The 72,089-nt window shown below is 37.6% G+C and overlaps 1 protein-coding gene across 1 annotated transcript; it reads right to left on the bottom strand.

The window, feature by feature from the left end:
- Nucleotides 1-19,134: 19,134 nt before the first annotated feature.
- Nucleotides 19,135-57,266, bottom strand: LOC106920151 (collagen and calcium-binding EGF domain-containing protein 1-like). Its single transcript, XM_014991006.2, has 11 exons — nucleotides 56,543-57,266; nucleotides 54,295-54,375; nucleotides 30,319-30,371; nucleotides 29,062-29,196; nucleotides 28,684-28,821; nucleotides 27,823-27,956; nucleotides 27,538-27,643; nucleotides 26,679-26,818; nucleotides 25,808-25,843; nucleotides 25,111-25,146; nucleotides 19,135-24,511 (listed from the first exon to the last, which is right to left on the bottom strand). Exons 1-11 carry the CDS (start codon nucleotides 56,653-56,655, stop codon nucleotides 24,329-24,331), a joined length of 1,155 nt encoding a protein of 384 aa, XP_014846492.2. The 5' UTR covers nucleotides 56,656-57,266; the 3' UTR covers nucleotides 19,135-24,328.
- Between the last annotated feature and the right edge of the window lie 14,823 nt (nucleotides 57,267-72,089).

Below are 72,089 nucleotides of genomic sequence, written 5' to 3'. Positions count from 1 at the left end.
ACCAATAAATAACACCATCTTCTAAGAGTTATACAGAAACCAATATCTGAATACTGGCTGAAATGTTGGCCTGACATTACTCTATCCAGGTCAAACTGAAAGATTTGCATCTCTCCCAATAAACCAGATACTCATTGCAGGTGGCAGAACTTACGAATGAATAAGTTTGGGTGCTGACCTGCCTCCAGTACAGATCTCTCTCCAACTGAAAAGAATTTGGTGGGTCATGTAAAATGCCTGATGAAGTAGAGTCAGAAGAAGACAACTGAAATCAGACAAAAATGACAACATTTCCCATTCAAAAACTCCAGTGACTGGTGTCTTTGCTTCTATGATGTTTAAAGACTGTGAATGCATGACCCTGTGAATGCATGACCCTGTCTTCACATGTTTCTGATGTGTTGCTACTGAAGTGTATTGGAAGTTCACTGGTTGTCTGTAGCTCTTAACTGTGAATAAATCCCGCATTCATAAAGGCTCTTAGCTTATATATGTTACTGAGACCTTGATCTGTAATCAGTTTTCAGAAGCTGCCATTTGATACTAAATGACCTCTTATTTCATAAAGATGAAAAATGTCTTAGTTCACTGAATATGTGTGAAATGTCAGATTGTGCATCAAATGTAGATGTATGAGATTTGCAGATCAATATTGTTTGAATTTATGGCTATGATTTGCAGTTAACATGTTAAGAGCTCTTACAATCAAAAACAACATGGTTAGGTTCATGAAGGTATTCATGTTCTTGCTCCTTTTAAGTGATCTTGAGATAATTAGGAAGCGATAAGACTGTGCTTTGTCTAATGGTCAGTGATTGGAGCTACAGGACTTTGTGGTAGAGGAAGGGGTTAAACTGTTATTTTGAGTAAAAACAAAAGGATGTAATCAGCAGACAACAGGTCAAAGTAAGTTTGCCGCTTTGTCATAAAAATCAGCTGAACAGCCCACACTGATATATCCTTCTCACGCAACCAATGCAACACCAACACTCGCGTGCCATGAACGAAAAAGTCTTCATGTATTTCCATGCTGGTGTGTATGTGTTGAGGTGAGCGTGTGTTTTGTGAGGTGGTTACTAGATCTCCTTCCTTCCCCTATGAAGTGTGAATACCAGATTAGTAACTGAGCCAGTGATTTCCTTGCTGCTCTCCTCTTACCTTGCAAGTCGGCACGTTCGCGCTCTGCAGCAGAAACAATGGTTGCGTGCGGAAATATCTTGGTCATTTATCTTTCTGTCACCTCTCCCTCAACAGTGGAGCACGGAGGTGTCATAACTGAACATAAAAGGGAAGGCAAAGGAAGGAGAGATCAGAGAGGACAAAAAAAAAAAAATTGCAAGACAGAGTGTCTAAGTAGAGTCATGACCCACACTGACAAAGATAAAACAAGAGAGAGCAATAGCAACAAAAATGAATGAAGTACATCCAAGAGGAAATTCTTCTAATGGAAATGCATCCCTGAAGAAAGGCCCTGGCTTCTTGTTGCAAGGCAATAGTATAACTTCTGTGTGGGTACTTCATGATGTAAAATATCAGAAGTATAGAAAACAGTTAACCTGGAACATTTATCAACCTTTATACACAATTACTGGCCTTTTTTTTTTTTTTTGCTTAGACAGTATCAGCAAATCATTTATCAGCAACATGCCAATTATTTTAGTAGTGGATATGATGACATTCCATCGAGCTTATTGAATTCACACCAGGACTAGAATGGTTTGCAATTTGAGTAAAATTTCACAAAAATGCTACTGGAGTAGGAAGTTTTAATGTTTCACAACTTGCAATTTTAGGCCTTGGTTTTTGGACAACTTACAACTTTCCAAATTTGAAAGTTAGCAGGAGCATCCCAGTTATTATTCCAGTTACTTGGAAATTCTCACTTCCGAGGGGAAATAAAATGTACAGTTAGTCTATGGCACTCAGATAACCCAAGATGTGCAGATGCTGAAAAAAAATACTTGCAAAGTTTTCTCTTTACACGGGTGGAAAATGTGTTACCATTTTAGTTTCAAACAAGCATTTTTCATCTTATTTTGACCTTCTATGCATTCATCTATTTTGTTTTTAATTTTATTCTAACATGTTCACAAAACTATTCAATATGGGGTTTTTTGAAGCAGAAGGTGTCACTTCTTATTCAGACACTTCTCTGTAGAATACAGATATTACAGGTTATCTTAGTTCCTGTGGGGAAACAGCAAATGGAGGAGCTTGGCACGCAACAATAGTCACGCATGGCATACAGTATATTAACATTTTCATCCCCTATGTACACATGCACGCACATCATCCCACTGGAACCTTCATACAGGGTGAACTATGTCAAGCAAGTCAGCCAATCAACGTGCTTAGAGAGAGAGCGAGACAGAGAGAGAGAGAGTGCTGTTCTGCTGTTAATGAAGAGGGCTCACTCTGCCTACTTTCCTGCCGATTTTTAAACCGGATAAATTACATATCTGGACTTCTACATTGTTATTAATATTATTAAAGAGACAATAATTTTTAACTTACGGGTATATTTCTGTGGACTCTATGAAACAAGGGCTTGAAAGTAGTTCAGCAGTCTACTAAATACAATATAATATCCAAAATAAAACTGAACATAAACAAAAGCATACTTTAGCATCGAATTTAGTTTTTTTTTAAATAACCAAAGTGTTTCATATTATTGTAAAGTAAAGCCCCCGTATTTCTGACAACATTTATATGTTTTTGTGACTACAAAAACGGCAGGTTGTGAGCATTACCTTAAATAGACGATCTCCGAGTTAATGATTGTGCATTGCGTGCAGACTGTGTTTGTTCGGACACAGAATGGGGTAAGCAAGTTGAGAACGGACAGAGGTGACGGTCAACCTTGTTTATAAAACAAAGTTATTGTCCACCATTGTAAATATATTTGCTTGTTTTCTTGTGGAAGGAGGGTAAAAAAAGAGAAATAGTCCAAAATAAATAAATAAATAAATAACGCTGTGCATTTTGGAGTATCTCACATATATTTCTACTTTATGCATTTTTTAAGACTTCAGAAAACATGCTTTATCTTATCTAGCTCGGCAGGATTAACATAACCCAAATTAACTAAAATTGACGAATCAGTTCTGTGTCCCATATTCTCTAAAAAGTTGGCATCCTCAGTATGGATCAGCACCACAAGATACGCATGGCCCTATCATACTTAGGTGAACAAATAAGCCCCAGAATACAGTTTAATTCAGTTCACAGCAATAATACAAAAAGAAAAAAGAAAAAAAAAAACAAAAAAAAAACAAGATAATACCAACTTTTAACTTACCAAGGTAGTTGAAAAAAAAAAAAATCAAGCATTTGCCCAGATCTTCTAAAAGTATTCACACCTTTTGAACTTGCTAAATATTTCAACCACATATTTCAACCACAAACCTTAGGGCTTTTTATTTATCTTGTATTTTAGCTTAATATAACATACTGTGTAGTGGATAAAAAATGTGTAAAGTTTTAAAAATCCTTTATGAATAAAAATCTGCTAAGTGTTTTATTTAGCCCCTTTACTCTGCAACCCTTTAATAATCCAGCCCAACCAACTGCCTTGAGAAGTCACTTAATTTGTAAATAGAGGTCAAATGCATTTACAGTATAAATGCAGGCAGTGTTTTGCTCTCTTCAATACATCATATAATAAGACACTAAAAGTTTTTCTTTTCAGCAGGGAGAGTAAGGATGGTCATAGTTGATGGGAATAGGGATAGACCAAAATTAAGGCCAATAAAGGAAGAAACCTAAACAAGAGCCAGCTACAATTGAATGGTTTAGAATAAAATAATATGCATATCTTAGAATGGACTAGTCAAAGTCCAGGCCTAAATTTAATTGCGATTGAGTAGAATTGGAAAGGGCTGTTCACAGACTTTCTCAATTCTAGACCAAATGAACTTAATCTATTTTGCAAATAACAATGGGCAGAAATGGACATGCAACATAAACACACAAGGAAAGGTGGTTTTCTGAAGCATGGACAAACAGGGTGAGCGAGGGGGTTAAAAACAACTTCAGGATGTAATTTTAATTTTTATCATATAAACGAATTTAACTTTTTACTTCCACTTTTAAATTTTTTTAAAACTTTTGTTCATCTTTCTCATAAGAATCCAATAAAATGGTTTGAAGTTTGTGGCTGTTCTGTGACAAAATGTGAAAAAGTCAAAGTGAGTACATTTGAAATGCACTGTGTAACAGCTTACATGTACATTGTACTTTCTTTTTTTAGATTGTCACAATAAAATACAAAGTGACCATGACGGGAAGCATGACGGAGAAGGAGTCAATCGTCACATCTCATATTTATCCTGCCTGTTTGTATATAATGTTACAGCAGTGCAGAAAAGTGAGCAGTCATATCCTTTGCCCAGAATACTTTGTTGAGATAACACTTGCACACACTTGTTTTGCACACTTGATCAAGAAAGCTTATACTACTTTTGCACCGGCTGTTTTAAATGCTCCACAGATCTTTTTAAAGACCTTCTTTCATAAACTTGATTGTGTGTCTGTGAGCAGCTGCAACGAGTTGCTCTTCCTCTCTGTGATTTAATTCTGAAGACACACCAAAGGAGGGAGTGTGGAAAATCACAAGCATTACTGATTTATACACCTTGTGTTCAGATGAAAAGTGGAGAGAATCCAATGGAATGCTAAGATGAAATGAAGAAAAAAACCCTTGCGTGAGGAAGCTCTGGTTCTACAGGTACACACGAACCACTGAGGCTTTTGTGTGCCAAGCTTTATCTCCTTAATCAGTTCTCTCTGCCACTAGTTAATCATTTGTGCATGCCAGGTGCTCAGACACACTGGATTTATTACACGCAGTGGGAGAACAGAGGCAAAATGATGACACAGCAGCTGATAGTGCTGACTTAGCTGCAGGACAGAGGTGTAAACTACACGACCACTGCCCCTTTCTTTTGCACTGGGGGGGACACGTTATTTGTGTGCATTCCCAACATTTGATTTTCCTGTGTCTCAGCATGTCGATAAAAATATCTGAGTCCTTGTCAATGTTTAAAATTGCATACTCCTGCAACTATGATATGTGCGATTTGTGCTCCAAGGATAAAACATTAGTGGGAAACAAGCAGAAAGCATTTCTGTTACGCAATTCAGGTTGACTCAGGTAGAAAGAGTGTGTTAACATCACCGGCTGCTGTGAGCCGCCTTGGCATGTGTGATAAATGAGGGCAGTAATCCAATGACTCGTTACCTGGGTGTACTCTCACACCAGCAGATTAAAGATGGTGATCGTGATACGGCAGCGCTCAAGAGACACGACAGAAACTACCGAAGGAGCTGCCACGCCTGGCCTGCGCATAAATCACAATGGCTGCATGCTAGAATGCTATTGTGTTTTTGTTGCTGCTGGTATCTGCAGGGTTATATATGCGTGCATGCAGCAGACATAACTGAGTGTGTGAAAATGACACAGGAAACAGTCTAGTTGTTTGTTGCCAATGGGTGTAACGTGGCTTAAGTAAATTTTGATCCCTTCAGGCCAACGCTTGTTGTCATTCACTTATTTCTGATACGTGTGCATGTTGTGAACAGAACTGCAAAACTCATTTTTCCTGATTTTCTTTTCCAAATTGTCTGCATGCTTGCTGAAAACTTGCCGTCCACAATCTGCAGCTTTTCCATGTGAAGTTAGAAAGAGCATCAGAAAGCACACAGCTTTTTTCCAAGGAAATGTTAGTGATGTCAAGCGACATGTAGTGACAAGAAAGTCTTTTATCCAGTCTGCCCTGTAGTGCCACATCAAATGATGTTACAAATAGATCTGCCAACAGCCTATTACTGAGCCCGTCAGGCGAGGAAGGATTTCAATCAATCGCAGCTGTGATTTATGAGGAATCAGTATTGCAGTTGTCCCCAAATTAAAACAGCAATTGTCGTAAAACTGCACCTGCCTCTCAGATTGAGCTGTTTCTTTGTAGAAGAGTTCAACCCGAGCCCAACAGGTTGTTTCAAAATAACAAAAATATCACACAAAAAGGCTGTTTGTTTATCTTATCTCATTTTATTTAGCCTTTCCTTAACCAGGTGAGTTAGTACGAAAAATTCTTATTTACAATAGCGACCTGGTGGGGAGGTAAGAACCCATTCAAAGAGCAAGCCGCATACGTTGCAGTAAACTAAAAAAAAACATTAACAACACTGTCATAAAACAGTAAAAGCAATACCTGTTGCTTTCAGGGAGACAGCAGTTCAGGAGTTAAAGTTTTGTCCTGCAACTGATTGGTTGCCTATTCAAACCCCAGACTGTCACAGTTGATTTGAGACACTTCACCTGCCTGGCCTGCTGGTGGTGGTCCAGCCACCAGCAGACCCAATGGCAGCCTTGTTGACATTGTGGCTACAATGCAGCTAACAATGCTGCTTAAAAGAATATTAACTGCATGCTCAGGTTCCTACCTTTAAAACTAGTGAGGTTACACTGAGGGTTTTTTCCTGTTCGATTTATTTATTTATTTATTTATTGACAGGAAATGGAGCACAGGATAAGAAACTGAAAGAAGAGAAATGTATTTAATTTTCATAATTGAAGAATGTGTCTTCTAATGTGCTTAAACAGAATCAGAATTTTATTAAAGTGAAAATTCTATGCAAGGATTGAATTCATTTAAATGTTATGTTCCAAAATGTTTTTTTTTTTCTTAAAATGTGCTATAAGTGGCTGCTACTGACTAAAGCAGCTTTATATTTCAAAATTTAGCAGTAACTCGGTATTACTATAGGTTTTTATCTATAAAGTAGTCATTCAAAAGGTGAAAAATAACTCTTGTGCCATTTTAATGGTTATAATAGAGTTAAAAGTGGCCAGAGTTGCACAGTTGAAATGGAAACCTTTTGGTCAAAATTCCTTTTTCTTCTGATTAAGCTTAAAATCTGTGAAGAACATTGTTTGGGAAATTCAGCCTTTATTCGGTTGTACGGTAAAGTTACAGTACAACTGAGTAACAACAACAGAAAAGAATAAAACAAATGACAGACAATGGACAAATCGATAGACTAATAAGTGAATGACATGATGCCCTAAATATATAATATATTTATTTCAAACAAATTGTGATAAATGAACAAGAATTAGTTTAAGTCAGAACTGAGACTTAGTTCAAAATATTTGAAGTGGTGATTTAGGAATATAAATCAAAGCATTTTGGCTAAAATGCAAGAACAACTGGATGTTGTCAAAAATGAACTTTCACAACCCCGGAGCCATATCACACCAAATCAATGGTTAGTTTTATTGGTCTATGAGCTGGCAGAAAAAAAAATCTTTTCACGCATAGCGACCATTCACACATGAATCACCTTATAAATATGACTGCACAGACCTTTGTCGTGACACAGAAACACTAGCCATTGTGTAACTGGTCAGCCACCCGTGACACAGGACAATTAGCTACACAGTAGAGCATTACATTAAACAAAGGCATTATATAATCATGCATTGTAAGATAATGTGCAATACAGGTGTCAGAAGTATCACTGGGCTACCAATCACTGTCACGCAGAGGTTATTTCTCTAGATATAGCAACACGTGGATATGTCTGTTTATCATCTTTAAACTTCAAAGTTGTCCACAGGCTATATGAAGAAAACAGCAACAGTAGGTTGCTTTCATAAATATAAATAATGACTTATATATGATGGCACATCTTTTCGACACCTTTGTTTTCTGAAATGAGGGTATTTTAAAACTTTGCATGAAAACTATTGCATGCTGTATAAAAAAGTGTTAAAGGATGGGTAAAGAGTAAAAGACAAGAAATGTTCCTGCTTGGGTGTGGTGCCAACTTTGTCTATGTTTAAGTAAACGCCTCAATTCCTTTTGCACAAATGCAGGTGTGCAACAGTGCAGGTATGCAACTATGCCAATGTGCACTTCCAGTTCCCTCAGTATGAGTCATGAGTTTGCTTTCAAGCAATTTATGATGGTATCGAGATGTTACCACGAGACAGAGTGTGCAGAGAGAACTGGATAGCGGCCCAATAACAACTTTTAGGTTTTTTTTCTACATAGAAGTTAATGATTAACCAAATGCATATATATATATATATATATATATATATATATATATATATTTTTTTTTTTTTTTTTTTTTGGAATTTTGGAGACATGTCAGTAGTTCATAGAATAAAAGAACAATGTTCATTTTACTCAAACATATACATATAAAAAGTTAAATCAGAGAAACTTAATTTTACGTGGTCTCTTAATTATTTTCAGGATGCATTGCAAATATATATATTATATAATCCTCATATATTACCCTTATTTAGCTCCAAGGACTAGATGAAAACATTGAGTCCTCAGAGCCAGCACATAAACAATCCTAAAGACACTCCCTGTGACACATGAATGAAAATGTTGGCTTTTTTTCTGAATGACAGGAACCGTCTGTCATTGAGAGGGCCGCAATGTTTTCTTTAGTAACAGCAGAAATTAGGCAATCTCTGTCAGTACAGGCATGGGACTTGTTTACTCCGTTTGGCTGACTCTCACTTCATCGCAGTTGATTTTTTTGTTTTACCTTCTCTCTAAGGATGTTATGTAGAGCGTAGCAGAACAGAACCACTCTAAAAGAAAACAAAAATTAAAATATGTTCCCATACATATTCTATTCATATATCATAAAGCCACTCAACAACACAAGAAACATATGTTTATTTTCATGTAGCACTTTCCCATTTTGATCCAAGTTGGGGAAAAAAGAAAGATATAAAGGAAGAAAGAGTTAAGTTAACATGTTTTAGTGTTACTCTGGCAAACCATAACACAATTAAATCCAGTTTTTATTAATTTCTTTGATGTAGTTTAATGAGACAAAGTTTTATGGCTCTTCCTGCAGTGTAAGTGGCTCTCTGCCCTCAGGATGTATCCATCAAAGAGAAATGGTGAAATACCAGCACTGCTTCTGAACATTGCCTGACTTCCAAGATGAGCTGTAAATCTAAAGTCCTTTTCAGCTACTAGTCAAATAGTTTTATATGCAGAAAGTTCCCAGCCTTCACATGTTCTGTCCAACTTTACTTTCACTCACAACACAACACTGAGCATCATGTAGGGAACTGGTGGTTTGACCTTCTTTATATTAAGCATGAAGCATAGTTTCTTTTCTGATTGATGCACACAGGATCTCAAATACTAATCAGCCCACAACAGGCAGAGGGAATAAAAGCAAAACAAAATCTTGATCCTTTTTAAAGATGCAGTAACTTTTATAAAACATATATGTTCAATCTATCACCATCTCATAGTATAATATGGGACAGATAATCTGTGAAAAAATTGATCTTCTCCACCTCCTCTATGTGCTACTGTCATCTGAAGAAACGTACCGTTTTCTGTCAAAAACAACCAGTCAGAACCAGGAAGAGTAATCCTGGTTAATCTAATCAATCAACTTTATGAATGCACTGCTAAATGTGCTAATGGAACAACTCACAGTTACTAGCCAGCTGTGAATGCTAACTAGCCTTGGCATACACAGCAGGATCTGGTAACGAAGAGAAGCAGAGAGCAAGAGGATAGAGATGGGGGTGAGAGTGGGGGGGAAAGTGAGTAGCATGCATGATTGACAGCACTAGGAACCGCCTCCTGGTTCTGATTGGTTGTTTCTAGTTAGCACTGGGAGAAAGCCAAGGAGCTCAATTTTTTACATATCATCTGCCTGATGTAATATTGTTATGACATGGTGACAAATTCAACAAAATTGTAAATAAAATGCAAAACTTTTGTATTATATATATATATATATATATATATAAAAGTTACATTCTGCTCTGCTGCTTTAACTTTAAATATGAGGCTAAGAAGGACAGTTAAGATTGTTATTTCAGATGTCTAAAGCTAAGTTCAGTTTTGGAGTGACTTGCCAAAGTATTCCTACTCCTTGAATCACATTTTGCTGCATTACAACCTCGACACCCTCTGTGTATTTTAATAGGATGTTATTTACTGACCAACCTGAACTGGTGCGTAAAAAACTATTCCATATTAGCTCTGCTAGAGTTAATTTAGAAAGAAAGAAATACACACAAAAACCTTCACAGACATATGATAAAACAAAGTGCCTAACTTTTGAAAGATTTATATAAAAGGTGCCATATTTTAATATTTGCACCCTCTTTGGGTGAAGGGATTTGTCAGCCTGTTTTCCAGATGAGGCCCCTTTGAAAATGCACCAACAGGGAGTCAAGACAGAAAGCCCTGTCTGGCCCAGCCAAAACCAACACACTGTGGTGCTGTGGTGTACGTGTCTGAATCAGCAGCAAGATAAGTGGCACGCAACAGCCTTGACTGTCTATGTGATTTATGTTGAGATTGAACTCGGCCCATTATAGTTTATCAGAGTTTTATCACCACTATCCAGCTCTGGTCTGTTCTAAAAATATCAGCATGCTCTCAGACTTATGTAAAAGATAATTGTGGGACAGATGCAGCTGATTGCCCGCTATGAAAAATCTCCAGCTACTTGACATGCAGGAGATGTTATAACCTGCACTTGTTTTGAAGAATGTGGACACTTCAGGGATAGACGTCATCAAAGTATAATTAATATTTTCTTAAAGGATAAAATGGGGCAATGTGAAAAGCTGTTATTGTTCTGCTGACAAGGAAGTTAATGAGTGGGGGACTTTGCAGAGAGAATGGCAGCTGTGAGAACAGACAGTCTCCAAACATTAATCAGCATGGATTATTCACACTTAAAACCTGAGAATGCTGAAATTGTGAATGAACCATTTTGGTACAGAGCTCAGCTAGTGGCAAGTAAAAAAAAAAGATTTGAGAAACTATTTCTGTTTATTTACCAGCTTCATGCAAATATTTATTAATCATGCACACTGATTTCCTAGCAGTGATCTTGCTTCGCTCTCTGAGCACAGATTTCCTAACCGACGTCCTTATAGACCATGTTATGATCAGTGAAGTCAAAAACTTCCTCCATCGTCTAACATCTTAAACTTCTTGGCATTCCAACTACAGAAAGTGACAATTAGCTTCAACCTAGTAACATTAGAGTCTGAGCACAACCAACTATACAGCTTCAGACTCAGGGTCTGTCTACAAGTGTAATACCAATGTTCAAAGTTTTGTGCTTTCTGCACTTTTTCAAACAACAAACCAGTTTCTTTAGGTACTTACTTCTTTTCAAATTTCAGATTTTTACTTTCAGATATGTAAATGAATACAACTATGAAAATCGACAAACTTGAACACAACTATGAGACTAGTTGATCGGCCTGATGCATGAGGCCGTCTTGATTTTATTCTAGTAGGGAGCTATGAAAAGGAATGAAATGTCAGTTATGATTTGAACATTTTTGCAAGATCTAGCCCAATCTCTTCTGTGCCAGTTTTGATAGACATCTGGTAGCGCTGGCATCTCAGATAATTCATTATTTATTTATTTTTTTTATCAAGGAGCCTTCAGACCACCCACAGTTAGCACTTAAGAGATAAAAAAAAAACCATGTCTGACCAAAAAAGTCAACACACATGCACACGTACACAATCATAGTAGACATAAAAATATGCACAATTCAGTGACATGGTGCATGTGTCAGATTAATTTAATACATATTTGAGATGGATTTCTACAGAAGTTCATTAAAGAGTTGCATTGACATCACTATCAAATCATTGAGTTTGACTCAACTTTTCCTGTTAGGACTTAGTAATAGTTAAGTGCAATTAGGTTTTAGCTCAATGGTTGTGACGACACATCTACTCATTTTTAGCTATCATGCCCCTGCATGTTGTTTTGAAACGTTTACGTTTTCAAAAGTAAATTTATCTTTGATGGAAAAATTATTTTGTCCTGATGGAAAATCTTCAGGGCTTACTGAGCTAAAACACAAGACATATGTGAACATGCCTGAAGACGAGGCAAACAATGAACAAATCCGCAAACATGTAACCACTTGCTTCAACTTTACAATCTGGAAGTCTCTAATGAACTTTTCTAAACCCTCTGCAAACAAGCATACAAGTTGATGCAAATTCACATCTCCACTAGACTCAGAACCTTTCCAATCATTAGACTTTCTGCTTTTTTTTTTTTTTTAACAAACCAGTTCCTCAGCGAAATGTCAGACTTTATTTTTATAAGCTACTCACAGCCATAAATAAGAGCAAAGAGATTCTAATAACATGTATGTCAAATTTCAGTGCTTTGGAAAAAACACTATTCGTAGGCCTTGAACATTTTCAGACTTAATCACAACAGAAGCAGAAATCTCAGCGCATTTCACTGATTTAATGGGATGTAAAATGATACATGGTTTTCAAGGTGTTTTTGTTTAACAAAATATGAATAATATGTAATGTGTTGTGCATATGCATTCAGCCCCTTCATCCAATACATATTCAAAGCATCTTCTGCTGCAGTAACAGCTGCAAATCCTTTGCTGTATGTGACTAGCAATTTTACATATTTGAAGACTGAATGTTTCCCATTCTTTTGTTAGCAGCTCATGCTCAGTCAGTGTGAATAGAGAGTCTTTGAAAATCAATTTCCTGGAAGGTGAACATCCACCTTTGAATAAAGTCTTTTGCAGCTCCACTTTAGTTTCATCAGACCACAGGACAAACGTCCATAAATGAAGCTCTTTACCTCTGCATGCATTTTCAAATTGCATATGGCTTTTCTCTCTGAGTGGTATTTCAACCCATGTTGGTACAGGACAAATTTCACTGTGGTTAAATCTGTGTAACTAGCTTAAGCAGCATCTTCAAAAGGTCTTTGTCTTTTGTTCTGGGGTCAGTCTGCACATTTCGGACCAAACTGTGTTCATCTCTGGGAATGCGATGTGTCTCCTTCCTGAGTATTATGATGGTTGGACATCACCATCGTGTCTTTACTTGCATATAATTGTTTGTTTGAACAAATGAAAGCGGCACCTTAAAGCATCTGGAAACGGTTCCCAAGGATGAACCAGATTTGTGTAGCTCCACACTTCTCTTCCTGATATCTTGGCTGATTTCCTTTGACTTTGATAATCATGTCAAACAAGAAAGCAGTGTGTTCCAGGTGTGGCCTTAATATACATCCAAAAGTGTTTCCCCCAATAAACTCACATGTATCAGTTAACCAACAAGACGTTTCCAAAGCCATGACATCATCACCTGGGCTTTTGCTCAGAGGAAGAAATAATTTTGTTCTCCCCAAGATCTCTGACATTTAGCAAAGAGTGAGGACAAAATGTGTATGTGTCTTTTCGTTTGATGTATGTATGCATATAACGAACAGGAGAGAGCTACTAAAAATGTCCCTGCAACCTTTAATGTGCATCCCTTTGATAAATTTGTAAAACTGTTGCTGCCACAGGCTAGAGCGAGGGGACAAGTAAGAAGATGAATCTCTTGTCCTCACGCAAAGCAGCACTGCAACTGCATTCAGCACTTGTGTTCTTGTCCAAGAGAGACAAAGGGAGCTCAGGACTTGCTCGTCCGGTTTTTTCACACTGACTGCTGAGCAGTGTGCATGCGAACAGCTTGTAAATGACAGAGGAAGCCAAGGTGTATTAAGATCAAATGCCTCGGGCCAAGGGAGTTTACACAGCCTGCTGCCATTAATCCGCCCTCTCAGATTTTTCAATCTGTTTCTACCATAACCATCCCAGTCAGGAGCAACTTTCTTGTGAAGCAAAGTAAAAAGGCTTTAAACGAATTGTTGATTTGCATTCTTGAACAACGTGATATATATTTTTTTCTGATTAAAATCTTCCTGGAATTACTTGGGTGGTGTATCAGATCGTGTCATTGGAGTAGTAAATAAATCTTGCTTTTCATTTGGTGGAAGGATGTGAAAATGATTTGCTTTTGTACAATGCAGACACAGAACGCTTCAGACATTTTCTTTTTGTGTGCATTATATGTACATTTATGTAACCAGAAGTTTAGCTTGCAGTTTCTGCGCTTCAGAGTCAGGAAGTGTTGTCAGTTTCAGTTTTTTCATCAAAGAACGAGTCCTTCAGTGAGATCATCAGTCAACGGCTTCTTGAACAGCTTAATGCAGGATCACAGATAACATACTGATCAAGGGATTGGTGGCATTCTTTTGTCAGTGTTAATAGGTTCATTACTCATCAGAAAAGCTAAATTCTCAGGCGTCTTTGCAAAGCTATTACCAGCAGAGAGACATAAGGCGGCCTACAATCGGAAGAGGGTGCGTCCAAAGACAAGCACTAGAGGAGAAACAGGCTTCAGAGTAAACCGGGGTGTTTATAGCTCATGGCCTCAGGCACGTAGCTCAGATTTAAGAATGAGTTAGCGTGTCAAGATAGCGTGTATTGCAGCAGACCACGCCTGCACCTGTCAGGTGTTCTGTGGTATGCCTGGGTTTCGTGAGGGAAAACGTGTGCCTGTGTGACTTCATGCAATATGTGTGCATGTTCCCTCTGCTCTTTGCATGCATCTGAATTCTCCAGCGATGATAGACACAGGTGGTTTACCCAATGTTTCCAACTGTAGTACATTCCCAGAACTAGCGAGAGAAAGTATTTTGTCAAAGAGGGCCTTGGTTAACTTAGGGATTTTTCTTATTTTTTTAGCAGACAAATAAAATCTGAATGTTGAAACTTTATGTGTCACCTTTAATTATTATACTTAAAAACCTGCCGTTGTTTTTATTGTTTATTGTCTGGTTTGACACTCACTGTATGATGAGCATGAGTACCCTAAGCTTTAAAATGTGGTTAAATGCATTATAATAAAAGGGAATCTATGTACACGAATGCTATATATATATATATATATATATATATATATATATATATATATATATATTATATTATTCTGTTTTATGGACAGCATGGGTGTATTTGCTACAAACCATGGTTATTGTCATCTTTAGTATTACAAGTTTTTCAACCACAATTTATATTTTGCTTCCCCTGATTTAAACTTTCTTATATAAAACCTTTCCAGCTGACAATTGGAGCATTTTGTATTGGGCGAGCATGAAAAACATGAAAATTGGTGGAGAAAAAAAGCGTAATTTCTTAAAAAGTGCCATTTTTAAAATACCAATAAAAATCAAAGCACTTCCAGACCTGAGAGAAATTATTAGAAATTAATTAAAATATTTTGAAATGTATTTTTAGCACCGGTGGCCTTTACAGAACTGCAGATTCACAGGAAAAGCAGTAGAAAGAGAATAGGGAAAGATGTGCAATGAATGGCCCATTAATCAAACCCGGGATTGCTCTGTTGAGGACTCTGTCCTCTCTATCCACTGAGCTTCTCATTGTCCCACGAAGCCAGGGCCATGAATCTCCACCTATAGTTTTTGTCTTTTACTTAACAATATATATTCTGCTCAAGAATAAATAAATCCGAACACTTTCAGGACTTCTTTTTGCAGAACAAAGTCGTACCATTTTCTGTCAAAGACTGACGAATGCTGTGTGCACATCTGCGTGTGAGCTCAGCTGGAGCTGTCACGCACAGGTGTCAGTCGGTGTGGGACCTGTAATTGATAATATATGCCTCTCCCCTTGCTTTAACATGCCAATATAAACTGAAGGCTCAGGACCCATCTATAAACATGTATTATGTGCAACTGGTTCTGTTGATGCGTGTGAGTCTGCTGCAGGCAGGTGGATTTTTGTGATTTCAACAGAGATGAGAAGAGGACTGAAGCTGCACCTTAATGTATTCTAACATTTCTAACTTTTCCTCCTGGTCATCATAAAGATATGAGTACAACTAATTTAACAGCACAGATGTTTTCATTTAATGATGCGATGACTTTGATAGGATTTCACCTCGAAGTGAGGTTTTACTTATATCCACATTTTAGAGTTGTTTTTCAGAATTTTAGAATTTATTTACAACATATAAGGAAGGAAGATTTATTACTCCTACATTATAGCAGCTTTAGAACCTTCTAATAATATATAATATGTGAGCAAAGACAACAGGAGAGAATAGAATAGATGCTATAAAATATCATTTCAAAAATGCATATTGGCACACAATGGGGAATATTGAATGAAGAATGATTGTGAGGTGCATCATGGTATTATTGGATTATGTTCAGACTGTTTAGGTGGCAAAGAATGGACCAAAATTTATATTATTTTAAGGTTCCCTTGAATTAAGGTTTGGTATACATGAAAAGCCCCAAAACATAATTACTATTTTTGTTTATAAAATTTGTAAGAAAGACCATAAATTACATAAGTCACAAATATAATTAAAGGTTTAATGTATACTGGTTAAAAATTGGTTACTTGCTACCTATTTCTCTGCAAGTTATTGCTCTGTCACATTCTCCAGGAAACAGGTGAAATTCACAACTACAAGTATTTTTTTTATGCAGAATCAATACAAAAGCACAAAACCAAAGAATTTTTTGCTGTGTCAGGATTGTCCTATTATAAATTGGTGAGGCTGGTTATTTGATGTTAAGCAGTATAATCTGCTTTTCACTTTCCGATCTGAAAAGTCAAAAATCATTTTTGTTGTCACCAGCTCTTTCACTAGTCTAAGTGTGAATACCAGTAAAATCAAAATCAGGATATTAAGACCGCAAAAATATATTGAAGTGAAGGGAAACCTTTTTTTTAATCTTTGAGAAAATGTAAAATATGTATTAACCTTCATTTAATATTTAAATTAAATTTTGTGTTTCCTTCTGAAACCACCTAAATAGTAAATAGACTCATAACCCTGTGTGTAATTTAATTAAGCAACTCTTCTGTGATGGCATTCCCCCCCACCCCCAGAAAACATAAGTGAAGAAACTTTCTTATGAAGAACAGGAGATACACCAAACAGGTTAGAAATAAAGATGAAAATAATTCTAAAGTACATTACTTAAATAATTACCTTTGCTTTGACTGAAAACTGTTTATTCATTCAAACTGGAAAGACTATTGCACAGTGTAAATTATGCCAAGAACTGACTTCCTAATTTAACTATTTCAAAACCATGAATGATTTTAGCTTCACTTCACATTTATGTGCTTCTATAACTTTGGTCTATTACCCTGCACCCTCCAAATATTTTATGTACAAATTTCAGATAATACTCTAAAATATGCCATGTTGTCTGGTCTGTATCAAACATGAACTGACTTTATGTTATTTTAGGCGACAACCATTAAAAAAAATAAAAAGAGATTCCTTTCATCTACGTGTCCCCTCTCATGGTGGTTTCTTTGAAGCTTACCAAGAAAAAAAAAATAGGTGAGTGATAAAATCGCAGCTATGTCAACCGTCTCTGAGAACCTGCATCAAAAGCTTGCTAATGTTTCTTGAAAGTTAAACAAGATGAGCTATTTTTAATGTGTACGTGACAGAAAAACTGATGCACCAGCAAAGGGTTCCACCTGACGTGATAAGTCATCTACTGGATTCACTTTGTAGCTCAAAAATAGAACAAGTTTGAATCAGGTTTTTATTTATAGGGGCTTCCCTTATCTACTTATAACAATAAAAGGTGTTCCTAAAATTTGACAAAGTTTTTCTGAGTGAATAGACGGAAGGTTTATGTTTATTGAAGATTAAGTTATGTGTACAAAATGGTTTTGAAACCTCTTAGATGACAGAAACTTTAAGGCAGCAGGAAATGTGGGAAGACAGATTGGAAACGGCATGAAACAAAGAATACTTCCCCCCAAATAAAGGCCTTCGCTGTTGTTATTACCACCAGGCTGTTCCAAAGTTTTAAAATTATTTCAGTACGTTTATGTATTGTTCTTTTTCATAGAACTCATAAAATTGCTATCATGTTCCTGTAATAATGTCATATTGCAAAGTTGGCTCTTTTGCTCTGCTGCCTGATTACCCAAAGAAACAATAGGGAAGCATGGCTCAAAGTGATATGATCATCATATTAACTCCCTGTTGATGCCCTTGAATACATTCAAACACACTCCAAGTTTATGGACTCTTCGTTTTGATCACACTCATGCACTGCAGACTGCACACATTTACACACGTACACACACACAAACAGAATCGGACCTTTTGGAGCAGCAGTAACATCGTGCAAGAGATGCATTTATGGGTGGCCGCAGTGTGTCAGTGCGGAAATTCCTTTCATACAGGAAACATCTGGCTAAGCTTTGGGAGTTGTATCTTTATTGTCATCTAAAGATGTCAGCAGATAGTTGCACAACTTAGCTCATTGTACAACATATCTGGAGTCTGGCATCCCATGAGTTTGGGTTGAAAATCTGATGAATTCAGTTTTTTATGGTGCCAGGAGTCTCGGAGGACTTTGGACTTGTTTTAAAAAGCAGTGTACCAAATGCCAGCAAATAACATGTTTCTCAAAACCATCACTGAGTGTGATGGTTTTCAGAGGGAAACTTTATTAAGAACTTCACAAACACACCAACAGCTTTTGCTTCACCATCTTCTCAGTGCTGAGTCACAGAAAAGGGTCAAATTAATTTAATGTGTGGGTTCCACTTTTGAAATGAAATTACTGAAATAAGTTATCTTTTAAATTAGATTTTCACTGAGATACCTGTTTAAATAAATACAGGGTTGTTTTTTTCTTATGCTGCTTCCTGCATTTCAACAGATGCAACAGGTGTATTATTCGCAATGCTACTTGTGCAGTGTGAACTCTGTTGATTCTGCGTCTGCTGTCCCCTACAGACTGAGAGTGAAGCTTCCCATTGCATGACAAGCAGTGAAGGAAATGAGATAATCTCTTTCAGTCTCTTGCCTTTCTCTTGCTGACACGGTTTTCAAATTGTTTCACGTTGTTTTTCCTGATCCCTGTTGACCTGCTGGAGATTGTACTGAGAGCTGTGACCGCACGGCAGGGGGCGGAGCTGTCAGGTGAGAAACCTGTAACACGCACGCAAAGGTACTAGGACACGAATACACGGTGCATGTTTCATATCAGAAAAATCCATGTGAAAATGCATTTCTTTTGTTTTGACTGAAGGATAAAGGACAGCAGAGTCTTCTGTGTCTCACGTTAGCATCATTCTTATTCTTGAGAGTTTAATCATTTCTTTTTGCAACTCTCTATTTTCTATGTTGAGGTAGTTTTATTTCATATTATCGGTTACAACAAATAGTAATTCTTTTTCATTAACCTCTGAAGATACAACACTTTACAATGTAGTTGGATCCCCATCATAAACTTCATTTATTTCAAAAATCCTATATAAAAACTTAAACTCATATATTATGTGGACACTTACACAAAGATGCATATATTTAAAGTACATATATATCTAAGAAAACATTTAGAGTGTTACATAAACACACGCACGCACACACACCCCCCCCCCCACACACACACACACAGTACCTAGCTGTGATAAGGAAGTGATCAACCTCTGACACTCCTGAGGCGTTAAGTAAGCCCAATTTGCTTTAATAGTGGCCTTGGCGGTCTGCATTGGCTCTGATGTCTCTTATCTTCATTTTTGACAACACTTTATAGATTCTGGATGAGGTTTAGTTCAGGCAAGTTTTGAGGCCAAACAAGCACCCTGATGTTTGTTTGGCATTGCCTTTAGCAGAGGCCCTACTATAAAAAGAAATCAGCATTTCCATAAAGCTTGTCAGTAGAAGGAAGCAGGAAGTGATCTATGACTTTCTGGTACATGGTTATGCTGACTTTGGACATGCTTAAATACAGTAGGCCAAAGTCTGCAGATGGCATGGCTCTCCAGACTGTCACTGAATGTGAAAATGTTACTAACTTAAAGCAAATAAGGCCAGGCAAGAGGCTTCTGATGTTGCTCCTGGTTCAGTAGTAAGATCAACTACAGCCAATTCACCTCTTGTCACTTTCCTCTTCACTTTTGAATGGATGTTTCTTCGCTGAGGTCACAGCCAACATTTGTGTGTGGAGCCCATAAGCATAGAAAAGGGTCTGGAAAATAAATACTAAACACCCAGCTCGGGATTATATGGCAGACATCTGCAACTGATTTGACTAGACATGCTAGTTAATTAACATAGCTCTGATTATATTTTGACTCGACACAATTACCTATTAGAGATGTCTCTAATTACATTCTGAGTAGTATAAATGACATCTGACTTGCTGTGAAGTTGTATGGAGCCTACAATTCAAGATATCTATAAAAGTTCATATTAACAGTTAGATTATGACTAGTCATAAGTAACTTTGAGATATTTAGCTTTTTGTTCTGACAATTCATAATTTTAGTTAAATATATCTTAAATAACATCAATATTAGAAATATCTTAGATGTGCTTTTAGATAGACAATACATAAAACTCAACTAGCAGAAACTAACATGCAAATATCTTGAAAGCAATAACTAGGCAAAACTAACTTGGCAATATCGAGAACTGTCTTTTTGACTTTAAGATGTCTTGAAATGAACAAGAGATGTCTTCAATTTTTTTAATCTAGACAACTTTTCTAGTTCAGATATTGTGAAGTAACATTCTGACTGATATCACTGATATCTTGAACAATTATTCTGTCTGGTCAAAACGTTCCAGATTTGCTTAGCATTTGGAAATTTTAATGAAAAAGAAAGAAAAGTGAAATTCCTCCTTTGTCACTTTGGGAATGGGTTGATAGAAGCACTTTTAGCTTTTGACACACAGTGTAATGTGTGTGTCAGAAGAAAAATGAATGGAAATATCTTTGCTGATTTTTGAGGCAGTCCTCAAGTTCACAAAGTTCGCCTTTTCCACATATCCCATATTTAGCTCTTTCTGGATTGTGGCATTTTCTGAAATTTTTTAAATTCTGTAGACAAATGTTTGGACAGCTCAGTAGTACAGTAATTCAAATGTCTAAAATTTTAATTTTGACTACTTATAATTACGTTTTCAAAAACTTGATTTGTATTTGTATTATGTGTGATCCTTCATTTTAAATATCTTGAAAGGTATTTTGATTCAACAAGATACAATTAAAGACATATTTTTGTTCTTACTAGTCAGAATGTAAATTGACATATCATTCAGGATAGTCAGAATATACTGACATGTATCATATTTTTAAATATCTGGAAAGTAGTTCCAGATAGTCAGACAAAAAAAAAAAAAAAAAATAAAAAATAAAAAAATTATGCTAAAACTGCCTGCCATATAAATCACTATGATTGACTTTGAAGTGTTTTATTCATTGCTGATGTCAAACCCAGGTAAGATCTGCATGGACTATCCAACATGGTCAACCCAATAACATTAAGTTGAAGTAACTTTTCCCTGTTGTTACCCAGCACACTTTTTCCTTCCACCCAACTTTCCATGAATATTTTGGATATGCTGCTGTTTGAACAAATTAAATGTTGTGCTTTCATAAGTTGTAAGCCATAGAAAGCCAAATTAACGTAAATGAATTATTAAAATATAATACTGTGTGTAATGAATCTGCTTAATGCATGTGTTTCACTTTTTGAATTAAACTACTGAAATAACTCAGCTTTTAAATTAAATATTTTGATTGAGATATTCCTGTATGTTTAAATACATATAGGACTGTTTTTCTTGCGCTGTTCTCTGCATTTCAGTAGATGCACCTGGTGTATTAATCCTGATGCTACAAGAACTTTGCCTCTGCTGTCCCCTACAGACTGAGAGTGAAGCTTCCCATTGCATGACAAGCAGTGAAGGAAATGAGATCATCTCTTTCAGTCCCTTGCCTTTCTCTTACTGACACGGTTTTCAAATTGTTTCACATTGTTTTTCCTGATCCCTGTTGACCTGCCAGAGATTGTACTGAGAGCTGTGACCGCACGGCAGGGGGAGGAGCTGTCAGGTGAGAAACCTGTAGCATGCACGCAAAGGTAGTAGAAGACAAATAAAAAGTGTGCCTGCATATTTCATATCAGCAAAATCCATGTGAAAATGCATTTGTTTTGATTGCTGGAACTCTTCATCAGCATTGAAACTTTAAAAATACTCCGATCCAACAGTGTGAACCAGATAGTAGCATCTGTCTAAATCTTGAAAGTTTAATTATCATTTCTTTTCTTTACTCATAATTTGGTAGTGTGTTGAAGCCCAAACAGTCCCTCACTAACTGAATATGGCCAGTGATCACCCTTCCAACTCTTTCTATTCAAATGCCCTGACCACTGACCTCTACCTTTTCCACAATCTATATACTGCAAGAAAAAAATATCTTGCCACATTAGTGTAAAGGAATGATGCATGTGAATTTTTGACATATTTAACTCCTTCTGAGACATTGAAGAAGTAGATATTTATTTACATGGGAAATTAATTTGACAAAACAAATGAAAACCTCACTGGAAAAAGTTAAGATCTTGGAAGGATTTTTTTTTTTTTTTTTTGGAGTTTGTTAGTAACTTATAGCACCCTCTGCTGGCAGAACTGCGTGCTTTATGATTACAAGTTGTTAAATGTGGAAGATCACTGCTTCACAATTTGATTTACCTCACAAAGCTTTCTCAGCTGGGTTTGGCTCTAAAGTATCTAACCTGTAATTTCGGGAATTGCTTTGAAGTTTGAATAACAAAAGCTTTCATAAGAAACATTCTTTCTCAGTGAACAATGTTCTAGTTCCAGCTATTTATATGGAACATCTTGCAAAATAGGAACAAGTTTTGCTGTATTCAGTTTATTAGATTTGTTAAATATTCGCCAAATACATACAGATGTTGGCACCAGTGCTACTGCTGTAAGAAAAACGTTCAAATAAACTGATCTTTCATTACAGCAGCATTAAGTCACAGATTTTCTTTTAGAACAGTCTAAACGTTGATTTAAGAACTCATTTGTTTTGCTCTTGACTAAATCCCCACCAGAGCATCTAATTGTACCTCTGCTGTCAATATTCTCTACAACTTCTTCTTGCCAATCACTGATTGATCTCCAATGGTCAGAACTCATGTGACTGGAGTGTGCAGCAAGAGTGACCTTTGACCTCTTTGCACAATCTCTCTAAATCACACAAAGTTCTTTCTTCTCACTCATCTCACAGTTTTCCAGATGAACAAGATGATCGTAAAAGAAGTTTGATTTTGTGACTGTGTGGATTTGCTTTGGGCCATTATTTTTCTAAAACACTTTCACACACGCTCAGTTTTCTGGAAGAGGCGACCATAATTTTTCTTTTAATGTCCTGGAATTTGGGGTAAATTCAAACAAACAAAAAAAAATGGCACTGCATGTCCCACCCTTTACGCAGGTATTTATGGGTTTTTCATTCCTTTGCAACTCATTCTGATCTACTTTCAACTATTTAAAATAAAAACCTCCAGAGAAAGCAGACTCATGTTAAGCATTAGTCATGAAAGCAAGGAATAAAATAAGATTTTTTTATATATATAAATTCAGCTTTCAGATTAAGTTTTGTTTCACACTTTTACCTTTTCATAAAACCATAATCAAAAGAATTCAGTATGTTACCTTGCAGCAGCTTGGAAAACTAAAAGAAAAATACTATTTTCAGAGTTTTCTATGATACATCTGCCAGGTTTGGATTATATCTAGGAGACAACATGTGCAGTCACCAACGTGTTTACATAAACAATACAATTTAAAATAAAATACTGAGTATAAAAGTGTATTTTAAATATCAATTGTGTTATATTATTTACATATAAAAATGTCAGTAACCATATTTTGTATTTAATTCCTGCATCATAATGTTAAAGCAGCACATGCCACCAGTTTTTACTTGTTGCATAGAGTTTGTTTTTTCTAATGAAAAATTAAGCCCCAATTGATGATTGTACAATTACAACAACACAATGCTCATGAATCTCATGAAATATTTCCTGAGTTTGCCTCAGAGAACGGCTGCAAAGGTCAAACCTCCGCACTGGACACTGCAGGTGCAGAAAAGGCAAACCGTGCAGATCCAAGGTTGCATTTTTTTTTTCTTTTTTCATAACTGATGCCCCCGCAGGCAATTCATCAGTGGCAAAGCAGAGCTTCCATGGACGGACACAGGAAGAGGAAGAGATGCAGACGATAAAATTCATCGTTTGAAGTGGTTCAGCTCAAAGGCAGAGCTCAGAGGCTCAGACAGGCGGGCTCATATTGTATCTTTCTCACATGATGTCCTGCACGCACAGGCTTCATACACACCCACAGAAATGAAAGGCAGCAAAACTGTGTTGGCAGCAGTTTGAGAGAGAGAGATTTTAAATGTCTGCTATCTCTAATTGGCACAGTTTGAAGCGCTGTCAGAGTTCCAACAAGACTCATTGCTCCACACAGTGACATGTTCATTTCCTGGGAGGTTGCTGATGGGGTGGGGTGGTTCTGAACAAAACTAAAAGGTAGGCACTGGGTTTGGTTCTCTGGCCTCGAATGAATGAATGACGATCTCTGAGCTGGCTGTGAAAGGCTCAGGTTTTGAGATCTCCTTGTCCAGAGGCCCATTCAACAAAATCCTCCTCCCCGCTGGAATGAGGAGGACTGTCTAGGGAGATTCCCCTCCGCTCACCAAACACCTTCTCCTGGAGCTCAATGATGTCATTGCGGATGTCAGCCATCACTAGCAAAAGGAAGTCGAAGGAGCCAGGTGGTCCCTGTAAAAAAAAAAAAAAAATCATATAAATAATTATCATGATTGTGAATATATGCATGTTTTAAACCATATTGTAGAACATGGTCAGTACAGTGGACACCTATTCAAAACTCTGCATTAAGGTTACTGTTTTTGACTCTAGATGTTGCTGCATACACTGCCACCTACTGGGAAACCAGTGTACAGACAATTTACTGAAACTTGCATGGCCCAAAGGCAGTCAGAAATACCCAAGTAATTGCTAGGTACAGATTTTTTTACTGAGTGGAAATCCCAGTCAATCGTTTTTTCAATTACAGTAAACATCATGCATCACTGCCTACATTTTATCACACGATTCTACCATTATTACTTTTATTCAAAAATCTCCAGCGGTAGTTATTTTCTCAAGCTGATAGCAAATGGTATAAAACACCTGTAGGGAATGTAATTGGACTATGGCAATATCTCAGTAACAATGAGCATGGTGTTAGTGATAGGGTCAGCAGATGCCTTTAAAAACAGGAAGGATTGGGATGTGGTGAATGTCTGATTCCAGATTCAGAAGTAGCAGAAGAGGCTGAGGATTTGAGATCAAGGAATTCACTTGGTTATACTCACAGGGGGTCCACTGGGTCCTGGAGCTCCTCTGTCACCCTGTTGGCAGGAAACAGCAAAGATGAACCAGTTTCTCTCAACTCCTTAGAGACTGAACGTGGTACAGAGTATATTATCACACATGCAGAGTCAAAGTGGCTAAAGATTAATAAGAAACAGTACCAATCCAATAATGCAAGCTATCCATCTGTGCTCACTAAATATTAAAATTAAACACATAATTACAATTTATAGGTTTGATTTGGTTGGACCAGCCTAAATGTAATCCACATGAAGTCAACTGAATCAATGGAACTGGTATAATATTTACTCATTTATTTATTGTACGCTTTGCTAAGAATCAACAAATGACTTTTGTGGAGAACTGCTGCCGTTGTACTGCAAATAAAGTGAATACACCTGAATTGAGTTGGGCTTTTATTAAGTAAGTATTTAGTAAGTAATTGTACACAAAATGGACCTAATGGTTGCTAAGTAAGGATCTGCAAGTTATGCTGTTCAACTCAGAGTTTGTGGTTAGTGTTTATATGCTAGAGGGTGATTTATTTATTTTTTTATACAATTTTATGCATTATATGGATGTAGAGCAGTCAGATCATTGCATTAATGCAACAGAGGCACCAGATGGCGACTGCAGCTGCACATAAATGCAGAATCAAGAAGAGATACAAAATTAAAAACAAACATCTACTTTCACAACCTTTAATCCGTCTCTTCCTGGAGCCCCGGGCGGTCCCTGTTAAAATGATAAGGACATGGTATTTCTCAGCAATTTTGACTTTATTAAAACATATTCACCAAACGAGCACAAATCATCCGCTGTGCAAGTAGAGTTTTTTCTGTAGCTTTGTCACATACAAAGCAGCCATATTGGATTTTGAAGCGGTGGATTGACTTATACCCTCCCTGATCTTCCTGCTGTTCCTTGGTCTTCTAAATGCTGTTACGTGTCTTTTGGATTTTATTAATCAGTCTCAGATTAAGGGAGTCAGGATACAAATATAGCCAGAATTTAAAGAATTGTATTCATAGGTTAGTTTGAAAACTCTGAATTCATTTTCCTTCTACAGCAATGCAAAATGAAGTGTTTTCCCATCACACAAAAACCCAGTGAGACATATTGAAGTTTATAACTGTTGTAGCCTAAATGTGGAAAATCTTTAGGGAGATGAATATTTTTTAAAAGCAGTGTATTTTGCAGAGAAATCTTGTGGCATCCTTCTCCACAAACTCCACAATGAAATCCTCAGTTCTTTAAAAGACTCAAAGATCTGACTTGTTTTATTTTACCTGCAATGATCACTGAAATGTGTGTACTAATGGAGAAAACTCCTCTCTCTGTTTCAATGTTGTTCCATTGTGCCTTGTGAAAGGTTGCAAATGTTTTATTGAAATATAAAGTAGTGCATGTGAACTGAAGCAGAAAGAATATGGACCTGGGGTATATAAACTCATTATGTACTCTAGTTTTATGATATGCAGGTGTGTTTGATTACGGTTTTGATCTAATGTATATTTAATGTTCTGAATTAGTGACCTACACCGTAGATTTTATTTTTTATTTTTCTTACCATTGGTCCCCTGCGGCCCCTCTTTATGTGTCTGAGATCAGGTTCTGGTCCCATGGGCCCCATGTCTCCCCGTGGACCCCTTGGACCAGGTGGACCTCTTTCCCCTGGATCCCCATTGCTTCCTGGTTCTCCTGGGTGCCCTGTTGAAGACAGGCAGATTTTATTTAATGGAGGAAAAGTAAAATGGAGGAGTGGGTGGCAATATTAAAGTAAAAAAAAAGTGCCACTCTAATTTGTCTAAATAAAATCATTTTCATGACAACTACTATGGTTTTAATCACTTCCATAAAATGTGGTAACACTTTATTTGAAGGGGGCTGAATAAGACTGACATGACACTTTCATAAACATGACATAACATGTCATGAACATGAATAAGCCTTCATGAATATTTATGACTGTTGTCATAAAGCGTCATTTGGTAAATTATGACACTTTTAATACAAAGTTGACTTTATCCAAAATGTCTTTGTTATGACAACTTGACATAACCAAGAAATCATTACTGTTTAAACTTTACCTTTAATAACATAAAGTTACCTAATTTTTAAAGTGAAATCAGTAATTATTTTATAACAAATTTATATCAGCAATGATTTATTGGTTAATGTCAAGTTGTCATAACAAAGACATTTTGAATCATGTCAGCTTTGTATTAAAAGTGTCATAATTTACCAAATGACGCTTTATAACAACAGTCATAAATATTCATGAAGGCTTATTCATGTTCACGACAGGTGTTATGTTTGTGACAGTGTCATGTCAGTCTTACTCACCCCCCTTCAAATAAAGTGTTACCAAATGTTTTGCATATGTAGCGTTTGAGTTGTCACAAGCATCCTTGTCATTTCATTCTTACCTGGGAGACCAGGAGCACCTGGAGGGCCAGGTAATCCAGGAAGACAGGGGCTGTCCGTACTTTTTCCTGCTCGAATCGGCTTGTTGTTGTTTGCCAGTCCAGATACCTGCAAACATACCAGAAGATGAATATGTTTTTGGAAGCATCAGCTGTCTCTGCTGCCTAAAGTTAAATTCGAGTAAGAGTCATCTTAAGCCATGACATTAAGCTCACTTGTCATTCCTCAGCATAAAATTAAAATGTTCTTATGATATCTTTGGCTCAAGTGCTTTAAATGTGGCCTACCTGGTTGTGCGACTGTGTGTTTCCCAGCCGCAGCTTGAGTTGGAACAGGCTGCTTTTCATGTTCATGAAATCTTGACACGTGAACGAGCAGGAACCAGCACTCATCAAGGTGTCGGACTTTCCCGAAGAACTCACTGCACGACAAAACAAACATTCTTTATCTTCTGTTTGGTGAAAGCCGCCCATTTAAACAGGATATGCACTACTAATGTTTTTGTAAACACGACTTTGAGTCAAAAGAATGAGGCGAGTTGCTACTTGTGTTTTAAAGAATCTGTAAACAATGCAGGTTCATCGTCGTACTTTTCTCAGGATTAAGTTCCCAAAGGTAAGAAGTTTTAAAAATGCACAATCTTGTGTTTTCCCAAATACGAGGAAGGTTTCTCCATTGCATTTTAAAGGATCTCTGTTATTTTTATTTTAGAATTATAATGTTCAGGTTAATTGTCAAATGTAGTCCAAATTCCTTTAAAAAAAAACTGGGAAATAGGCCTTTATTTTGGCACCATTTAAAAAGTTTTAAGCCAGATTTCAACTTTAGTATCACTAGTAGCAAAGGTGCATAACCTTTACAAAGCTGAAACTATACAAAACCCTGAGGGGTGTCACAATTTTTCCTTCAATGTTCTGTGAATGGTAAATCAAACCTAAATGTAGTGCTCACTGGACATACAAAGGTACAAAACTTATTCAGCGCACAACTGAGAGATAAAATTGAACTCTGGTGTGACTCATAACAACAGTCAACTATGGGCTGTAGATAACAATTATCAAGTGGAAGAGACAAACAATATATGCCAGAGATATTTTGTATATGTTTAAAGTGCTCAGATCAGTTTCAGAAAACATATGTCAACTCACAGTTGTGCACTAGGATACAGGACCGCTGGTCTGATGCCAGGATGTAACCGGTGCGACAGCGGCACAGAAAGCTCCCAACTGTGTTCACACATTCATGGTCGCATAGACTTTTACCAGAGACCTCACACTCATTGATGTCTGTAGGCAGATCAAAGCATGCAAAGAGACAAAGAGAGGAGGTCCAGCTATAAACTGCGACATGAAAACCAATAAAAATCACCAAGATGTCTGATATTTTACATGCATAATATAATTTACACAGAAAGAGGCTGTGGAGGCTGAAACTAGAGGTGTTCATTGTTCAAATAAAATCAAAATTTTTGTGTTATTAGAGACAATACATTATATGTAAACTAAGAGAGAGAGAGCCATACTGACCCATGCAGTAGGGAGACTGGTGGGTGCGGTGTCTCTCCCTATTGAAGCGATAACCTGGGTAACATGTGCAGACGACTCGACCAAAGTTGTCTGTGCACTGCTGCTCGCAGGGTGACGCGGCGCAGACATCCACACCTGAAGACGATAAGAGAAGACCGACTCATCTCACTGCTGGGAAACGCTCCAGCAGCTCATGGAAGAAAATATCAAGCCAGTCAAACTTGCACGACTTATTAACGAGCTAAAATCCCCCTTTTATTGTGTCACACTACAAAGATTAGAAGGGAAAAAAAATGTAAAATGAAAGAAGTATATGAGTACTACAACTAAATACTTTAATACTTTAAGACTGTTACCGCAGTGTTGAGCTGGTTAGTGTTATTTCAGCTTAAAGCGAACATGAAATCTACAACCTGACCCCTAAGGGCCTCATTTTTGAAACTGCTGCTGCCTTTAACTCTTTAGATTTTGTGTAACAGAGCCAGACAGTAATGTTTACTTTTCTGAAAGTAATATTCTCCCGGTTTATGTCCATGACATTTGATTTCACCACAATGCAGATTTTATTGAAATCACTCCATTACAAGCGCTTGTTTTCAGCCTGGAGGCACAGCACCATCTAGTGGCTGATGCAAAATAGAGTTAATGCATGTCACAAATAATGTGAAAAAATGTCCTCCTTTAAATATAATAGAACTAAGCTAAACTTCAAAGTAGCCTTGATCTATAGTTCATTAGTATTTCTGGAGATCTTCTAGAGGTTTTATTTGAAAATTTTAAATGTCTTAATTTACTTCCTGACCAATTTCAGAGAAAGTAAAGAAAGTCCTCTGACCCTTTCAGCATAGTTTACACATGAAAGACTGCCTCGTCTAAAACATGTTGTAAAATCACAACCGAAAAATTTGAATATGAGTTCTGATATGCTCATTTGTTAAATTTAAAGCACCACGGAAAATTACACCCAGCTATTAAACATTCTTTTCATTAAGCACACCTTTCTACATTAACATAATGTATCTTAAATGTTTTCATTAGCTGCAATCATCATATAGAAATAAATGCTGCAAAACATCAGCTTGCGTCTGTAATCTGCAGTTAGACAGAAATGTGCATAAACTGAATAAAAAAACGCATCACTTTTGTTTCCTCTCAGACAAAACTTCTCTTGTTTTAGATTAGCTGGAATTTTCTGCAGTTATTTCCATTTGCTCAATTCCACATTAGTGAGAACAGATCAGTGTATGGTTTACCTACTTTCAGGTATGCACTGGCCCATCACAAACCTGAATCCATCACAGCACTTCCTCCTGCAATACAAGACGGAAGAAAATTAAATGTTGGTCCATTAGCATGATCAGGAAACAAATTGTCTTTTTCAGTAGAACTTATTCTACTGGGTGAGGTTTTTTTTTTTTGGTCTGTTCCTATAACACAGTGCATTAATTTGCAAATGATAACAGTAGGTTTTAGCATAGCTACATAACATAACTCATATTTTTAAAACTTAATTAGTCACAGCATGACAGTTAAAAAAGATTTCAAAAGAATAAAATTGCATGAATTGAACAACACGAGTATCAAAATAGGCACCATAAAGACTTCCTTATATCCAGACAAAACCCCACTGAGAAGCACATTTTTAGGCTGTTGAATAAAAAGTAAACACAGAGTAAACTGTTGTGCTAACAACTGCACTTGTGTTAAGAATAGCAGCAGAGAGAAGTGTTGATATCTCACATCTGGAAGTCAGAGGACAACAGACCACACAGAGGAATGCGTGCAGCTGACGGAGTGACCTATAGATCATTTACAGTAAAGCTGTGGAGATCTGGGGCACCAAACGCACTCATTAGGAAGTCCGGCTTGCAGTTCACTCACCCTTAAACTGAGTGAAAGCTGCTATACTAGTGGAATGTGTTTTTCTACTTTCAAATTACTGCTGTGAAAGGCATAGTAATTATCCACAAAAAAAGAACAAAGTTGCTATGGCTATAGCTTGTCTGATTTCCTATCTGTCATGAAAATTGTGCCCATCCATCCATCCATCCATCCATCCATCCATCCATCCATCCATCCATCCATCCATCCATCCATCCATCCATCCATCCATCCATCCATCCATCCATCCATCCATCCATCCATCCATCCATCCATCCATAAAATAGTAAATAAATGATGAAAACATTGTCGTCGTTACTTATTTACAGCAAAACATTTTATATATTTGTAATTCATTTATATACATTTCTGTGTCTGATTTAATTTTCATTTACTTATTTACTTTTGAACCTTCACTTATGTATTTTTTTCAGTTTTTAACAAGTTAAAACCTTCAAAATTTACTTCTTACTTTTTAGGTTACTTTCTCGTTTGGATATTTGATTTTTTATTGACTTCTCCACTTGGTTACTTACCTACAGCCCTTAATTGTCCCTTCCCTGCTTTATTAGATTCTGTTACAGACCTCCATGTACTAATTAGCCTGCCACTGACAAGCCATATGAAGAAAGAAGTTCACAACATTTCCCTCTGATTGCTGTAGGTTGCAGTTGCAGAGCATGTATGGTTACTCTCCTCAGAGAGGTGGGGGTCACAAGGGGTGGGGTGTTTTATATGAAGATTTTTTTCTTTTTTTTCTTTTTACCACAAATGATTTATAATGTTTGGAAGTGACACTCGTCCAGCCAGCCCACAACAATTCACCACACTTTACAGACGTTGCAGCTGGAAAGAAAAAGCGAGGAAGTGGCTTAGAAAGTGGCCACGGTACAAAGATTGCACATGAAACTCATGCAGACATTTGAGCAAGAGGCAGAAGGGGATTTAAAATTATGCCCCATCTACAGACCTCTCTTTGATAGGACATTGCTTTTATTGTCCTCCATCTAGCCTCCCTACAACTTTAAATCACAGTGAGTCCCCCTCTATGCCTCCTTCTTGTGAATGAAAAATAACCTATAAAACACAACGGCTGGCCTGCACTGATGAGATCCAGATGAGGGTAGCTTTAATCTGCAGCTTGTAGCTGGGAGTGTTGAGAAGGTTGGATAAGGCCAGACATGGAGGTGAGGTGGAGAAAGGGGAGGGTTAACGCTGAGATTAAGACTGACACTCATTCAGTCAATCTGTCGATCCATCCGTCAGTCAGTTGGTCTTCTGAGATGAGTTAATGTGTTACAGATGCTGAAAGGTCTTCACTTTACATGAATATAAATGTTTATCTGGTTTAAGAAGTCTGCCTTTGATTTGTATTATTTCTCTGATAGGACCACAAAAGTTTCAAGGAACAACCTTCTGCAATTTATCTCATTTTCAGTTTTTTGGATTTGTTCATTTTAAAGGGAAGATGCTGCTCCTTGAGAGCCAGAAAATTGTGCATACAGGTCTGCCTCACTCACATGTTGAGGTCACTTTGACCTGTTTCTTCTGCAGAGTTTGAGTCGTCTGGATTTCTCCTTTCCCACAATAATCCTCCCTGAAATTCTTGAGGTTTTTCTCATGAAGTGCTGGTCAAGTGGGCACTCTTACGTGCTGTGGGATGACTTTATGTGCTGCTGGCTTGGTTTTGTGTGCATGCTTCTTTCAAAAACAACAACAAAAAAAATCATTTTGCTACAGAGGTTTTATTCCATTTGCCACTTCGAATGTGGGTAGAACTGGGCAGCTATATATAATAAGATATAAGAAAGAATAAGAATCCTAACCTAAAGAAACAGAATCAACACAGTAGACTTAACTTTGACTGCATGTACATATGTTAAAGGGCATATATCTTCATTATATCATATATTCATATATTGAATAACTGAGTCTTTATATCATAAAATTGGCAAAATTGCTGGAGAACTTTTTAGAGGTTGCAAAAAAATAGAGAAAGAATCAGAGGCTCACTTTACAGTATGACAATTACTCTAATTATACAGACTTTATGTGCAACAACTTAATTCAATTGTGCTTCTGCAGCAAGACATGAAAAATGTTCACAGAGGTTCTTCATCACATATAACTGAGTTTGAGCTATTTTGAGAAATAAACCTTAAGAGACGTATCCCACAAGACCAGCAGCTGCCCCAAAACGTCTAATGGGCAGAAGAGTGGAGTGCAGGATCAACAGGAAGGTGAATGGAAACTGTTTAGAGAGCCTGTAAGCAAATTCAACTTGACATAAGCTCTGAAAAAAAGTTCAAATGAAATATAGGTTACTGTTTTGGAACTCCATCTGTGTGTGTAAAAATGTTTTCTGTTAGTTAGAAGATTTTTATTGGCATCAAATGCAGACTATTAGTCTCATTTAAAGGCAACATTACAATATTCTAATTCCCAAGTGATGTGTGAGGCCTGGGATATTATCCCGTAACGAGGTGGTGCAGCCTTTTAACATCAGTCAGGATTTATTAATTAAGCTAAGCACAACTCTAACAAACTGTCTCTCTGCCAGCGTCCTTTTCCACATCCTCTCAGCAAACTTTGTTTGAGATTTAAGACATGCATACATAGATTTAGGCCAATGTCAGCATCGTATTTCTCTGATCATTCTAAACTTTCACTGGATGTTGACATAATTTCTTTTTCTCCATTTGGTTCTTCCCTCTTCTGCTCTGACTGACATATTATTGGCCTAATGTTGCTCTCTCTTTGTGGGGGTGACCTGATGGCTCCTACCATTTCATGCAAAGGAAAATCCATCAAGTTCAGTTAGACTTAGACCAGGACATGTCCAACCTGTAACAGCTGCTTTTATATGAAAGAGTCTTTGTTGCATGATTGGTTGCATTCATTTAAGTTATTTAAACAGTGCAAGCCACTATTATCCTAAGTTAGAGTGAAATACTCTGAACGTTTCCCATTAGCTTCAGGTAACCTCGGACTGATTCACTGTTTTTGCTTAGATGACTTTTTATTTGTAGGGAATGGATTCAATCTGATCATGTATTTCTACTGAGCTGAGTCAAATAGAGAAGCTCATCTCCAGCAGGCGGATGGGCTAAGTGTAAGACCTCAACAGAACGTTACACTGGAAGAATGTTATATGTCTTATTTTGGCCCAAAAATGTAGATAACTTTTGATTTAATAGCAAAGTTTTGAACTACACTGCCTTGCATGCATAGATCTTGAAAATTTTCAGAACATTTTCAGATTTTACCTGTTTTTTACATCTTCAAACATATTTTGATACACCAAAAAATAGTGTGACAAGGAAGTGAAATAGGAAGGAAATAGTTTAGACTTGGTATCCAAATTCTCTTTCAAACCAAGCTGTTTGGAAGTGCTGGAGAACCGTGTTAGAACAACACCAGTACTTAAGATTACTGCAAACATCTTGGTGCCAGATACCACAGTGCACTATGAGAAGTCTAGTAGAGTCCATGCCTTAAAAGATCCCATAACGTAGGTGGTTGTAATGTTGTGCTCACTAGATTGTAATGGTTTTAGCTGTATTTTACCCTTTGGGGTCCAAACCTGCCTCTTTGTATGATAAAAGGTTCCAGACCCCTGGAACAACAACTGTTCACTGGAACAGCAATGCAACATGACATTCTTGAACTGAGATCAACAGAACTACTTTCATGTGAGTTCATTCCCTAAACTGACTCTTTGGACAGTATCCATTGCATCATAAAAAGCAGGACTGGATTGTTTAGTTGCCTTTTCTTTTACTAATTGTTTACTGTAAGTGTATTAGAGTGGAATGGCTGCCATGCTGAAGTAATGTATGTCTTTTTAATGCTGTTCTGATGTCGAGTTTTGGGTCAACCTGTGTGTGCATGTTTTGAAATTAGCAGCGCTAAGCCACACGCTTTACAGTAAATCAGCCGTTGAAAGTGTGTGTTAATAATAAAAACAGAATGAACATGATCAGGCAGTCCTTCTTGGCTTCTGCTGATACAGTCAGTATGGGTATCATCAACCATGACAGTTGGCTGCTGGGTCTGACAGCTTGTGTACCCAGAGCCAATAAATTACAATAAACAGAACCAAATATTCATTACATTGCGCACGCTGAGATATGCACTGTGACACTTCCATTAGCTTTGATAGATACAAATAGAGCAGAAATCTCACACGCTAACAGCAGCAGACAGCAATAATCTTTTTGATTAATGGCGGGAAAAGGAGACTGATCTGAACTTTGTTGTTTTTTTTTTCTTTATAGGTTTGATTCAATCAAACATCTAACAGACAGTTGCTAAACCAAATAATCAATGTGGATATAAATATAGCCCAAACCAATTCAGAGTATACTGATCTGCATCTCAAATCTGTCTTTTGATGTGGCCTTTTTCAAATGAATTTCTTCTATTGGTCATCTCAGCTGGTATGGAGTTGACCCAGTAAGAGGTGTAAGCAGGCTCTTGTGTAACCTCACTCTGCTGGTGCAGTTTCAGCCAAAATCAGCTTGAAAGCACGGCTAGAAACACAAAGACAAGATCCAGAGGCAGGCATGGGCCCAGATCACTTTACACTGAAGATTATGTACTTTAGAAAGTGGTCTCCTCCCACAGAGGGGATGCTCTCTATTATGGTTTCGGCTACAGCGTTGCCATGATTTATTTGAGCAATTGCAGACAGGAATGCACTAAAAAGGATATTACGGAGTAAACCCTCGCTGATTTTAACCCCGGTATATTCTGCCGTTGTCCTGACAGCCTGGGTGAAGCTTTCCGTTAATGCTGCTCTGTTAACTATGCACAACAAGCCCAATCCTCCCAACTGGCAGGCAGAGATACAGTGACGCATTTATGATCACCTCCAGTAAAATGTGTGAAAAACACACAAAATGAATCTTTTATTGCAGTGGCGCAATCTCACAGTGGAAAAATGAGAAATTAAATATTTAATTTGAGCACGTGGAAGCATTTCTGTCAATACTTTAGACACCCCCACCCAAATTGGCCATAAGACAACTCTTAGTCTTTTATAACATTGCTCAAGGTTAGAGTGACCACAGAAAAGGATATATGATTTCTCTTTGCACAATCTCTCAGAACATCCAGGTACTTTCTTCTTCTCAGCCCACAGATTTTCTGTAGGATTACGGTAGGCAGGCCTGGATGACTATGGAAGAAGTCTGATTATGTGTTGGTGAAATATTTCTGTGTAAATTTGACCATATGTTTTAGACCATTAGCCCTCTGAAAGACCTAATGATCAATTTTCTCTTTTATTATTCACTTGTTATTTCAAGCAGCCTCCATTTTTGTTTTTATACTAACCCGGTTATAACCGGCTTCTAGCGTTTGGTTTTACCGCTGGTTCTTTATCTGAAAAACTGGTTCAATCCTGGCCTCAACTTTGACCTCGGCCAGAGGAAAAAGCCAGTTAAACTAGCTGAAGGCGGGTATGTGCAGGCCAGCAACAGATCAAAATGTACAAAACTCCAAAATTATTTGTTAATTTTGACCTGCCTGGTTTAAAAAACAAAAACAACAAGAGCAACTATCTTCATCTTAAACATCACTGACCTTTCAAGTGGCTGACATAGTGGCAGAGATGGGAGTTTATCTAATATTGATGTTTAGAGGAAAGAGAAATAAAAGTAAGAAAGGAAGTAGGGGATATTGGCATGAGGAGGAGGATGGCTTTTGATTCAGGGATGACGGTTGTTGTGAGCTCACAGTGTTCCCTTGTGGGACTGCGGTGGGAGGGACACAGGAAGTGGAGCTCAGTGGAGGTCAATGGCCTCTTGACATACCAGGACAAGGGCCCAGCCATGTGTGTGCCACTTTGATGGATGCATCTAACTAATGAAGCTCATACGTGTTACAGTTAGGGCATACTGTATCCATCAGCCGAGATGTAAGTGATTTATTTGTTTTAAAACCTCCGCAGATGAAGAGAGCTGTAAAACTTGGCTCGCTGCATTGTACTGTGCATGGTTGTGGGGTGATGCATTACCCTGAAACACATTAGCATGATGAGGGAGACAAATAAGACGGGATTTTGGAGGGGAGCCGCGTCTTCATGTTCCTTTTTTGAAGTCGGTATTCGTTTCATACGCAGACAGTTTTTGTTTACATCTTTTCACCGCGTCGCTCATTTTCTGCTAGTTGTGAGGTGAGAGAAGTTTATAAGGTGCCTCAACTGTTTTCACAGTTCTCACTCAAAGCATGTTTAGAAAACCATTATTTATACTTGCATGTCCCTTTGGTTTCACAATAGAAGCAAGAAATTCAGTATGTTTGACATACATCTGAAAAAGCTCTAAACGCTAAAAATCTCTTCTTTTGTTAAATCTCAGATTTCGTCTTTGTTGAAACTCTGCAAAGGTTTTACAGCAACTTCTTCCTAAAGATGATAGGGTGTTAGCACAGCAGCAGGTCACTTCTAGAGGCTCTTTTTAACTTGTGTTAGTATACATGTGTTAAGGTGTTGAGTGCGAGCGCCTCCTCTCTGTTTATTTGCTCTGCCAGTCCACTTCCAGGGCCCAGGCCTCAGGGGAAGCATCAGACCTGCCACCTAACAGAGGAAGCTTTGACTGGTAGCACATCAAATGAGGCCTGCACCACTTTGACCAGAACACAATCCAACCTGCGCTCCTCCTCCTCCTCCTCCTCTCCGCTTCGCCTCAACACTCCAAAGATTGCAACACCATCTCTCCCACCCTTCCACAAAGTTTTCAATTCTGTATGCTCAGGCCGCAATATGAAAGTCATGAGCATAAAAGTGTTTGAACACGATAGGCCCCATTGTTTTCCAACCTTTTTTTTTTTTTAATTATTATTATTTTTGAGGGTTGCGCTGTCTCACACCAAACCTCAGACACCACAAACCATATCATCAAACAATGCTGATGACTGAGAATGATGCACTTTCCCACCAGATTTTCCTAAAACGGCGATTTGTTTTCACTAAACGTAGTGGTTTATTAAACTGTTGTGGTTTTAGGGCTGGAAAAAAAAAAAAAAAAAACTCTGGCAATATGCAAGCAGAACATTTACTGGCTTACTTGGAACATGAAGGAAGAGTTGTGCTACAGGATTGCATCATGAACATTCCCCCCAGTTTTACTTCTCTTTATAGGAACTACAAAAATCCGTCCAGACATTTAGATTTAGCGAGATGGGCTTTGCATTAGAACTACACTTATACAATCATTGGTGATATGAATAAGGTGAAAAGGGCTGAAAATGTTATTGTGGGGTTTAGGAGTCTGACACAGCTCTCCTTGTGGCCTTTGGCCTTTGTGACCCTGTCCAGACTCAATGTCTCTGCAGAAATTTGGCATCTATGACCCCTCCGAGAAATGATCCACCCTGTCCAAGTCAACAACCAATCTGTAAACACATAATGTTTGAAATGCATAACTTTCAAATGAAGCATATCACTTTTACCGCTATTTGAAGATGGAAGCTCCCATGAACTATTACATTTTTTAAGTAAACATTAGAGTAAATGTAATCGCAGCAACAGCATATAATCACCTTTTGGTGCATGTGTGGTGATCAGAGATGTTTCTCAAAAGCAATTTGAGTTCTAATGTTGAGAACCGTAATGTTTATAATAGTGACAAAATGATTGTTACTGGGCCTCGTAAGCTAATTTGAACTTGAACAGTTTACATTTTGTGCAAAAAAAGAGAAAATTTTGTTTATTTTGTTGGGATTTTATGTGACGACTTCAACACGAAATCGCACTGTGAAGAGGAGAAACTTTATAAAGAAGTTTACGAGATTTCTTGTAAAAATAAAAAGTGTGCCACTAATTACTTTTAAATATTACCAAATTTGCAAATAAATCCCCCTGTGTGTTATGTAATCCCAGTATAAACCCAGCTGTTCTGTTAAGACCTCAGAGGTTTGTTAGAGAACATTAGCAAACAAACAGCATCATGTAGATACAGCAGACAGAGAGTTGTGTTACAGTCTCATAAAGAGGATGCTCAGGGTTGTCTATAATTATCTTGAACTGATGATGAATCCTTCTTACAAGTAAGGATTGAAATGTGAAATGTCTTAACTGTACCTGCTGAAAACAATCTGATGGCTACAATTTAAACCAGGTATAAAAAATAAATTCATTCATTCAAATTTTCTTGTGAGAATATCGTGAGATTGTGTGAATTAAAGACTCTCACCTACAAGCAGAAGTATGGTTCTGAGTTTGATATCAGCTAGTTTATTAATTTGACCAGGGGCGTTTCTGTACTGTGTAGCAACTGAAAACCAAACCGCTCAAACAGAATATTAAGATGAGTCTAAATTTGTGTAACACAACTAGTTTTTCTAAGATTAAAGGTAAATTAAGATGATTTTAGTTGAGAGTCTGCAAAGTTAGAAATAAAACAGCTGTTCTAATGGGTAACAAAATGAAGGATGTTAATGTGGCTTTTTTAAAATGTGAGGCTGATGTGGTGAGCCACCATATTCTTTGTGGGAGGGAGAGTCTGTGACTCTGCGCCCTTCAGATGGAGAGCCCTTGGCAGTTTCAAGGCTTGGTTGGACACGAGATCTGGTGCTGAGACCCAGCTTGTTGATGGCTGTAAAGGAAAATCTGAAAGTAGGAGGAGGAAGCAGGGAGTCGTTGGTGATTTGTAGAGAAATGTCAGGACGAGGCTGCATCTCTGCCAGCCATTTAAGCCTCTGGCATATAGTCTTAAAGAAAATAACGAAAACGTGCAACAGTTTTAATGTTGGTGCTTAGTCTAAAACATGAAACACTTAGATTTCACAGCACTCAGCAAGTCTCCCTGACTGCGATCCATGTTCTCTTCCCACACACAGTGGTGCCGGCACCAGTGGAGGGGAGTTGGAGGAGGAGAGCTGGCAGCCTCCAGATACGGAGCTCATCCAAAAGCTGGTCGCTCAGATTGAGTTTTACCTGTCTGATGAGAACCTGGAGCACGACGCCTTCCTGCTCAAGCACGTCAGATAGCAAAGTTCAATTCATCACCCAAAGCAGAAACAGTGGGGAACAACTGTAAACCTACAAGACATGGCCATCCAAACAGCTGCGTGGAGAGCAAGTAACAAAGCTCATCTTCTGAAAACATCAGCCCCAAAGCGTGGCTTGTTGCAATGTCATGCTGTGGTGATGCCTTTTTTCAGTATTGGCAGGGAAACTGGTCAGAGTTGAGAAGACATGGAGCCAAATACAAGATAATCCTGGAAGGAAAGCTGCAAAATATTTAAAACAGGGGTGGGGGCTCACTTTCCATCAGGAAACAACCCTAAACAAACACCCGGCTGAGATCAAAGTATATCTGCGAGGCGGTCAAAGTCCTCACCAAAACCTGTGGCAAGACTTGTAAATTGATGCTCACAGACACTCTCCATCCTATCCAAGTCAGTTTGAAATATTTTGCAAAAGAATGGACAAACATTTCAGTCCCTATCTGAGGCAGTCTGGAAGAGACTTTGTCCAAATATTTCCAGCTGTAGCTGCAGTGAAAGGATGTTCAACAGACTGAGGGGCTAAATGTTAATGCACAGTACGCTTTTCAGACTTTAATTTGAAGTCCTTTGCACCCTTTCCACAACACAATTATGCAGCATTTTGCTTTAGTCAGTCACATAAAATCCCAATGAAACAGTTTCTGGTTGTAGGATGACAACAAATGTAAAAGCTTAGGGCTTTTGAACAGTTTTGCAAGACCCTATAAAATAATCTGGGAAGCCAGAGTTTAAAGTCTGATAGCTGTGTGTTAGAGCAATGTGTTTCCATCGTCAGGCACGGCAGGATTTTCTGGAAGAGCATATTGGCATGAGTAGATGAATAAAAATCCAGTTATGGACTGGCAAAGCATTTCACATTAAAACGTGAGTGACAGTGACTGAGCTCCATCCAGCCGGGGGTAAACCGGGACAGAAGGGTTATAGCAGGGTGAGTGAAGTAAGGTCAAACTAATGAGAGATCACTGATGAGGGTTTGTGAGTTTTCATGAAAGACGAGAAAAAGAAAAAAAAAAACTCTGGCAAACATTTCTACTACAAAATGTAGCTAATGCTCAAAGTGATGGACCGATAAGACCTGGAAGGTTTTCCAGTTCTTGTAAATGGTCTCACTTCGGCATTGATGTTGGAAAATCCTGGAGGTATTGCAAGATTTATAGCTGTTTTCATCTTTTAACTCCCTGGTTGTTCAGTGCCAAACAAGGACCCCTGTTCTCATGTTTCAGTTCTGTTACATGAAGCAGAGCTTCATGTATGCAGGCACATGCTCCCGGCAGTGCTTGTCGAAATCAAACAATACATGTGACAAAAATACAGTTCCAGTCTGTTATCAATTGGCTGGTGATCTGTTTTCCTGAGTAACCGACAGTGACAACAAAGCCATAAAAGGGTTGGAAAGAACTAATCTGGAGCAGATTATTTTTTAAAAACATTAAACGTACTTGTCCAGAGGGGTCTTCAGGTGTGCACTAATCAAAAAAAGATGGCCAACAAAGCTAAAGTTGTTGGGGAGGTCTGAATTTGGGTCTGCAGCTCTACGAAGACAATTAAAAAACTATTAAACGCAGGAAGCTCAACGCAAAAGCCTCAAAAATGTCCTCTCAGAGAACAAAGACGAAGAACCATGTTAAGTTCTGGGGGAAGACCTAAACTATGAATGGAGTTTAACATGGCTAAAAGAAATCTTGCGTCAAGTCCAAGTGTGAGAAAAACAGGCTTGTTAGGATTCCCACAGCTTGAAGTTTACTGGTCACGATTCAAAGTATACAGGGAGAGAGAGAAAAAAGGATAATAGAAGAGAGACGGTGCAAAAAATAAAAGATGCCAAGATGCCCAGTGGAATGTAAACAATTTTTAAGTGTATCGTGTTTGAATGACTATGAGTTCCCACTCAAGAGTTTTCACACAACAGTGAGACAACAGTTTGAGACCAGGAGACCTGAACCAAACTCGGAGCTGTCAGTGCCTCTCTGAAGTTCCCTCAGATGGATTAACAGCAGACTGCTGGCAGGTGAAACTGAACCTCTAGAACACACATGCTGGTATATCATATGTGAAAAGCATAAAAGCGCACATATGTTTACGGTTTATCAAATTTGGTCCCACTCACTGCAAGCAGACATCCGCAAACTAAGACAGTATTTGGCAGCGTTTTTATCCTCGTGAACACAGGTTTACAACCACATGAAGGTGATCTCATTCATCTGCACCTGTGCACACAAACAGGCTGAAGTCGATACACTGCGTCAAATGTAGCAAATATTCAGTCCAGACGTTCACAAGTTGTAGCATTGTAGAAATGGATCGGTGAAGAGTCTTCAAACATCTGTCTGAAGGTGTGTATTCATGGCTGCATCTGTTCTTTGTTTCGTAGGAAAATGAAACCAGGTTGTTTCAGACCTGAGTCAGACTTTTTTGTTTATTGTTTTTGTTGGTACAGTAACTATCACTAATTATATCAGTGTGGATGATATAATCAGATCTAAAGTGCAGAAAGTAAGTACTGAGCATGTCAGTGGTTTTCTCATATATTTCTAATGGGCTTAAATTCACGGCAGATGTTTGTAATGACCCCAAGCACCCCACATATACAATGAATTAAAAAGAAATTACACTATAGATTAAAATGACACATGCAATATGCATTAAATACTCAGTGAAACCTATGAAACTTTAAAACATGTCAAAGGGTTGGTAAGGTGTGATTTTTACCATGTATTTATCACAAACTGTCTCAGATACTGAAGGTTCTGTCAACTTGTTCTAGACCATCATAGCAGTTTTAATTTCCTTTCCTGTAACCAGTTTAAGGTTTTTCTGGCTAACTGTGTTTTTCTTTGTGATAAATCGATACTAGATTTTTTTAAAGGTTTTGTTGACTCTAGTATTTATCAATTTTGAGACAGGAAAACAGGTTGGGAGAGAGAGGGAAGACATGCGGTAAAGGTCAACAGGCCGGGTCTTGAACCTGTGATGCCCACGTCGAGGATTAAAGCCTCCATAAATGGGTCGCGCTTCACCGCCGTCCTCAAATCGACTATGGTTTCCTCCTCCTGTGTTTTTCATCAAGCGCTTCTCACAAATTTTTCCATCCATCCTTCTCATAATTACAACATGACTGCCAGCATACTTTTCTTATGAGAACACCTCCATACCTTGATGTGCTGACCTTCAAACTTTATTCTCGATATGTTACTTTTGGGTGACGTTCAATGTAACTCCTCCTCTAAGCACAATTCGTGGAATCGACAAAGTTCACATCTGATTTTATAAGGTCAGTCTGTCGCCCACTATATTAGTGGCTTGTCAAAATGTTTTGCAGTAAACTTTGAGCAAACTTCAGCATGCTATATCTTCAGTGTAAATTTACTTAATTTGCTATGGGTGCATAAAATACAATACTAAGGGTTTTATTTTGGAGGTTAAAATTGCTTTCTTGACATCATCATTGCACCTCAGTAAATGTGTTACTTAGATATGCTAGCTAATATTAAAAAAGACAATTTGACGCCATTATCAGAGTAAACACGGAGAGAAATAAAGAATCTGACTGATTCAGAGAATGTCAAGCATAAGAAGTCTTGCTTGTTAAACTGAGAAAGAAACAAGGATGTTTTACAAAGCTCCACTCTTGCAAGGATTCAGCATTTAGGACCAGCTTTGTAAAATCTTACAAAACTGCAAGATACAGTCTTGCAGTTTTGGACTATCGAGGACTATTTGGTGGAGTCTACAGTAATAATTTCCCCAGAAAAAAAAAATGATGTAAACATAAATGCACCAATGTGAATTGCAACAAAGCTGCTCATCAAGAACATCGCAGGAAATTTGATGTTTCAACGGCAAAAGAAAACTGACAATTTTTACTTGTTTTCTGTAAGAGAGCCCAGTTACATGTCTTTGTACGGACTAATACTTTGAGATTACAGAAAAGCTGGCAGCTGTTTGGTCCAATAAAAGAAAACAGGGGTATATTATGTTCACAGAGGTATAGCCATCCATGGACACATTACGAATATAATGGGACAAACTGGCAGGTGATGGAATTTGTAGAGAGAAAAAGTTTAAATTGAGATTTAAGAAAACGTGCCAAAAAAGGTGTAAATAAAAACATGTAGACACCAGAAAGTCTAATTTTATTTTATTGCAATTCAATTCCCTTATATCTAATTACAGCTAATCCTTTCAATCAATAGAAGGTAAAACTGTGTGGGGAAAAAAAAAACCTAACAGAGGCAACATAATGGATTGTTTTATAGCCTGTAAGAGGGAGGAACTCTGACTGCAGATCCCAGCAGACCTTACATGTTCAGCCCTGCAGCCTATGAGCCACACATGCAACATGTAGCAGACGGAAGAGGGAACACATGTGAACATGAACACACACAACTGCATAGAAACGTCTGCTTCTCATCACCTGCTAGCAAAAAGCTTTCCACAATCACAAGCAGATGAATCACACTTTACTGATTTATTCGGCCTGTTTCTCATTCTTCACTACAATCCCCAAGCTTTGGTGTTTACATCACTGCTATAGATCTTGGTAAGCGGTCTGACTGAAGCAAGTTTGTTGCTGTTGTTTCACTCTCACGTGGCAAAAGTGCTCTGCCGTTGTCTGTTCTTGTTTTAGATATCCCAGAAATTGGAAGCCAATGAAACTTAGGTGAGCAAATGTGTGAGAGAACAGAAGAGCATCATGTGAAGAGGAAGACAACTGGACTGGAGTTTCTGTCAAGAAACTTACATACTTAATCTTGGCATGATACATGTAAATAAATAATAAAAGAAAAACCTGCTGGACTATTTCCTAAATCAAAAGATTTATGTTGTTGGGACAGATGTTAACTAAATATTAAGTCAAGATAAGTGAAGGTTTGAAAGGTTTGTCAAGCAAAATCCATTCAGGCTGAGAGTCTGTGTCAGTGCCTCAAGAGCCATTATGAACAGATGACTCCTACAGAAGGCCTGGTTCAAAGTCCTCTTTACAGATGAAAGTAAAGTTCGCATTTATTTGGATGTCAAGGTCTCAGAGTCTGGAGGACTAGTGGAGAGCCACCGATTGCATGCTGCTTGAGAAGTTTCCACAGTTACTGATGTTTAGGTTGCCATGTCAACTGATAATACTACATCATAGGAAGTCCACAGTAAACTCAGACATCCACCAGAAAATGTCAGAGCACTTAATGCATTCTTCTGTCGACAAACTTCATGGAGTAGTTGATTTTGTTTTCAAGCAAGACTTGGCACCTGTCCACACTACCAAAGGCACCAAAACCTGCTACGATGACTAAGGTGTTACTGCTTTTGATTGACCACCAAACTTTTGTGACCTGAATCCCACTGAAAGCCTATAAAGAATAAAGTGCGGATTAGCCTCCCCCTCTTGAATTGAGCAGGACGTCTGGTGTGGGTAGTGGCTGAAGTCCAAAGTACCTGTTAGACAGATAGATGTCTGCTATGCATTTGGACAGCAATCCAGTCGACCCAGATACTTCTATCACTGTAGAACTAATCCTAGGAGTTTCCATTATATAGGTTTGCTATCTTTCTTGTGTCTTTTCCTTTGAAAAACTGAACCTACCTTGAGTTGCATGTCTGCTTTCAACCTGCCTGCCAGTTGGCAGTCTCCCAATTTGATTTAGTTCTGCTGCTTTGCTTGCCAACTTTTGAGTCTGTTATCCTGCTCTGCTGTTTTCACACACTCTCCTCTCCTGAAGCTGCTAAGTCCTCAGCTTTCCTTAACTATTATCTTCATCTGTGTTCACTTTTTATTTCTTTTGTTTAAACTGAATACCATTTTGTGTTTGGCATGGGCACCAATTGGCAAGCTAAACCCCCAAAATTGGATGGAAAAACTCCTTTTTGGCAACTAGCAATATCAGGGAAATCCATTACTGGGAGACAGACAGACTAAAAACTTTCTCTCGTCATCTATCACCACTGTATTTTCTTTGTTTTTGCGTTTTCTTTGGTAACAGCTGCAGGATCATGTGAAAGAAATATGTATATGCTGATTCAAATTCTCAGTTTTTAAGCAAGTTTTACAATTTCCTAAACGATTCAATCACTGTTTAACTCAGTCACCGATATTATGAATAATAAAACAGTACATCAATAAAAAGGTTATTTTATTGAAGTACTGCAGCAACCTCTGTTTTATTTTTACATTTTTAAGAAATATCCTCTGCCTTCATAGAGTCCTAAAATAAGTGTTCGGCAAGCCAAGTTCTTTCTCATATTGGTGTTTGCTACATAACAAATTATGCCCACGTATAACATCTACTGATTTGTGCATGTTGTTGGGTCTGGGATGAAGGCAGCAGCAGGTTGTGGGCCAACCTTCTTACTGCAATTGTTACAAACATCATCAACCCTTCATTACAACCGGCTGTAGTCTCTTTCTGCCTTTCAAACAACCACCATCATTTCATTCCACACTTAAATAGGAAGCAGTCAGTCCAGATGGAAGATATGACGTGAGCATTAATCACCATTCTAACGTCACACAGACTTTCAGTGTCAGGCTCACTCTTCTGCCGTGCAGAGGACATTCCTTCTGATCACTACCTGCAGGTGTGCGTCTGTGTCTGGTGAATTTAAGGATAAAACAAGTTTGTTCCTGATTCGTTTAAATTACTCACAGTGGTTAGATTATCCAGAAATGTTACTCAAGTAAGAGTAGCTATACTTCACAATAAAATTACTTAAGTAAAATGAATAAGTACAGCATAAAATTACTCCTAAAAGTTTTTTTTGTTGTTTTTTTTTTGCCAAAAAGTTACTCATGTAAATGTAACTAAGTCAATGCAACTAGTTACTACCCAACCCTGCTGAACAGTAAACTCTCTGAAATGACAAAGTCTGTGGTAAGCCTTCAGACATGCTAACATTTTGCATGTCTGAAACATGCTGGACATGAGCCTACGCCTGACCTCAACCCCAGAATTAATGCTCAAGCTACAAGGCAGAAGTCTGGCTTCTGTCTTACTGGAGCCACACAGAGTCCAGCCAGCGAGACGGGAGCCGTAGAGAGCAGGTCGAGATGGAGTCCAGGCCTAGAGCAGAGTCAGTCTTAGTCAGGTTTCAGTAATGAACACTTAAGATGTTTCTGAGTGACGTAAGAGGGGTGAATGGACTTGGACTTGGGAAGGTTTCCTGTAAGAGCTTCCAGGAATGTTGAGGTTCTCATCAGATCTTTTTTTAGCAAAATAAAGGACGTTAAAATAATGTGGCATGACTTCAGGAGGTTCTCTTCAGGATTTTTTTTCCCCGATTTTCTTGGCAGTTTCTACATATTTCTTATTTGGGAAACACAAAGTTCTTCATAAGAACTTTGTGTTGTTCACTAGATGTTTGAATATTTTCAGGAAAGATGAAAGCAAATATGTACAACTTGACAGAAACTTAGATATCATAAGAATGAGTAGTGCTAAACATTAGTGCAATAAATTCAACAAAATTTTAAGCAGTAGACAACACAAAAAAAATGCTCACTGACTTTAAGACCACAAAATGCATGGAAAACAGGTGAGAGTAAATAAAAGCAGAGGACTATTTGGAAGAGGGAAACAGAATGCAGTTTAAGTTTGTCTAAGAAGATGTAAGCGAACGCCTGGGTGAGTCTTACACGAGTTCTAAAATGATTCAGAGAAGACATTTGTGATAAACCCTCACCAACCTGAGCATTTAAACTCTGTTTTACAGCACCGAGAGTAAAAAGAGTAGAAATACTTGTCTCGTTTTATGTCTGCTGTCCTTTCTAACCTGCATACCATAATCAAATACATACAGCAGAACATTTCTACAGGGTTTAAGTTTAGGTCAAAGCATCGGGTTGGAAAAGTATACTTATTTTTGTGGTTATTTCTAGATCCTCTGCATCAGCTATTAAAAGTCCTAAAACCTTACGACAATGAAAATACTGGAGTGAAGTTAAGCAGAGCTATATTTATGGACAACAAAGAGAGTGACTGAATAAATCAGGGAAACTGTTTTGCAGAAAACGATCAGATAAATTTTAGGGAATGTATGCAAGAAAGTGGCTAACTGTAAAATGATATGAGACCCGTGCAAAGACGCTACAGATACTAAACTCCAGGCAAAATGACCAAAGTCTGCGTGACTCAGCCTTGAAGGGTTCTTGGAGAAAAAAATCAAGAAACTTTTCCTTGGATTACATCCCCAAAGTACTTGCCAAACTCTTTTTTTCTTTGTTCTTGTTCTTCCAAATAATTTTGCAAGCCTTCTATCATGGAATAGATCCCATTGACAAAATCAAGCTATTCTTAATCGGAACAAGTGTTTCAGCTCTTTCTTTAGGAAACAGTGAGCAACACTTTCCTCATGTAGTTGTTACTGATATTGGAACAATCAGACATTATTCAATTTGTTTCTTCATCTAATTAAATGTGCAAGCTTTCTATCTTCAAATCAGTCCCTTTGGTAGAATCCAGCTTTGCCTAATAGGAAAATAATATGTTGGAGTGCCGGTTCTTTTCATCGGAAACATTTATTTACAATTAATCTTTAAATTTGGAATATTCACTTGCAGACACACTTTGCTATATCTTCCCCTCTCGGTTTGCCAGCTGCATGCTATGATTTAGCCAAAATGAGCCTTTGGTAAAGCTGTTTTATTTATAAGTAAAAAAGTGATTAACTTTTAAAGTGTTGTGTTGTAATTTTGCAACTGCTGAGAGACACTGACCATGCATTTTCACAAGCTGTGACTTGTGAGAGAAAATAAATCTAAATCCAGTAATATACTATTTCCACTTTGGTCAATTTGTTCTGTATATATAATATTACGCAACGTTCATGTCCCTGATTGATTGATCAGACGTTTGTTGAGAAAGTTTAGGCAGGTTTGCATGTCTTATTGCAAGAGAAGTCCAGAGATCTACATTTTGGAAAGCTTCTGTCCATTGGTTTTGGAGTTTGTTATCTTTGCAATAAAGAGATGCTTCTGATATTCTGCTATCAACGAATATCCAGACATCAAAACCCAAGGCAAAAGAGATCAAAGTTGAAGTTATATCTTAAAGTAACCTCTACTGTCAGAAAACAATGCTGGACTCTGTTAAGAGTAATAAGAAATTCTTCTACATTTTGGATGATGTGCCTGTCTAATGTCTGGTGCTCAAATGTCCTGCAGCAGCAAATGCACCATCATGGGAAGGTGTTCACTGCCTCGCTTAGGCTGATGAGTTTTACCGAGAGGTGTGATGCTAAATAAGGACAGAGAATTTGGGAGACCACAGACAGGATACACCATTCCATGATTTGGTAAAAACAAAACAAAAAAAAAAAAAAAAAAACACTTGCAGCAAAACAAAATGCTTTTATCCCACCATATTAAAATAAAACTGAACTGGAAGCCTGTAATTTGGCTGGCTACCCAACGAGACAATGGATTAGGTTGCTGAAAAAACCAAATTAGAAGCTGCTTTCCGGGGGGCTAAGCAAATCCAGATCCAGACGAGTTGACTGTACTATTGTTTCCGTATCACTGCAAATAATGAATGAACTGACTAAACCAGTCTATTTGTTACTTCCATTCATTTCCCACACAGGAAGTTAATTGTAAGACTTAAGTCTCAGAAATGTTCTGCTTACACTAGCCCATAATATCTCTGTGTCTAGATGAGACTCTACCAAGGAAAGTGAATATCTGTGGGAATGCCTTTGCTACCACACATAACATAACAGTGTGGTCAGAACTTCAGCAGAATTAGCAGCAGCTAACCTGAATGCTGCCAGAACTTCTGTGGTTCTAATTATTGTTTTTGTCACAAGGAGTTCTCAACGTGGTCAATAGTGGTCAAACACGGGTCAGTCGGTCATGAAAATCAATTATCTGTTGAGAGCAACAAATCAGACAAATATTAAAAGGGAAATGAGAGAAAGTCATAATATGTGTCCTTTAAATATGCACAACATAAAAAAAAGAAACTTAAAAGTATTTGAAGCAACAAAAGCATAAAAATTGTTGGGAACAAAATGATACCACTTTAAAATTGAATCTGCCCATACAACATTTTTCCAATTTTCCTTTTTTTTTTTTGTCTAAGCAATTGCCTGATCACACATTTGCCGGTTTTATCCACAGAAATGAGCCGTGCCGTGTTTCCTAACCAGAAAGTGTTAATCAAGTGAAAGCTTAGTTTGTTGAGGTCATCAGTTTTCTATCAGACTCTGCAGCTGAAAGTGGTTAGAGTGAAGTTAGTACATTTACTCTGATCACAAAGCTGCTGCAGCTGCCAGCAGCGCAGCCAATGTTGAAACAATTCACACATAAACATGCGAGCTCATAGACACTCAATATCACTTAGGCTAGAGTCTTGGTAAACATGTATGTATTAGGGTCGTCACCGCATGAATGTGACCACCAGAGAACTGAGCATGAGTAAAACAGGAGAAATGTTAAAACTGAATTGGATTCACATAATTCACAAATACCTTAACAGACAAATAGGAATTAATCAACAGTCCTGTCTGGTTAGAATATAAATGTGATGCTGTGATGATGTGTGTTCTTTTTCCAAACTCATTCAAAGCATGTTTGATAGTTTGCTTGGCCTTCAGAGCTAATCTCCTTGTACAAACCCATAAAAATCTATGAGCCAGAAGTATTTTGTGTAAAGTTCAATTACTTTTCCCTCCAAGACATCAGCTAGGCTTCAGTATAAGCAAAAAGGGTAAAAGCAAAAACATTAAAACTAAGCAACACGATGCACTCACAAATGAAGTGTTTCTGCTTGAAAGCGATCATGCATGTTTAAGAACCATGATTTGCTTCATGACTTTCTGCAACTAAGGCCAGTTTGTTTGGAAGAGTGTGAGCATGTCGTCTTCAATAAAACCTTCCCCAAAATCTCACATTACTAGTTTGATGCAAAATGAGTCTCATGCCAGAAAAAGAAATTAAAAAAAAGAAAACCCCAAAATAAAGAAAAAATGTGAAGCCTGTCTCTACACATCAGCGTTGTAGGTACAAATTTAAAATCATAAAGGTCAGAAACCATAACCACACCTGGCAGGTTTGTCAAGCTTCAGGTTTCTCTAAATGTCTTCCAGTTTATATTGGCTGAAGGCAAAAAAAAACTTCACGGCCGATAATTATAATCCCTCTTGCAAATCCCCCACACAACGATAGATGTAATATAAGGATAAAAGACATATTTTTTTCTCTAGCATAAGATTAAACTGTTGGTTTGTGAATTCAGACCACATCATAAATGTTTGGAAGAAAGCTACACTTTAATAACTCTTAAATACACACAAAGTTAGCTACATGATTTGGTTTTGAAGTGAAAATCTAAAGGAACTGAAGCATTACTTAATACACACTAACAATCAGGTGGAAAGCCAAAAAAGGAATTTTAATATACTAATTTACAACATATTAGCGTGTTTACATTTACACCAAATGACAATTTGGAGAAATCAATAATCCGAAAAGTAATGTTTTGGAAGCACGAGATAAAGCCAGAGTACCCCTGGTGAATATTGAGAACCACCAATGTTGAGCTGATTAGCATGAACAGAAAAAGATGTTTACGTGCAGGGGAGACGGTTTTGGTAAATCCTCGTTCAAACTGGGGCAAACGGTGAATCGGGAACTTATTACTGCTGGATGTGGGTGTTGTACTGAGAAGGACTTCATACACAGCTTAACATTTTCCAGTTGAGTTTGAAAACCAGTGAGATTTACAGATTAGAAAAGGCTTTGTTCTTTTTCATATTGCTCTTTACTATTTAAAAAAAAAAGAAAATCCATTTTGAATTTTGAGAATTTGTTGAAAAGCTCAAACATTCACATTTGGAAATAACATCAGGATGCATTCATCTAAAATTTTCAAACTTGAAACTTGGAGTTTAACTTTTTTTTTTGTAAAATCGGATTAAAGTTGTATTGCACCTTTTAACCAATTACGACAAAGAACAGTAACAATTATATTTATTTTTAATTTATCTGACAAAACAAAATATAATATTTGTATTATGATGTGTGAGTTTGAAGTTGGACCAAAATGCAGACTGGAGTGGGGAGCACGGATAACATTGAAAGATGTTTAAGATGACAAGGACAAACTTACAAAAATCACAAGAAGCACAGGGAGCCAGAGCAGAACAGGAAAAAATATTTCACAGCACCCACTGATGTTGAGGGAGCCAGCAAGGAGGAACTGAGAATGAGTTGTATATATACTGGGGAGGTTGATTACTGAATAAGAAACAGCTGGCTGATTAGAAACAGGTTGCAGGTGTGAGGGGAGAGAGTACAAGGCAAACTGATGAGGGAGAGAGAGAGAGAGAGAGAGAGAGAGAGATACACTCCATTCCAGCAGATGGCGGTAATGCTTGCCAACTGTCATAAAATAAGAAGAAGAAGAAGGAAAAAGAGAGACAGAGGGAGAGAGAGAGAGAGGCAAAAGAAAGTACACAGGGAACTTGGAATGAATCTAACTCTAAAGAATAACTAGAAACAAGAAATGAACATAATAAACTAGATTCAATAAGAAAGGACTGAATTAAAGTAAAACAGAAGCTAAGGAATACAGAATGATCAAACTGGAATGAAATAATCAAAACACTAAGACAACCTAAGATCCTAACAAGCTGTTCATTCAATAATACTTGGACAAATTTGTTTTGCTACTTTTTATGAAAAATTTGAGAATTACTGTAAAGATTATTTGTTCTTGTTTTGCCCATGTTTTTTCCTGTAAAAACTGTTTTCCAGGAAAAGTAAGGTTACTACTTCTACCACTACCAGAAATCAAATCCTTATTGTCTCGGACATTTTCCAAAAGTGAATCATCTGTTGTCACTGTCCCTCTTGTTGGACAGTCAAGTCTGGGGGTAGTTTAACATTTTCAGCAGTAGAAACGTTGTTCAATAGATTGTAATAAAAAATAATAAATCGGAGTAAGAATCTCAGACTTGTCTTGAAAGCTTGCAATTCATTTAATGAGACAGAATTATGAGGCAGTGCGTCAGTGTGATATTCTGGCTGGGCTAAAATGAAACAGAAAGTCATATCGGTGTTCGCATGTAACATATCAATATGGTGTAACATGAAGTCATCCACAAGGTCCATTTGATCTTGGTCTGTTTTGAATGGCAGACAAAGAAAACATGGCAACGAAAACACAACCTCGTCTAATTGGACTCCTCCAGCTCCACACATCGCTGCCTGAGCCAGAAATTAAACAAGACTCGGAGCCTGTTACGGTCCACATCTGACAATAAACAGATCACATGGCCTGGCATCACCCCAGACCTGGTGCCTCGTTTATTCAAGGATCTTCTTAGGCCAACAACCACAATCTAAACCAAAGTATCTCAGTCATATATGATATATCATCTGCTCAAGGTCTAAAAACCTGTTTTACATCAGATATTGCATAATGTCTTTATGTATTTTAGAGTGGAGGATATATTTACTTCAAGTTCTGTGATTAAATGACAGCTGCCAAAGTCAAACCCCAGAAACTGTTTAATATGGAACGAAGGGGTAAAATGGGGCCAAGAGCTTTATAAGGCCAGACTTTAAAACCGTTGCAAGTTTCCTGTAATCTTTTTGAACTCACTGAAAACCAGCTTCTTTCCTAATAATTCAACAACTTCATCAGATTTGGTGTTTTTGTGTTGTGGCCTAGTTTCTTATTTTATTTATTAAGTTTGAAAACTACAACCTTCCTCTCTTGTCAGACTTCTGCTTTTTAGGTTAGACTGCAGCTCTGACCCCTTGAGGGACATGCCTTCCCAAAATGTTTCTGGAAATAAACGGAGAAAATTCGAGTTCAGGCTTTGTTTTGCTGTTTCAGAGCCAGCACAGATGGAAGCAGCAAGGCAAAGGAAAGGAATAATAATGTGCTAAAGGCTAAAAATATGCCTCTATCTAATAGTAATATGAACAGAGTGATGAATAACTGAGACAAGGTAGAGAGTAGCTCCTAATGGCTAATATATAATGTGTAATGACACACTTACAGACACTAGAAATTATTATTCATTCTCAGGAAATGAGTATTTTTTTTCTCCCATGAGAGTGCTAGAATTTCCAGTCAGGGATGTGTTGTGAAGTTGTGGAAATGACACAGCAGGGTGGGTTAGTGGTTGCTGAAACCTTTCCATAACCCTGGAATAAATCAGAGTGAGTGCTCCCGACAGACATTGAATGCCACTTGTTCAGCCAAACTGTCCTTGAGCAAATCACTGCTCTGGGAAACAAAAGTGAGCTTAATCGCCGAATGTAAATGTGTATTAAGGTCTAGACATATAAAGTTAGTAGGAAATGTCAGCAGCGATACAGAGAAAAGTCGCACCGCATACCTGAAACAAGTGCCGTTCTTCCCTTCAGCTCTAACACAGGGATACTCCACGGTCAAGATTTTATTATCTGGACACTCCAACCTACGAAACAAAGAACACAAGAAAAATGGATGTGATTGACCCCCAGTGTTTTAAAGCAGTGCTAAAAAAATAAATCCTTGTAAACAGCGAGTGGAGACAAGGAGAAAGCTGAGCCACAAAAGTCCAGGAGAGGTTCAAGTTTATTACTTGCTCCACCTTTGTAGTTTGAACTATGACCTCTTCATATAAGGCCTTCAAACCGATTGACACATTCTCAAACTGAGTTTAATACACTCAGATTTATTTATTTATTTTTTTTACATTTTTTATCTTCTTCATAGTGTTATTTTATATTTGTTGCTATAAATTAAACAAAGTGATACATAGCTTGGAAGTCGGCGACCGTCAAGTTGTCAACGGTCCGTTTATTGACATTACTCTGTCATTAAATGGAGCAAACGTTTAATTTGTTCATCCCATAAAAAATGTCATAGTGTGGTTCACCAGAAATACATCAACTCACTTTCATATGATACACAGCAGCTGTAAAATCAAGTAACTTTCTTTTCCTGCTAATCTAGTTTAATTGATATTATGCTACTTGAAGGCTGGCATCACTTCATTTGTCTATACTAAACACTATGCTATGCAAAGGCCATGATATAGTTTCCACTAAAAGACTGTAAGAAGCCTGAGTTTTAAAGTATTTTAAGCTATACTTTTGTACATTTAGTCTAGTTGGAGCCTTGAATTTAAATTTATTTTGGAATTGTTTTACATTTAATAATATTTAAAATTACTTACTTGCAGCTTGGTGTGATCGGACATCGCCTGAGTCACTATCTTGCTAAAAACACGACACCTTTTGTGCCATGCTTTTAGCTGAAGGCCCTTTGCTATCTCATTCAGCTGTGCACATCTAGAGAAATCTTTGCCCATTCTTTTTTGCAGAAAACTCAAGCTCAGTCAGATTGAAAGAATAACATCTGTAAACATCAAATTACAGGCCTCCCCACATATTTCCCAATCGGTACTGACTTTGACTAGGCCATTCTGAGATGAACATGCTTAATCAAAGGCATTGTTGCCTTTGATTAAGGCAACAATGCCTTAATCAAAGGCATTGTTGCTCAGGTTTTATGTATAGTCTCATTGTGCTGGAAGGTTAATGTCCAACTCAGTTTCACATCTTCTGCCACCTCCATCATGTTTTCTTTTAGGATTGCCCTGCATTTAGCTCCATTAAACCTTCCCAACAACCTCATTAAACTTTTTGAATGTGTTTTTTTTTTCTATGTCCTTTAAGCAGGATTTCTCATTGATTTCTTTCAACACTGGCTTTCTTCTTTTTCAAAATGGCATGGCAAATACATCTAAGTTGTTTTGCAGCTCCCCCAGAGTCACCGTGTGTCCTTAGTTGCCTTTTTGGTTAAGGCAAGTTAGGCTGAGGCAGCCATGTCCTGGCAATGAGTGCTGCCTAATGTCTGCTGAGTGTTTAGTGATTTCCTTTACCTTTATGATGCTGTTTATTCTCCGACACCTTCACAAACCATGAGGTTACATTACTAACAGGAAGACTTCTCAAAGGAGTTTGTTGCAATATAATTTATTTAGAGGTTAGCAATCAGTGCGCTGAATATAAATGTAAGCTTTTTTTTCTCATATTTTTGATAACAAAAAATGCAATCTCCCCTCCCTGAAATATTTCATTTTCCTTTCAATCTACCAGATTCTCATCTATGGGGTTAGAGGTTTAATTTGATGTTCAGCGGGTCGCATCTGACTGACAGCCACCTCCTCACCTCCTGACCTGCTCCCACCGGGCACCTGAATAACATCCGTCACGTTATACATGGCAACTCTGCACCTATAATCCTGAGAAGTTTTGCTCTCCGCGTCTCCTCGGAAATCAGATTAAATTTGACGCGCAGCAGTGGTTCATCCAGGAGGCTCCTCTTTGACAGCTTGCTCGCAAAAACCCATAAAATGCAGTACAAACTGTATTACGAAACTGGATCCGTACGTGCGCTAAACTTTGGGTTACGTACTGGTTGTTTGGAGTTTAAATTAGATTAAGCTTAACTTTTTCTTCCAAGAATGTTGCCAGACTTTGAGCCTCATAAACTGTTAACTTCAGAGAGCGACATTTTATTTTAAGTGCTGTGATTTTAGCCGGAAATATAAATTAAATAGGTTGGTTATAGATACAAATTATTCGCTACTTTACCTTGACGTATCCACTGAAATCGTCGTCCTGATAGAGCTGGCCCCAGATTCCCACAGGAAAACAGCACAGATAGCCCCAAACGGTAGAAGAGTCGCACCATTAATTTGACCCATGTCCCTCTTCGCGCTGCGGGACAGATGATCTGCTGAAGTAACACTTAGCACCCGCCAAACTCCTCTACTTTCATGTGTCAGTGACCCGCGTAGGTAGTGCTATTCAAAATATCAGAAATCGTGGTCAAGTGTCCCGCAGAGGTGACGCGCACAGAGACTGCGGGATCAGTGCGCAGCGTGTCCGGACCCTGTTTCCTAACTTTACGCAGTGAGCCAGACCCCTTGGAGAGCCGCTGAAGGCTTCACAGCCCATTGCGCTCCCACTAATCCCTCTGGATTTACATTCCTGCCTCCAAAGAAGAGACTTCAGGCAACCGAGGATCCAGTCGAACTGCGTAATGCTGGTGGCTACACATGCCAAGATGTGAGAAGAAAAAAAAGAGAGAGAGAGAGAGAAAGAGACAGACCTGTTGCTCGATTTTAAAATAAACTTATTTCACCAGATTCCACAAATTTGGCGCTAATTATGAACAAACGAATAGATAAGTAAATAAATAAATAAACCTGGAATGTCAAGATTTAAAAAATTCTTATGTGCAAAATAAAATTGTGAATAAAAAGAGAGAGAGACTTGGTTGACAAATGTATTTTCCATCACCATCAAGCCTTAAAGTATTAAACGACTTAAGTTAAACTTTACTTATAGAGCGTATTTCATAAAACTAATATGTAAAATTAAAAAAATAAAAACAAGAGAAAACAAAGAATCTAATTCAGACTAATGGAAAGACAAATTAAGTAGCATTTAATTAATTCATAATTAATCAACAAAATTAGCATATATATATACCTTTATATAGAACTTGAATGTAAAATACTGGGAATAAATAAAGCCAGATACTGTGGTGACTCATCTCAGGTCTCATGGGAGAGAGCTCCAGAAAACAGAACCATAAAAGACCTTTACTTGAAAATCCAAAGGGCTTGTGTGGAATGGATTCAGTTTGTGCACCTCAAAAACTTTATGAGGATCAGATATTTAAAGCTCTGAAAACAATAAGTATTTTTAGCATAATTTCTGTACTCAACCTGAAGCAAAATTAAATATTTTAAGATGGAGCACTCTGATCAAGAGTTTATGATTTTTTTCCTTGTAAACTCCTAGAGTTTTGTATTGTTTAAAGTTCAAAGGGATCATGTTAAAGATGAGGACTAAAATTTAATCCATGATCAGTGTAATGAAGAGATCTTCATTATTGGGACTATTTTTACTGAAGTCACCGTTTAGCACTGTAAAAGCACTTCTTGCAAGCACTTTATTTAGCAGTGCACTTTAAGCATATATTTGCACATGAATAACAATTTGCACACAAGATGTGTTTATTGAGTGTTCTTAATGGTTAGCCATGTAGCCTTTTGTTCTGGGCTCTGCACAGCTGCTCCTCATTGAGAAGTGAGGTGGTTGCCTGTGAAGGGAGGATAATTGTTACTCAGAGCAAGGAGCTACTGGTGAGTAAAACTGAGCAAATGTTTGTGCATAATCTGTTAAATGTGGAGTGCTAATATGAAGTGACTCACCTGTCTTTTCTGTGTCCCCTCCAGGGTGTTTGGACAAATATTGCCCCAGGCGTCCAGACACCATTTATAGGTTCCAGGAGAGGCCATTGAAAAGTGTGGGGGAGGGAAGGGAGAATTGTTTATGAGTTTTTGTGGTGTTTCATTACGGTATAATGATAAAACATAAAATATAGTAAAAAAAAAAGTAAGTAAGTGGAAATATTTGCATTTGGTAAAAGGTATTTCATTTAAATGGGTGGAGATTGGTGAATTGAGATCCCCCTGTGAATTAAACGTGGTTTGGTCCGTCACAGTTGGGACCATTTAAGGCTGCAGCTTCAGCTGTGAAATTGTTCTTGATGCTGTGAGAAGAATAAACCACTTCTGTCCCACCTGACTCTGCCTCAACGTTTCATCCTCACTGTAAAATCCAGCTGCAAAAGGCCGCCTTGTTACAATCCCTAATGACTTTATTCAAATGCAAATAGAAACTAAAAAATAGTTCCACCTGCAAGGTACATTTTGTAATGTTTATGAAGGTGAAAAAGCTTATCAGTATGAAATGCTGCACTCGGCAAGAACAGGTTGACGGACAATGTTTGGCTCATTTCAAATTCTGACTCCCTGGGCTGTTCTTACCACTGAAACAAGAGTGGTATTATATTTTAAAAATTATTTTTTATTAAGCAAATTAGTAAATATGCTTTGCAATCAAACAAACAAAAAAATAAATCCAAAAATTATGTATTTTAAAGTATTTTAACTGTGTTTGGAATCTATGTGATTCTCTGACATAGATTGCTATGATTTGCTAAGTGTTTTGGTAAAACCCTCAGGATGTATTTTTGGTTTATAACAAGACATTCGAGTTGTTTTTTGTGCCGTATATTTTGGACACCAATATTTATGATGCTAACAAATACAAGATCAACTGACGTAGCAATATGGATCACCATCCCTAAAACTTCTTTAAACAATAACTCTAAACCTTTTTAAAAGTCTGTCTTTGTTTCAAATCCTTACCTGCCTCATTACAGGTGAAGACCAACAAATAAAAACAAAAGGTCAAAAGTTAAAACTATTCCTCGAAATGGTGCATAATGATGTGGAATATAATTGTCTGAAGTGTTCCTAAACAGAATTTGTAACATGGTTCCTGCTAATGGGCATTACATTATCAGCATGCTAAAATATAGCAATTACTCACTCGTGTTTTCTTTGCTATTAGATGAAATATCTCAATGAAATGTTTTGCCGGACTAACAGCCTTGTTTATCTTGGAAAAGCTGCTGAAGGTGGAGGGTGAAGGTGTCTGCTGGGAAAAAAAGAAGAAATGGTTTCTTGAGAAACAAACCTAGAAGTAGAGATCTTTTTAATATGTAATAATTATCTAGTCATTATTATTGTTGCTGTAAGCAAACATGCAATCACAACCTGATTGCTTGAGATGTACGTTTGCTGTGGGCTTTAGCCTTTGACCGAACACGGTGAAATCTGATTAACCCAGTGCACTATGTTCGTTTTCTTTCTGTTCACACACGAGAAAGAATTGTGGTAATGCGGTTCAGAAACTGTAGATCCGTATGTTCTGCACCAAGTGTTTTTTTTAACTGCTGCTGTGAAAAATGCGTCTTATTTGGCACACACGTCTCAAACATTACTGTAAACCAGGCTGAAGAGAGGCTGTGTGATGTATAGTGAGCATTAATATATATTAAGGCACAAGTTATTGAGTAATAGAAGTAAATTGGAGCCAAATGTTCTGAAACATAAAAATGTAAAAATAAACATACAATGAAATAGATTTAATAATAAATGGCATGCATTTTATGTTACGGTTTTCTGAAAATCTGTATGGATCACCCATGTATGTGTTCTTACCTGTTGCAGGCTTTGATCATGTACCAAAAAAAAGACGTTATATATGTGTGAGAGAACTCTGACCACTCATATCCTCTGAGGACCGAATAGCACAGTGGTCGGTGCATCATCTGATGACGCGAGGTAATTCTGCACTTAGTGGTGGATGGTGTTCTTCCATGCCATTAAATAGAAACATCTGGCTTTATTCACAGCAAAACGAATAACACTGGAAGTACACATGCACTGTGTACACGCCTGCATGTGGTATCCAGCACATCAAATTAAGCAGCATGGACTCCTTTGGCTCCATTTCCCTCCAGAATCAAATAAATTCATAAAATATATAAAGCAACATTATTAAGGAACCGCAGCAAAAAAAGGCAGCTGTTGAAATGGAGGCCTCTGCCTCATTATTGCGACCACACAGGACATGGTTTCTCTTTTTCCCATGCAGGAGAGTCTCCTTTTACCTTGGCTTGTGGCTTTTATGTAGTATCTATCTGGATACAAGCCACAGAGAGGAAATGTGGGTTTCATTCGGTGCTGCGGATACATTTTGCTGGGATACAAATTTTTAAAAGTATATTTATAATAGCACATCTATGAAAAAAACATATAAGCAAAACACTGCATCATTTTCTTTCCACTATTCAATTATGCAAAGTGTTGTGTTGAACAATAAAAGCCTACTTCTGTCATGGGGTGTGGTTGGTGGTGGTGAGAATGAACGCTGACGACCCAGGTAGTGATGAAGATGATGATGAATCTAATAAAGAGAGCTCAAACACAGTCCAACACAGGCGGCACGGCAGAGCGTTAGCACACAGCTAATTACCGGTAGCAACTGAAAGACAGAGGACTGAAAACGAGAACTGAACCAACACAGGACTTTACAGTTCGACTGTGGTGGCAAGCAGACAAATGACATACGACGAGGATCCGACAAGAGACAGAGACAACAGGTGGAACTAAATACACAGGGAGGGTAATCAAGGAATGAGACACCTGGGAAGCAATCAACGGGGAAGACATAGAAACAACAGAGACTCAGGACAGAAACTGAATACAGAAAAACCTTAAAATAAATACACAGAAACACGGATCATGACAACTTCAATATATTGAAGTCAAGAGAAACTTTAACCTTTTATATTTCTATTTTGTATTTACCCATATGAAGCACTTCATATGAAATGTCTTCTTTATCGTGAATCAACTTGTGTTTGTGAAAAAAATATTAGTTGTATAAATGTTTTCATCAGTCAGTGGATGGCCCACCGTTGGTTTGTGGGGATTTTCCTGATCTAAAACTGTAATGCCCCAAAGGAAGAAAGATGCAGTTTCCTGGCCTGTGAGCATTATTATCCCATGTAGGATTCTGAACGGCTGTCAATCTTATTTTCCAAAATAGGTCAAACATTTTTGGAGACCAGAATCTTTTGATTGTGCAGAAGAGGAAAAACTAACAAAAGATCCTTAATCAAAAGTCATACGGGAAAATCACCATATATATCTTTTAACTTGTACTCTTATAAAACCACTGACATTCTAAAAAAAATTTGGTGTTACTGCACCTCCCTTCGCCAATAATGCCTTTTATCCTAACAATTCATCATATTTTCATATTGAGCAAGTTTCAAAAGTACATAAAATAAGATGGATGAGCTCATGACATAACCTTCACAGAGATAACTTATTTAGGGATACACATAAGACAAATAAATTTTGTTCCATTTTTACATGCTATACATAGAGCTCTTTGTATGCTTATCTGATTTATTTGTGATAAATCTTTTATACAGGAATCAACAGTATTTTCTTCAAGCTCTAACGAGGAGACTTATGAAATATGTCCTGCAGTTTTTATCGAATGTCTGTAACTCTGTTACAGAACAAGACTGGGAATATGTTCTGCATACCTCTCTTATCAGAATGAAACCCCGACTGTTCAAACCAAACAGACAGAAATTATTTCTCAGAATCACAACAGGTCTCTTGATGATGAAACTGTTTTGGAATTAAATTTAAACCACACAAAGGATTCAGGTTTTGTTTATGTTTGGCAGCAATAAGCCATTAAACGGACATTTGGCTGACCTTTGGAAAATGGATTTGATTTACCTTTTTCTCAATGTTTCAGTTTGTTAGTTATAGTTTTAGAGACAGGAAAACAATTCGCTTTCTAACATCCATTGACCACGTTTGTGTCTCTTTAATTTCTGAGGTAAATGCCCTCAATAAAAAAAGAGAAGATTCTCCCTATTTACATTTTAATACATGGGAAATTAATATTCATAAAAATTCTGAAAAAAACCCCCACATAAAACACAATCTAGTACGTGTTGAAATCATTTTCTGCAGCTGGCCACCAGGTTTGTCCACAACTTTGTGGAATAATTTGTTGTTTTTTTTATTGTTTTTTTTCCCATTCGTATGTGTTAGAAATATCTAAATCTTTTAAATTTCTTACCTGTTGCTAAGAAACTCAAACCTTCAGCTCCCCACACAGATGTTTTCTGTATGATTGGAGGTCTGGAGACACTGGGTGAGCTTTATATGATTCTCCCTCTGTTTTTGTTCATTGTCATAATGGAAGATTCATCAGTGTTCTCACTGAAGGAAGAAGGTTCTCATTTAAGATTTCGTGGTCCATGTACCTGCCCATAGTCCCAAATCATGATGTTTCCACCTCCCTGTGTGGCTGATGATCGTCCTCAAACTGGAGGGGCAAAATTTTGCATGGTGGCCTAGACTAAGAGAGATTGTTTATAATTTTATGTTTCTGCATACTCTAAAGCTGGCACATTCTTTAAGCTTTGTCCAGCTTTGCAGCTCATTCCAGGTCAGATGTTATCCCAGATGTCCTGTGACAAAACTTTTATTGTGTTCATGGAGTTGGACTTGAAGGAATTGGTTTAGTAGGCAAGTATGTTTTCTCTCGCATAATCATTTGCAAACATAAGTATATGTTATTCATTAGATTTTTGGGCCACAAAGGAACAAAGCCATTACAAAAACAGACAAAGTTCTGCCTGTGTTAAAGGGAATCAAACTGTACCGAACAGGAAAAGTAAATTAGAAGTTTTGTACCCCTGTAGCTCTAGATTGTTAGTTGATATTAATGAACCTTTCCACAAAATAGAGACTGTACATTTCTTAACAAATGACCGAATTCACAAAATTAAATGCAAGCTGGCAAAAGGTCTTTAAAAAGTGATGTGACAAAGTCAGGGAAATGATGGGCTTTGAACTTGGCTTTCAAATTCTCTGAGTGCTGTTCAGCAATTGGCAGTTCAGTTTTACAAACGACTCACTACATGAAAGGGCTTGGAAATTGTCATTATTTACTGCGCATTACACTGGTGCATTTGACATAAGATACAAAGCCAAAGCTTAGAAAAATCTTGATGGGAAGCTCTTCACCTTAAACAATGTGTTTGAGCAGCACTGCAATGAGTCTTTTGTCAACATTAGAAGTCAGATTTATAGTTTAAGCAGACAAAACCTTCCTGTCAGCTCAATTAATTTGGGTTGAGAGTAGAATTTTAATGAGGTGACTTTATATCACGGTGGCTAAAAGAGAAACCCTCCGCAATAATTCCCCGTACTACTTAAAGACTCCGGACACTTTAACGGCAGTTCATTAGAAGTTAAAAGAATTGTATTCTACCCATCACCAAGACGTTTTAGAAGAGTCAGCGACAGTGGCAAACTCTCAGCTTTGGAGTGAAGTTTCACAAGTTTTTGTTTTGCATTATTCTGCTAAAGAATCAGTAAAATAATATCTAAAATATACGAACAAAAACTTCAATGTAATCACGTGGACTTTCTCAAATCGACAGTTTTTCACCAAATAAACTCGAACTGAAAAACAGGCACTTGTGTCTTAATCGTCATCTCACTTAACTGAACTGGATTGTATTGAAAGGAACTGGACTGATTTGAACTGAATTTAGATTATATATATGTTTTTGGATATGAATTGACTAAAGGTGCTGGTGAACATGAGTTGAAATTTGTGGCTGATAAGATTTTCATTTGTCCTTCTTTTATGTTTGTTTTCTTTTTTAGAGACATAAAATGATGTTATCAACATTAATTTCTGCAGGCATTTAGGAAAATGTTTGTAAAACACACAAACCAATATATTAGAGGGTTTTTTTTCTCCTTTCAATCTTTGTTAAACAGTAAAAGCTCATTCTCAACATAATATTAATATAATAGCATAATGATTGTGGAGAAATCACATAAACTTCCTGCACTGTTGTCCTAACCCTCAGGCAATCATCATTGTATTTTGAACAAATTGCCATCATCAAAAACTAGTCCCCAGTTGAAAGCATAATTCATTATTGTGAATTCATAGCCCCATTTTGCCCCCATGAAAACTCCCACCTCTACTGTAGCAGCATAATCTTGAGTGATTTATAGTTTGTGAGACGCTTTGAAAGTGAGAGGCTCTCTTGGTCTCACAGGTGCACCCAGCAGTCAGCAGCTGAGAACACAGACTCTAGTCTGGCTCTGACACGACTCAAGTCTGAACACATGTTGCCTTGTCCGCTACAGAGATCACTGTCTAAGACGTGATAACGCAGCCTGCATTAGTAGGAAACAAAATAAAGAGGGGTTTTATTACGGCCAAAATGCAAAAAAAAAGGTTTTGCAGGTGAGAAATGTCTGAATGTCTTTGATCCGACCATTAGAGGCAGGTCATTAAAATGAATAACAGGAGCAATGACCTCAGGGTTTCAGGCTCATTACTCCAATATTTTGAGAAAATAAGACACAAGCAGAGAGTACAACTGCAAAGATGTAACAGGATTACCCCAAATGCTCATGGGTCAAGGGGTTCAGTTGGAGTTAGATCGCCTGCAGCCAATGTCACAGAAACACATCTGTCCAATAACTGCGTGTGCTATAACGTGTGCATTTTAATACAGGCAAAAAACGATGACAGACGTGATTGGTTTCACCTTATTAATAAACAAAACTCCCTTATTTGTGTATAATTAAACTTTAGATTTTTCTTCCTGTTTTACACTTTTTTGTTTACATGCAAACTAAAGCACAAGCTAAAGCAAGTATTCCAAAAGTCCTTGCATTATGAGGAGTTTGTGGTTTTAAATTGTCAGTTTTTTGTCGTTATTCACTGTTGTGAGTGACAGACTGGGCTTTTAAAACCTCTTGTGCAATGCTGGTATGTTGTGTCTCTAAGCCACTGCTCTCTTTATTTCTCTTCTTGGACTTCTCCTCCTCACTGGATAAATGAGTACGTAAATATTAACTTTATTAACTAAAAATAGAGCTAGAAACTTAACACTAACTTCTGCTATCACCACTTTTGTCTTGTGTGGCCCTTGTATTATGCAATATTGCCTGGCCTTTCAAAAAGTTATGTTACCACTGCGTCTTTTGGCTTTCTTCTCAGCTAACTTGCTCTGGGTGTTTTATACTTCTCAGATGTATTTCAGGCACAAAAAGGAATGAAATCATTAGCTACAAGCTTGTGCACTATTTAACTACTTGTAAAACTGTTTACAACTCTCTAGCAAACAGATCCCGTCCTGTGTGTGACCTCCATTAGTTGTGCGAGTGGCGTTGTAAGTGGCTTAAGTGCAAAGCTGTTCAAACCGATGTAGGGGGGTTAACCCTATTCGACACCCTGACCAGTCAGGCCAAAGAGGTGGCACCCCCCCCCTGCTGTAGCGCCATCACCCAATGATCCAGAGAGATCTCCCACTTTGTGTGTGCTCAACGATTGGTTTAACGGGGCAGAGAGCGTGGCTACGTCTGGAATGTTTCCCAACACGGCCATGACCTCCTTGGATGAGAGGGATTACAAGCTGTGGGAGAAGCCCAACCTTTCCTTGCACGGTGGGCAGATACTCAAACTGCTGATCAGCAAGCCAACAGGGTCACAGCCTGGAAGAACAGGACTAGCCTCTACTCTTCTGCACAGGCTTAACAAGGTTTATGACGTTTACAAAGACCCGCTGACTGACTCCGGTCTGACTAAAGAGCCATAAAAATATTTTAGATTTGAGGTGGAAGGAAAACACAAGTTTTTATCGCTGCTTTGTATCTCTGTAGTGTTGTTAAGTAAGACCTTAGAACTTTACATTTTCTGACAGCAGCTGTGGCTTGATTGAAGTATAGTTGAAGCGTGTATTACTGCTGAGTTTCCAGCCATGCTCCTTTCGGAATCATGCCCCGTTAGCTAAATTACACCACATGCAGACAAAAGTCAGATAAGACAATAAAAAAATTTGCATGTTTGAAGTTCATTTCCCAAGACCGATTTTTCACTACACGTTGCCAACATGCAGTGGGGTACGCGACGAGAAAAATGTGTGAATTCCCTGGTTGAAACTGCAAACTCTGGGAAGATAATGTGAGACCTTTTGTCGTAATTCAGACTGCACTGCACAGCTGTGTGGCCTGGGAGAAATATTACAACAGACAGTAAGTCACACGCAGAAATGTTGATAGAGCACTCTTAATGGAAAATACAGGCTTATTCAAAGTTTTATTTAAACACACATTCAGAACAAGTGTCCACAATGCTGCCGGCAATAATGCAAAATCACTGTGCTTAAATTAAAAGTGCTTCCTACAGATCTGATGTTAATCATATCAGAGAAACCCAGAAACAGCCAATTATAGCTGCACATTAAATCTCATGCCCCATGTGAGGTCTTTCTACAACACAATGTGACCATGTGTTCTGTATGTGTGTGGCTGAGCAACGCAAACGAGGTAAAGTGCTGCAATAATCTGTGACTAGTGCGCTCGTACATTTTTTTTTTGCAGTTTTTCCTGTCCAGATGTATTATAGAAACAATACTATGTAGTTATTCATAATTGCATTCTCAGATCAAAGGAAACTTATTTATTCCTAAATTAAAAAAAAAAAAAAATGAAATGAGTTAAGAAATCATGTTTAACTCCAGAAAAGGGCATTTTAGCAAATCCATAAATCTAAATCTGGTCAATAAACCCAAATCTTTGTTCTACAGTAGACAACATAAATCTTCTTCTTTTTTTTTCTTTTTTTTTCAAATAGCAACTAAGATCACAACGTGGCAGCGGATTTACATACCGAGATTTACAAACCAGCTCAGAATTTGTAGTTACCACAGGACTTGACAAGAACTCCTTTTTCTCATTTATTAAGCAACACTAACCATGTTTATGAGGGATCAGCACTAAGGCTGGAGCATGTCTTTAACCAATCAAAGTGCTTGTTTGAAACTTCCAGTTGTTTTACAGTTTCCTTTCACTTACACGGCAACCAGCACACATGCTAAACACAAGACAGACCAACAGTGTTCCCATGATCACTGACCCAAATAAAAGGCAGATTCTCATATTTTTCTTGACAGCTAAGCACGGGTGACCACAGTGCCACAGGTCAAGCCTGGTAGGTATGGCCACCACATGGAATTCAATTTAAACAAATACTAAGAACACATGGTAACACATAATGTGTGCATTTGTTTTAACGAGGTTGTTTTGTTTTTGTTTTCTGGTTAAAAAATTGGCAGTTGGATAATCGGAGGAAACATAAAATCAGAAAGGTAAAATTAAGCAGGAGCAGAATGGGACATGATGTGCAGGCCACGACAACATGCAAATGTTTAGTTCTGTTCTCTGGCTGTTTCCACAGTTCTCTGCAAATGCCGTCATCACATTAAAACGAGGAATGCAAGTAACAAGGAAGTTGTGTCATTAGCAAACAAGTTTGGGATAGATTAAAACCATTCAATTTTCTTAATCAAAACCATAAGACGAGGAGCGACAGTCGGTCTGCTGCAGGGAAACAGAGCTGAGAAGGTAACTTTTAGCTGATAAAACCCAAAAGACGCAGTCTGTATTACAACAGGACTTGCTTTATGACTCATGTCTTTGAAGTGAGAAAGGAGAAAACTCCCAACCAACCTCAAATTCTCTTACACTAAAAAAGATTTTATGATAATGACCATAAAACTCTATTGGGAAATAATTGTGTGTTTTTAAACTGTTTCCTGTACTCATACTGTTTGTATTTGTTACTCATTTATATGGCAGTGAACATCAGCTTTGTCATTATAAACACTTTAAGCTTAATTAGAATCAGTTAACAGATTGTATCAGTTCATATTAACGATAGTTTTGTTGAGTTAATCTCATAAAACATATTTGGGAATACCACTATTTAAAATTAATCAAACTATGAAGTTTATTACACATCTTCAAAAATAAACAAGATAAAGTAGGCTGGTAATAAACATTAATTATTACTATAACAATAAAAATACTGACTGGTTACTGTTTAATCTGAATTAATGTGTATTTAAAACAAAAAGTCCAGTCAGTTAGTCTCCAGGTGGCTGGTTTTACTGTTGGCAAATGTCTGGATCTGTTTTTAAGGCTCACTCTTTGTAACAATGCTAATTAGCTTGGATTCAAATCAGGAAAATGTGTCCATTTTCAACTGCATTCCAAATATGTGCAGGTAAGCACCACATGGCTTATAAAGCTCATTTTATTGATTTAAAACTGTGCTTTGGCAAGTAACCGGGTTTTAAAAATAGCAGTTTCTCATATCAGTGGTTGTTTGTGTCCCTGTTTTAACTCCAACTTAAATTTAGCACCACTAAAAGGTCATGCTTTTGTCAAACAAACAAGAGAAAAATGATCCGGTCAGCAAAATTTAGATAAAAATGATCAAGTGTGGATTGCTGTTGTGTGAAGTTTCCAACATAAACATAGTTTCTGATAAAAATGGAGGGTGCATGTGGTTAAAAATTTGTGCTTCTGTGTTCAACAGACCTGTATGTTATGTCATCCTTCTCCTGTGATGTTGCTCTTTGTTATGGTAATAGTCACTGGCTAACTTGGTTAGCAGAGCAGTTCACTATGATTAAAGCATCTTGAACTTTCTCACACACTGTTTGATACAACCACAAACTTTTAGGGTGTTTTATTGGGATTTTATGTGATAAACCAAGTCAAAACTAGTGCAAAAATAATGAAGTGGAAGAAATACTGCATTTGAAACCAGATATTTACAAACACTGACTAAGAAGACAAAATCTGACCAAACCTCTCTTGGTCAGAAATACCAAAATTATTTATGTTTCCTAAATGCCAGAAAACTTAGCAAGAACACTTTTTTAAAGAATTGTTTGCAACTGCCTTCGAATTCAAAAGAACATGCACTGCGCACCATTCTGAACCAACCCCAACTGTCAAATATGGTGGTGGCAGCATCATGCTCTGGGAGTGCTGTTTCTCCTGCAGGAAAGGGGGCGATGGTCAGAGATGGTTGGAGCCAAATACAGGGCAATCTGGGAAGAAAACCTGATGGAATCTGCAGAAGACCTGAGACTGGGACAGAAGCTTCAGGGGATACAATAAAATATATTAGTGTTAGAATGGCCCAGTCAAACCTAAACCCAACCAAGAATCTTTGGCAAGATCTGGAAACTGCTTTTCAAAACACTCTCCATCTAATGTGATGTTGCAAAGAAGATGGGCACAAATTTTAGTCACCAGATGTGCAAAGCTGGTCGAGACAAACCCTAAAAGAACAGCAGCTGTAATGGGAGCTGTTGGGATGCTTCTCTTTTCTTTTACAGTGAATCTTTAAACTGCTTTGGAGGTTCATATTTTTGAAGGATAACAACCTTAAACATTCAGCCCTTTCCAACATGTTTTAAAACAATGGAAGGTTGTCCTGGAAATATGAAAAAGCTTAAATGGTATAAAAATCTTTGCAAGGCATCCAGTTTTCTGTCTTTGAAATTCAGCCTTTGCGTGTTTTACATTAATTTGGAAGGCCGAAAACCTGTCACAGGTTTGAACAAATGCTTCAAATTAAAAACATATTGCGGTCAAACTGCACGAACCCTTTAAAGTTATGATTCTAATTTAAATTCAAAGTATCACCGGGGGACTCTGCATCATAAAATATCTGTTTCCCGCAGACTGGAACTGTTTTGTTAGAAGACCTCAAATCTAGAGCTTTTATTTTCTGCTCCCAAATCAACACATAATGCTCCCATCTAACTTGAAATGTTTCCTTTAACATCATTGTCACATAATCATCTGACCTGTATTAAAGGTTTGGGCCTGTTTGTTTGCTTCTGTCCTCTGGCAGTCGAGCAGAGATGAAGTGACAGAGTCGACAAGGTCTGCAGAGTCAGAGTGTTGAGTAAATATATACAGCAGGCTGTTTGCCTTAATTCAGCAGCTTGGAAACAATATATTAATCAAACAAGCTGCAGATACAGCATATTTACTCCAACAAAGAGGAGTTGATAAATCTATTGTTGTAATTTGTATTTCCTTTAGGCTAAAAGTTTATTCTAAAATATAATAATTGCACTTGACAAACAATGTGAAAAAATGTTGTTTCAAAGCCTTAGGTTTTGTTTTAGGATTAAGAACAAACACAACATTTTGCATATATTTTTAAGGAAAAAAGCAATACATGGTTTTCATTTATGTCACAAATAAAAAAATGGTGGCATGCAAAACTTTTATATCACATTTTTATTGTGATAAGAATTAATAAAATTTGATGTACCACATTGTTTTCAGAGGTGACCAAACATATAGTTAAAGATTTGTGATTAATAATAAGAGATCAGGGGCTGCACAGTGGTGCAGTTGGTAGAGCTGTTGCCTTGCAGCAAGAAGGTTCTGGGTTCAATTCCCAGCCCTGGTCTTTCTGCATGGAGTTTGCATGTTCTCCCTGTGCATGCATGGGTTTTCTCCAGGTACTCCAGTTTCCTCCCACAGTCCAAAAGCATGTCAGGTTAATTGGCCTCTCCAAATTGCCCCTAGGTGTGAGTGTGTGTATGCATGGTTGTTTGTCTCTGTGTTGCCCTGCAACAGACTGGCAAATTGTCCAGGGTGTACCTCACCCAGAACATTGGCTGGAGATGGGCACCAGCAACCCTCCTGACCCCACCAAGGGACAAGGGTGTAAATAAAATGGATGGATAATAAGAGATCAGATAAAATTGTCCACATGGTCATTCTCCTACATGCTGGCTGTCAGTTTCCTCTGTAAAGTCCAATCTTTTGATGTTTTTATGGATTTCCATAAAACAAATAAATGGGAAAACAGCAAAGAAAAAAGGAGAGAGGAGAAAATAAGTCATAATCACCTTAAAAGAGGAGATCTAGTTCTGCATAACACTCCCCATTGTTACGTTTAATTCATTGTACTTTCTTTGTTTCGTCTAATTAATTCCACTTAAAATCTGTTGTGAGCCCTAATTTTTTACAACCAGCTAAAGAGAAACTTGCTGACAAATACTCAACTATTGTTTATTTTCAGGGAGGAGGGGCGCCACAAAGCATCTGGGCTTAAGGCAGCCAAATGAACCGGGTCTGCACGACAGTAACGTTAAAAGGTTCAAAGGCTTGTGAATTGCTTAGAACAACGTTGATGTTAAACACAAGCAAACATGTCTGAGGATATCTGCCCAAATAATGTTTTCTAAATACTTTGTAGTCACACTCTGGTGTTCCCTTGTATTTCTTCTGTAAATGCCCACTATGTGTTTGGTTTTTTTATATATATATATATATATATATATATATACATATATATATATATATATATATATATATTGAAATGTTGTCTTCAAAGCATCTGATATTCTCTGCGGTGGAAACGCCAGTAAAGGCACCCTTTCACATTGTTCTCAAAATCTCACAAGATTCTTTGAGGTTCGATAATGTGTTTCATGCTGATGGGCTTGTCAGAAAACACAACAATAGCTTTGGGTGAAAGAATCTCATGTGCTTTTGATTATGTGCTGCCTGGCCCATTGTTTACGCTGCGAGCAGAGAAACACACTGAGTCCAGCTGTTGTGGAATATTTCTGCAGCTGTAACCGTGCACCATGCCGTCCCACAGGTTGCACCGCAGGGGTCACCCATGACTGATTTGTTGCCTTTTCCATCGTCCTATTCTACATTTAGAAGTCAAAATGTCGAAAGGCTATAAAATTATATTTTTGAAGGGTTTATTTTTTTTTTTAAAGTTAAACTAAAATGATAATGACATTACGTTTTAA

The sequence above is a fragment of the Poecilia mexicana genome, unplaced genomic scaffold (genome assembly GCF_051168715.1).
Source record: "Poecilia mexicana isolate PSO_F unplaced genomic scaffold, ASM5116871v1 scaffold_3, whole genome shotgun sequence".
Taxonomy (NCBI): domain Eukaryota; kingdom Metazoa; phylum Chordata; class Actinopteri; order Cyprinodontiformes; family Poeciliidae; genus Poecilia; species Poecilia mexicana.
The sequence above is the reverse complement of the archived record's forward strand: the minus strand, read 5'-3'. Positions and strand labels throughout refer to the sequence as shown.

Excerpts from the sequence above, each read along its gene's own strand:
- LOC106920151 (XM_014991006.2), bottom strand. The coding sequence starts at position 56,655 with ATGGGTCAAATTAATGGTGCGACTCTTCTACCGTTTGGGGCTATCTGT. Across the intron at positions 30,372-54,294 it reads AAGAACGGCACTTGTTTCAG|GAGGAAGTGCTGTGATGGAT; the intron begins GTATGCGGTGCG and ends CTTGTATTGCAG. Across the intron at positions 26,819-27,537 it reads AGGTGCTCCTGGTCTCCCAG|GGCACCCAGGAGAACCAGGA; the intron begins GTAAGAATGAAA and ends TGTCTTCAACAG.